This window comes from Neovison vison, chromosome 12 (genome assembly GCF_020171115.1).
Source record: "Neovison vison isolate M4711 chromosome 12, ASM_NN_V1, whole genome shotgun sequence".
Classification (NCBI taxonomy): Eukaryota; Metazoa; Chordata; class Mammalia; order Carnivora; family Mustelidae; genus Neogale; species Neogale vison.
Window position 1 is genome coordinate 16,311,241 of NC_058102.1, and position 72,089 is coordinate 16,383,329.

Here is a 72,089-nt window from a genome sequence, read left to right on the forward strand (position 1 = left end):
TTCCCATTCTTCACTCTTCAGTTGGATATAGACTTGATGTCTGGTGCAAGGGCAGTCGTCTTACATTGATGAGGAAAAGACCAAAAGACCAAAAGATACAGGCCCTGAATCAAGGTTACTGCTTGAGAAAATATGAGAACAATGATAAAGTAACCCTCTCTATGTTTAGTTCATCATTAGTTAAGCATATTGACTTTAAGAGCCAGAAGTGTTCCTAACCGAAACACTTGCCTTTGGTAAAAAATAAGGACATCATAGACTTTCAAAACTTACCTTATTCTAAGAAGTAGAAAGCATTTTCTTAACTAAGTAAAGTAATTCAGATACAACCAGGGCTAGAGTTCCACTTTTGATAGACCCTCTTTTTTAAAATCCTGCAGCATTTAACTTCATACTAAGCCTCGCCCAAGGCAGACCAGTGACTACTGTATTTGAGCAGTCAACAGTCATGCGGTTTCTGTTTACTAAGGCATTAACAGAAACATATACTGAAATATATACCACCACATAATAGATCCCAGATGTGTTATTACATTTTTAAAGAGAGAAAAAAAGATAGTTGGAGGAATAAGTAGCCAAAGAGCATTTTCTGTCCATGTGATCGGGCTTGGTGGTAACTAATCAGAGTGAAAACAAACCAAACTTAGAAGGCACGCAGAGGGATTAAGATTTGGTTCACCCTGTTTAAAATCAACAAATGATCACTGAGTCTTCCTCAGAGCCAAATTACCTGTGTTATCTCCTCTCAACAGCCTCATGCCTTTCTGGTTGTTATTCCAGTTCTAAAGACAATTAAAGGAAGGTTAATGGACTGCACGGCTCCAGCCACAGAGAAGCCAAACTGGGATTCAATCCCAGCCTGCCTTACTTTAAAGTCCACATGATTACTGTTTCAAATGACTCAAAAGCAATTATAATGTCTATAAATAGAAGAGGGAAAAGCATTATTTTAAAAAAGCAAATGCCATTCTGGAGAAGGGAGAAAGCTTCTCCTGGATGGCTCTAGGAAGGTGACCAGTAACCTTTGGTAAGTGGACATTACCAGAAGGCAGGCTTTGACTCCACTACCATCATCCTGAAAATCTCTACTTCCGGCCAGCTGTGTATCATACAACATGGCAGGTGTGTCTCTAAATGATGTAAATAAAAATAAGACTCTTATGAATCCTGGAAAAAAAAATAAAATCTCACCAGGGATATGGAATGCAGTACATACATACAAAGTGATTACACATCTATCTTTGTTGTTAGTCCCTGGTTTGGGGCTGTGTTCTGAATGACTGAGTTGCCTTGTAATCCATTTCTACATAAAGCAGTGAGCAGAAAGAGAGACAAATGTCCAACCAGAGCTATCCCACTGATCATCCCTCAAACTCTATAGATAGTGTGGATTCGTGAGCCATAAGAACATGCCAAAAGGGCAGCCACTACAAGAAGGTAACCTCACAGCCTGCTGTGATCTTACATGTACCAGAGGCAGATATGCACATGCCTCATCCCTTGGACATTTTTCTTTTAAAGATTCCTACAGGACTCTTTGGATTTGAGGGGTGAGTGTTATCCATCCAATGGACTTTGTTCCTGGGTCCTGTAAAAGGGCTTGTTGAATAGGTAGAATAATAGATGTTCTTTGATTGCTATACATTCTAAGGCAAAAGAGTAGCTGCTGGCAAACTCTTTAGGTGCTAGAGTGTGGATAGTGCTTACAGTTTAATGCAAGTTGATACACTCCTTGTACTCCACACCTGGAATAGCTAGATTCCCCAGAGAAGGAACCACAGGAGCTAGAAAGTTACTCATTTTGCTCTCCATTAAATATTTAAAACATCCCACATAGCTCTCAGGAGGCTTGGGGAGTCTTACAGGAGTAGACGGAAGGAGACTATAAATTACTTTCACCTGGATGGGTTTTGGGCCAAGGCATCCTAAATTTTAGGCACTCAGGAATGGAGGAAACTAAGGAAAATCCACTCCATAAATCCAGTGTAGAGTGGAGATACTAACCTACTAAAAAGGCTGTCCTCTGGAGGATACTCAGGACTTGCAAATTACTATATAATGATCTTATCCAAACTCTGGGTTGTTAACGTGAATATTGCCCAACAGAAGGACAATGAAGTTGAAGTAAATCCCTGTTCTTTACTCAGAAGTCACAGAGATGGGGCCCAAGATTCTCCACCAGAAATTATACTAAAAGACACTTAGGCTATCAAAGCTGAATCCAGTCCCCTGGGAGGGGAAGAGTTGGTCAGCAGAACAGGACCCTACTGAGGCTAGCCAGAGAAGCTGGAAACTAAGTAGCACAAAAACTCTTGATTAGCAAGGGAGTTGTGATAGAAGACAACCCTATGGCCTGGACCCACCTGGAGACTGGGACAGCTGACATTTGGGCATCTGGGCTTTCCCCCAGTGGAGAAGTCCCCAGTCTACTCAGCAACCTGGAGAATCACAGGATCTCTATGGGAGCTAAGTGGCCATGGTCACACCTCCAAATCATGGGACTGGGAACTAACTAACTTCCAAATCCCACAAGGTATGCAATGGAGTCTATTGATGCAGCCTCTTATTGAAGGACTTAGCTCATGAACCACCTGTTCTGCACACCTCCTTCAGCATTGGTCTCCATCCAGTATAATGGTCCTCAGACACATGTACACATTTCATGGCCCCTATTCTGATCAACTTGCTTCAAGCTGCCTTACATTGTGCTCTTCCTTCCTTCTGCTTTGCTGACTCATCTCTCTGTCATCCTGCAGACTCAATGCCCAGTGCCCAGTGCCACTCTCCAGTTTGAATTTTGGCTTCCCTCTTCATGACGGAGCGGACTCTCTTCCTGGCTGTCCTTACAGTTGGCACAGGTAAGCCTGGTGAAATTCCACCTCAGCACAAAGCTCCAAGGGCAGCTACTCTGCTGGGCATGCCTAGGCCCACTGACAAGACCCACGCAGTGACTGGGTATGTTGAAGCCTGCAGGTGGATGACTTTTTTGAGCCAGCAGCAATCTACTGGAAGAGAGAGAGAACAAGGTAACAAGGAAAAGGTTGGTCCTCTGATCTGTTCAGAGGCTCACAACATTTTTCAGCAAATTGTTGGTTTTCTTTCTTTTCTGAAGGTCCCCAAAGTTAGGGAATGGTGTTAGTATTAGAATCAGAAGGGATCAAATAATGGGATTTTTAAATAAAATCAGGTAGGGAAAGCCATAAAGGACAGTGAATTCCCCCAGGAACTAGGAACAGTAAGGCTCTGCCATAACACTTAGGCAAAGAGTGTGTATTTCCATGACCACAGAAACTGCAAAGTTTGGGAAGAGAAGGAGACCCTTAGAGGGATGTAGCCAGTCCCAGCTGACTTGATGGAAAGGATGCTGGGAAAAATGCTTTGTGCTCACTCTCCCTTCCCATTTTCTGCTGGTGCTGCCCATTGGCCTAAGTCAACAGGAAATCAGGGGGCAAAGGAAGGCTCTTGGTGTCAGCCACCCAGAGCAGGGTGGAGAAGGGAGACAATGGGTCTCCTGCAGGAAGAGGCTGGTGAGCCATGGGGCTACAGAGGGGATGGTGCCATCCGTAAGCCTATACCCATAGTCCCCTACCTGGGGAACTCTTTATCTGAGTAGACAAAGAGAGGGAAATGATTTTGGAAACGTACATTCACAAAAGATGTGTCAAAGAAGACTTTTTCCTGCTTCATAAAATGTGCTATCACCATCAGCATCTGATATAATTGTATATATCCCCCATCCTGGAGGATAAGCCAGACTCCGGACTAAATTCAAGTGTCCATTTTGAATTTGATATTGTGCTCTGATGGATATCCTTGGAATTACTGCCTTTTTAAAGGATCAAGAGGCACATACCCTGGAGACAACTGAGGTATCTGGGTAAGATAAGTGAATAAGGGAAGGACACTAATAATTAACGCATTTAACACCATCCCTGGTTACAAGCACTGTGGATGCATGTCCTCCAAGCTGTCCTCCCTCTCTATCCTAAGCAGTAATTCTGAGCAGCTGTGATTGGTAGACCAGATATTGTAGGGTCTCTGCAATTCCCCAGATACATGGTGATTTTCTACCCTCAGTAGAGATTCCGACAGATAAGATACACACATTACTGTTTCATTCTGTACCGTAGGTGTTGCAAAGATGTGAAGCTGGATGTAGCCAGAACCTCATGAGATGGGTGGATGAGACTCCTCACAGGGATTTTTTGAGTTGTTTCTTGACAGAAACCTTGGACTTCTGTGACAAGATCCTGAGAACCTTGGCTCTTCCCAAAGGCCAGATTTTCTGAAGGATTTTACTGTGTTCCCGTGAATCGACAGAGGAAGGAGCACTAGCAACAGAGCCCGTGTGACTACCTGAACTGACTCCGTGTTTTTCATAATGCTTTCCTTGCTAGAATCCAGTCCATAGAAAATCTATAAAAATATACAAAATATACTTTCTGCTGCATTTCTGGGCCTCAGGAACCAGATGACAGGTCTCACTTCCTACCAACCAGTGAGAATCTGTATGCTCAAATGTGATTTATTTATTTTCCAAACCACTGCCCCATAACTTTTTTTCTACCTCCCTCCTAGTCCTTTAGGGTTGATCTTTTGCTTGGACCAAGGTCCTGGACTTGTGATTCAGCCTTCCCTTTGTGCTGCTCCTTGTCTGGTCTTATGCAAGCTCTGAAACTCACTCTGCCTCCTGAACCCTGGCCTCACTCAGACTGTGGCTCAGGTCTCCACATGATCAGGAGACTCCATGTGAGGACTCAGTCCCTAGTAGTAAGAAGGCCACTTATGGAATCCAGGGTAAAGTGTTATGTAAACATGATTTTATATTATCCCACCACAGCTCTGTCAGGTAAGTAGGGATCCTCATTCTCATTTTCAGATAAGCAAAAAAGGTTAAAATAATCTACCCAAGGTCATGTGGTTATGAAGCGGCAGAACCAGAACTCAAGTTCATCTCTGTGTTGCAAGCACAATTGCATCCTAACTGGGAAAACTGGCGGGACTCACAAATAAGGGTATAGGAACTAGCTTCTCCAAATGAAGACAACTGCTTCCATCTGATAAAGACTGATTTTCTCTTTCTGCTAATTATTTCAGCATAGAGATAAGGGAGAAGGAATGATGTGTCTCTCTGCAGGCTGTCAGAAAATTTGTAATGGATGTTGGGTATTCATTCTCTATCCTTTGCTTCCTAAACCAAAGGAACCTCCACCAGCTGGTGTTTTAGGGGTCATAGACAATCCATTCTGGCACAGGAACAAAGTGAGGTCAAAGTTAGAGCAAAGTGTCCCCAGATAAAATGAGCGATCTCTCCCGTTACACACATGCACACTTCTTGATGTACCTGCTGGTTATAGCTACACATGGAACATTAAAATTAGTCAGGCCAAGGAACATGGGAACATCCACCTGACTTCCTTCCTCAGTTGCACATGTGTGCCTGCTTGCAGAGTGTGGCCGAGGGAGCAGTGGCTTCCCCCACTTTGCCTGTCCACGCGGCCACAGGCTTACCTGTGTGGAGGTGAGGTGTGGGATATTCTCACACCGAAGCACTAATTTCTGAATCGAGTCCCCCGTGTCCCCATGCCATTGATCACCATCCCAAGGGCCCTTCCCAAGATCCATCAACACCTCCCCCACCCCCACTTAAGCTGCTCAGGGAGATGAAACAAAGTGTTCCTGATGGATTTCAGTGTCCCTCAGGGCCTCCCAGTCATTTCTGAAAACTCTAGGTCAGCCCCAAAGTGGAAGCAGTTCTAACCACGAGAATTGCTTAGGCCTGCAGCATGTCTATTAGCCTGGGAGATGTACCAGGGGGTTATTTTTATAACCTTCAATTTTGCTTCAGGGACCAAGGCTTGAAAGTAGCTTAAGGACTTAGATGAAACAAATTTGCAAGCCTCAGCTGAAATCTTGAAGCAGGTGATCTAACATCTGGAGAAACTAACTGCCAGGACAAACTAAGTGCTTTCTCATCCTTTTTAAAGCCATGTTGTCAGTCTGAAAGAGGAAGAGGAAACCAGCAAAGTTTTGATGACGCTTACAAGTCAATTTCCTGCCTTCTTTCTCAAATCGTTCTGCTGACCCCTTAGGCAGCTAGTTTTAGAAACTGGGTATAAATATGAACAGTAATAATAATACCGCGTGGTATTTACATCAAAGTGCCCCCTCAGCAGTGATCACCACATGCTTTTCCCCGCCCCTGACTTGTCCTCTCAGTGTGAGGGTCGGCCAGAGGCCTCCTCTGCTTTTCTTCAGTGACTTGATTGCCCCTTCCCCACATCTAGAGGGGAGCCACCTGCTCTTCAAGTCTCTCTCTGCTTCCCCTCTGTTTATTCCCTTAATCTTCTGTTTCCCCTCACTGTCTGCTTCCCCAGCTACCCAAGTCTAAAGTCGTGCTCAGGCAGGTGGCGTGTAGGAGTCCTGAGGGTAGGAGGTGTTGGAAGGAGGGCTCTGTGATCTGGGTAGTGAGGAAGAGAGCGTTCCTTTATCCCCCCTATCTCAAATCCCAATTAAGAAAAAAACAAAAACAAAAACTAGTCTTCACAATAACCAGGTCTCGGATTTTTGGGCGTGAACGTGCGATTCTCTGGAGTTCCTACAGCTCTGATGGTGATCATCCCATGTCTGATTTTTAGATCATCACGATGGAAACCTATTACTTTTCCTTGTCCCAAACACTGCCCCACCACCAAACCTGTTATGAAATGAACGTGGACTTTGCCCCCAAAATATCATGTTGGTTTTTTTTTTCTATCATGAAAAGTTAACAAAAAAGACACTTCTTCCATAATTTTACCCTGCTTTTGACTGGAATTTTGTGGAGATGTTTTGTTTTCATTGTGATTGGAAGATTCTCCTGGCATTGAGGGGGTGGGAGGTCAGAGATTCCTCAAATTCTGCAAAGTTCAGAGTCATATCTATGCCTGGCCTATTAAGAGGTGCTTAACAAATATTTGTTTATTTAATGAGCAGAACCTTCACTATAGTTTCCCATAGAAAATTTTCTTAGGGAAGTAACTCTCTTCCCATCTGAGGACCTTCATGTGGGTCACGCACACACACACAAGTAGGGGAATTTTCTCATACAAGAATGACAATCTGGGAGCAATTCCTCATCCTTCTTTAAACTGTAACCTCCTTGGGGACAGGAACAACAATCCATATGGTAGTTCTTTTTTTTTTTTTTTTTAATTTCTTTTCAGCTTAACAGTATTCATTGTTTTTGCACCATTCCCAGTGTTCCATGCAATACATGCCCTCCCTAATAGGGCAGGGCTAATAGGTTGTCTCTAATAGGTTGTTCCCCCAACCTCCCACCCCCCGCCCCTTCAAGACCCTCAGGTTGTTTTTCAGAGTCCGTATTCTCTCATGGTTCACCTCCCCTTCCAATTTCCCTCAACTCCCTTCTCCTCTCCATCTCCCCATGTCCTCCATGTTATTTGTTATGCTCCACAAATAAGTGAAACCATATGATAATTGACTCTCTCTGCTTGACTGATTTCACTCAGCATAATCTCTTCCAGTCCCGTCCATGTTGCTACAAAAGTTGGGTATTCATCCTTTCTGATAGAGGCATAATACTCCATAGTGTATATGGACCACATCTTCCTTATCCATTCATCTGTTGAAGGGCATCTTGGTTCTTTCCACAGTTTGGCGACCGTGGCCATTGCTGCTATAAACATTGGGGTACAGATGGCCCTTCTTTTCACAACATCTGTATCTTTGGGGTAGATATCCAGGAGTGCAATTGCAGGGTCATAGGGAAGTTCTATTTTTTTTTTTGGTGGTATTTTTGGAAGTTCTATTTTTAATTTCTTGAGGAATCTCCACACTGTTCTCCAAAGAGGCTGCACCAACTTGCATTCCCACCAACAGTGTAAGAGGGTTCCCCTTTTTCCACATCCTCTCCAACACATTTTATTTTCTGTCTTGCTAATTTTGGCCATTCTAACTGGTGTAAGGTGGTATCTCAATGTGGTTTTAATTTGAATCTCCCATATGGTAGTTCTTAAGGCTGTTCACCAATATTTCCATATCTCCTCCTTTTGGAATGGGATAGAATTATACTTTTCATTGTTAGTCTTTTCATTGTTAGCCATGATCAAATGACTTGCTTTGGGCAATGAAATGTGATTGGCGTTGTGTCTTTTCTAGAGGGACACTTAAGAGCCAGTTGCAATCCACCATGTTTATTTCTTCCCAGTACAGAAACCGTGGATCCCAATAATACCCAGAACACTCAGATGGGGCTCTGGGTAGCTGAGTGACTAGGATGAGTTGTCTCCCGACTGAGCTATATTGGGTATGCAGAATCCAAGTTCCACCTTGGCAGGCTGAGAACAGATTGTGAGCAAGGAATAATTTATTGTTTTGTTGGGCCACTGAGATTTGGAGGTTATTTGTTACCACGGTAGAATTTGGTTTAACCTGAGTGCTGTCTTCTAAGCTGAAGCTATTGAGGAAAACCAGTAAAAAGCATGCCGACCTCTTCACCCAACATCTGAACAAAATGTGAAATACGACACATAGAAAGGTGGATGGAGGCCAAACTTTTAGCTTTATTATTAATTAAACCCAGAGAACACGGGATTGAAGCAAACTTCCCCATGAAGGGTGTACTCGTGGTAGAGGACACCTATACAGCTAAGCCTCATGGCTTTTTCTGGATGTATCAGTTTGTTAGAGCCACTGTAACAAATATTGCAGAGTGCATGGCTTCAAGAACGAAAAATTATGTTTCTGAACATCCTGGAGGCCAGAAGTCTGAGATAAGTGTCGGCAGGGTTGGTTTCTTCTGAAGCTTCTCTCCTTGGCTTGTAGATGGCTGTCTTCTCTTACCTGTGTTTTCACATGTTCTTCCCTTAGTGTGTGTATGTGTCCTGATCTCCTCTTCTTCTTTTTTTTTTTTAAGATTTTATTTATTTATTTGTCAGAGAGAGAGGGAGAGAGAGCGAGCACAGGCAGACAGAGAGGCAGGCAGAGGCAGAGGGAGAAGCAGGCTCCCTGCCGAGCAAGGAGCCCGATGTGGGACTCGATCCCAGGACGCCGGGATCCTGACCTGAGCCGAAGGCAGCTGCTCAACCAACTGAGCCACCCAGGCGTCCCCTGATCTCCTCTTCTTATAAGGACACCATTAATATTGGATTAGGGCCCACCACCAAAGGCTTCATTTAAACTTAATTCCCTCTTTAAAGAATCCATCTCTAAATACAGTCACATTCTGAGGTACTGGGAGCTAGGACTTTGACATATGATTTTGGGGGGTGGGCACAATTCAGCTCATGATAGCCTTTACAGTTGGCTGTGTAACACCAAAGAGCCAAAATGGTAGAAATGAGACAAGTATGCCCCATTATAGTCTTTGCAAGTGTACTGTTCACATGTACTCTTTGCAAATTGGTTGTTGGTCTGGCCGCCAGCCTCTCCAAGTGTGGAGGGGATGAAGGCATGAAGAAACATCAACTATTTCACACCAACTGTAGTCTTTCCACATGAAGTAGACATTGAGGCCAAGAGGAAGTATCCCCCTCCTCACAGTCCACATCTTGCTCAGCCCTGTATCCTCACCACCAAATACAAGACTCAGTTCACAGAACACACTCAGTAAGACAAAAAAGTCTCTTTTGTGAGATTTCTTAAGTTTTTTTTTTTTTTAATTGGGTTGCACTGTTGTGCCATGCTGTTCTTACTTCATGTGTCTCTTTTCCTTCTATTCCACTCCAACTGGTAGGAGAAACATTTCCTCTGTCGTTGACTACACACCATATTGGACCAGGCGCACAGCAACTCAGCTGTCTACTGAGCTGGTGGCAAATCAAGCTCTGGGTTTATTTTTGACTTCTGAGTTTCTCTCCCTGCACTCAGGCCCAAGAGAAAGGGCTATGGGAGAGAGGAGCCTGGCTAGGCAAATGGCAGGGGAATCCTTGAGGTGGAGGGATGACAACTGTCTCCCCAATAGAAACCAAGCTGCTGTGGTAACAGCTATGGGTCCCTGCAGTCCTAATATATGTGGAGAGAGTCTAGAAATTTCCATCACCTCAGGGAAGGAGAATGAAAGTGAGGGAGGCCAGCCAATGCACATAGTGCTGCCACTGAGTAGCCAAAGTGGCCTTTGAAAGATTAATGGGGCACTTGGTTCTCAGCTTCTTAACAAGGGAGGAGGGAGAAAGCTTTCTGAAAAATCACAGTGGCTTGGGCAGGGATTTCTGAGGAGGGCATTGAAGACTGCAGGATGGACTCCTAGTCCTTTGCCTCTTCTCAGCCCTTACTTTGTTTTTCCCCACAGTTACTCACCAGCCCACTTCTTGGTATTTTGGCCTCCCAAAATGATTTCTGCCTTTCCTTTCAGTTGCCCTCTCACCCAACCTTCTTCCTGTTCTCATTCATCAGGGACAGGGGCACTTTGGGTGGTGGAAAGACACAGATTTTGGTTGTGGCCTAGCTTTTAGTGTCCCCCTGTATCTTTCTAGCACATGCACAACGGATATGGATTGTATTTGTTCCCTTCCTTTATTTCACCCATATATTTCATCGTGGAAATGTCCTTTCCTGCTAAAGGTGATTCTGGTTGAGATGTCAATCAAGTGGCATCACCCACCACACTGCAGTTGAAGGCAAGTGATCAGAGCATGCAACCTCACTTAACTCAGTGATTGATCAAAGATGGTCAAGTAGGGCCAACTGGAATGCTTCTGTAGATCAATAAGGGCTACCAGCTGGAAGAACCGTTGGGAGCCTGTGGCTTTTGCGAGCCATCTTCCTTCCTCATGAAAGAGAACCTTTCTGGGAATGAAGCCACAGAGAACAAAGCAGAGTTGAGTATGGGGCACAGATAGGACCCTGGATCCAGGAAAAATGTCAGACCAACCCCTGAATCACATGAGTCATTAACGGTATATTTTTTTTTTTTTAACCCTTGGACTAGTTTGAATGTGGTTTCTGTCACTTGTAACCAACACAGCTTTAATAATCACACTGTGTGGCTTCAGGCAACTCATTTAACTTTCTTGAAATCTCAGTTTTTTCACCTAAAAATAGTGACACTCATGCCCCCAGTTTAAGTGGGGTTGCATCAAAGACAAATGTGTTCCCTTCTACCACAAAACTCAGCATATCTTCCTGTAGCATTTCCATGGTAGACTTGTCTCCCACTAGACTGACAGCTGAGAGATATATCTTACTCACCTTGGTGTTTTCATCACTTACACTGGGCCATAAGAGGAGCTCAATAATTATTGATTCACTCCTGTTTTTTCCTCTTTTTGTAGGAATCTAATTACAGCCTCCTATTCATAGCTCTTACTTCTATATTTTTTCTCTTTCTTGGGCCAAGTTTCCAGCCAATTTCCCCTGTCTCCCTCTAGGTAAGTTGTCTTACCTGGATACTTGGTGTATGTGATTATGATTATTAGTAATTTTGTGTCCAAGTGGTACTGTAAAGATTTGTTTCATCTGTCCTTGCCAGGGAAAGGGCACCTGGCCAGCTGTGCCCACAAGTGACTAGTTGCTACAAGTAATGAAATGTTTCATGGCCAGAAGTAATTGCTGATGCAAGAATAGGTCCAACCAAAGGTAATTTTAGCTTGGTGTTAAAACACAAATCACATGCAGACTCCATTCCTGACCCCCATCCCAACCTACCAAGTCTGGCTGATGCTATCTTTTCAACAAGGGACATTTTCAATATTACAGTTACCCTGGAACATTTCCACCCAAATGTGCAGTGATCCCCAGGTGAGCACATGGCCCAGCATACTCCTTTCTTCCCCTTCTCCCCATTCCAGGCCCTTCTGGCTTTCTGGTTTAAGTAAATGGCACCACCATTGTTCCAAGCACCAGAACCCCAACCTGGTAATCATAATAAACTGCTTTCACTTTGTTCCCAAGTCATGAACACTCCATCTCAAGTCCATCCTGTTTTACCACCATCGCCCCAATTCTGGACCACTTACTTTCTACATGTGTTATTTTAAGGGTCCTCTATTTGCTGCCTTCCCCACCAGTCTCTTTCCCATTCCGTCCACCCCTAATTCCCTCACTCTGATACTTTTTTTTCCCAATTTATTTATTTTCAGAAAAACAGTATTTTTTTAAAAGGCTTTATTTATTTACTAGAGAGAGAGAGCATGCACGCATGAGTGGGGGGAGAGGCAGAGGGAGCAGAAGAGAAAGAATCTCAAGCAGACTCCCTGCTAAGTGCTGAGCCCAATGCGGGGCTCGATCCCAGCACCCCGAGATCACAACCTGAGCCAAAATCAAGAGTTGAATGCTTAACTGAATGAGCCATCCAGGCACTCCACTCTGAAACTTTAAGTGGCTCCTCACTGCCAGATAAATCAAGTAAAAATATTTCACTGCCAAATTCAAAGTGTTCTCTAAAATAGCTGTAGGCCAAATCTCTGGCCGAAATCTTCCCTTTGTTCCCTCATCTTCCCTTTGTTCCTCCTGGACTATTTTACGTCTTGTGCCCTGTCTGTTATAGTCTCACATTTGCTCTGCTTCTCATTCTGCCTCAAATATCTTTGCTCCTGTCAGAAACTATTTTCCCATACATACATACATACATACCTGTGTTCAGATCATAAGACCTGCCCCAGGTTTGCTGTAATATGTTGCAATGTTTTAAAAAACTCCCCTTTGTATTACAGTCATGCAGTCTTATATATGCTCATTAAATAATTGTTTTAGGGATACCTGGGTGGCTCATTTGTTGAAGCATTTGCCTTCATCTCAGGTCATGATCCCGGAGTCCTGGGACCAAGCCCCACATCAGGCTCCCTGCAACTCCCTCAACCCCTCTGCCCCCATACCCCACTTGCACTCTCTCTCTCTCAAAAGAATAAATAAAAATATTTTAAAAAATAATAAATAAAAGAAACTATTTTCCCAGGGCTCATTCAGATACTGTTGAGATGGTCTCCCTTCCAGCCATTTTGACAAATGGAATTAACTGACGCATGAGGAAAACCTTGTTGGTTTTAGTTGCCTCAAGTTTCGTGAGTTTGATGGCTGGTCCTGTTTTGTTTTGTTTTGTTTTTGTTTTGTTTTAACCAGTTTTGACTCCAAATGGCAACTTGTCTCCAAACATTCAAGTCATACTCAGAAGATAAAGAATTTCCATTCCGGAGGATCTTCCGGAATAATAACTAGTGTTTAGTGAACACTTCCTCCGTGCCAGGCTGAGAGTTTTCTGCACACTATCTCATTAACTCCTTGCAATCACCTTGTGAAGCAGACACTGTTATTACCTCACTTGACAGCTCAGAATTGAGGTTTGCGAGGCTAGCTTACTCTGAGGGACCTTGTAAGCATCAGTTATTGCTTCAGGTTCTAAAGCCTGTGCTTCCCACTCAAAACGTGCTATGACTTTCCTACAGAAGAAGCAATGAGAGCAGGTATCATCGATGCTAACTGTCTGGAGAAATCTCTTTGGTCAAAGCTCTGAGCCTCTGAGAATGTCCACTTTCCTGAGGAAAACTCATGCCCTCTGTATTTTGCACAGAAGGCAGTCCCATTACTTAGACAATGGACACATCTCTGGTGATCTTGTTTTCAAAACAATTGTTTTGCATTGCCATTTCAATGTGAGATTTACAGTCATGCTGGGGATTCTCAGTTTTTCCTGTACCATCCCCAGCTAAAGAAAACAAGCGAGAACATTTTCCCTTTTAACATTTCCCTGAAAACAAGTTCCTGGGCTAGTAAGATAGATAATCCTCTGCTTATCATTTCAGTGCTTAATCACTTTTTCCCTAAATTTACCTATTTTAGAAAGACTAAAAATTATGGAAACCTCTGACTCATGGATCCTCTCAAGTCCTTCAACCTTTTGGGTCATGCCTGTTTTTAATGTAAAATCAAACAGCTTGAGGCCTGAAGCTTTGAAAATAGCAGAAGCCTGACAGTTGTCAGAAGATTCCAGTAAAACAAAAAGCAGTTTCAGGAGGAATTTGAAAGCCCTTATATATGTTAATTATGGACACTAAGGATCAAAAACAGGGGAAGGGGAACAAAGCCAGAACGAGAGGAATATTCTGTATCAGTCAGAGTGATGCTAGTTTATGCTACAGTAACAAATTCCCAGAGCCCAGTGACTTTCACCTGAAAATTTATTTTGCTGACAATAAAGTCCACTGCAAGAACAACGGCTCTCTAGGAAACCCCCTTCAAATGATGATTCAGAGAGCCAATATGCTTCTGTCTTGTGATCCTAGTATCTGAAACACCTGGCTTCAGGGGTCATTGAGCTGGGGAAAGAAAGAACGAAGGAGTCAAGAAGATTTCACTACCTCATCCTGGAAAGGATCCATGTGATTTGTAGTCCATTGGCCAGAAAGAGTCTTACGGCCTTGCCTAACTTAGGAGGGAGATCTAAGAGTGGAAGGGCTCATGCATATTAAGTAAGCAATCAGTGTTCTGCCTTAAGGGCTGGGGACAGGTCAACTGATTTAGTTTATTTACTAGGCAATCTCCTAAAATGTATGAAACTTCTCTATACTTCTGTGCTTTCTACTATGGAAACCGAAGTTGAAGAAGGAGAGAAAAGAAGTAGGAAAGGGAGAATATTGATTTATTGGTGACAATTTTGAAATTTACATTTGCATCTGATTTTAGAGACCCTACTACTTTGAAGAGTATCACAGAAGAGTCTGGAAACTAATATTCTAATCCCAGTCATTCCGTGCACTAGTCTATGACCTTGCACCTGCAACTGTACCACTCAGATTCTTAGCACGTTCTCCAACACATGGGGAATGATGATGTATATCATCACTGATCTATTGTGAAATTCACATTGGATGTCTGAAATGCGTAGCAAAGTGCTCGGCTCACAGTAGGTGCTTAAGAGTTTGCTAAATGACGGTCCATGAGCAAATTAACTGCTGCCTATCTAATCTCATAGACGCTGCTGACTTCCCCATGATATGAGACTTACATGGTATAGGAAGCGGAGTGATCATTGTAGTCGGTCAAAGCGTCATGGTTGGTAAATTCATTTCTGAGAGGAAATGTTTATTCTACTCCACTGAGCAATAGTGAAACTCAAATTAAGTCCCTGTGAAAAGGCTGTGTAAAAATGCAAAGTATTGGTATTAAAAATGCTGTGACTGAGGTCGGCTTCACAGGTGTGTGATCTGCACAGTAGTCATCAGGGCCACACTTAGGACAGTCTCACATTTGACTTATCAACCTCTGGCTGCCATCCTGAAGTTCTTAATTATTACTGAACAAGGCGGTTCCACATTTTCATTTTGTACTGGGCCCCACAAATTATGTAGCTGATGCCAGTCAGGACTCAAAATACTGCTACTTTTTGTCAAAGAAAGGGGAGTTTTAGATGTTCTTTCTGGTCCCTTGCAGCCATAGTATGTAATTCTAAAGGATAATCCAAATATTATACCCTTTTTATTTTATTTTTTTTAAACACTTCTGTCATTCTTTTGTTGCTAATCAAACATTTTTTTTTAAGTATCTGCTATTTCTCACAAGCTCTTAATCTTTCAGTTTCCACTCCTGTGAAGCTCTGGGAAAAGATTTTATTTTCCCCACAAGACGCAGTCTACTTAGCTAAGGTCCTCAGAGACAATTCCAACTTTGTGTTTTTATGAGGCCTCTTTCAAAGTCGGCTGGGCTATACACTTGATGGTCTGGACTCCAGACTGAAGACTGTGTTGGTATTGAGCAATGTGTTTTATACTTTTGCAAAAGAACATATTTTTTAAACATCTACACCGGAAAGAGAACTCGGGAGTTATGGTACTCTGCTTCTGAACCAGGGAAGCTGTTGTAAGGCAGAAAAATGTAGAAGATTTAGAATTACTGGATTTGTGTTCAAGGTCTTGATTCGTCATGTATTGGATATGTGAGTCTAACTGACTTGCTTCAATTTCTGTGGATCTTAGTTTCCTCACCTGTGAAGTAGAGTGGTGGGGGGAGGGGCTACTACTCTCTATTTCATAGGGTTCCGAGAAGACTACTTTTAAGGTGTGGTGTATCCATAGAAGGGATTATCATGCTATATTTTTGCTTTCATTCTAAATAATTTGGTCCCATTAATGAGTTAATCAACTGTGATAACTAGAAAGCTAGTATGATCCCACACTATTTTTCTTTAACATCATGGTGGTTAGCTCCACAAATTACACTGGATGAGGTAGAAAATAGATTATTTTGTTGGAGGATATTCATTTAACAAATCTTTTTTCAGCACCCTCTGTGAGTGGAGCACTTTGCTAAACACACACCAAGAACTGATATTAAATCACACTTAATATATCCTAAAAAATAAAACTGCATAGCATTATACCTTCCCTCATAAACAGTCCATTGGCAAGCATTTAGTGGGCACCCACTGTATGCCATAATATGAAAATGTTTAAAGGAGAGGTAAGAGGTCCTATGGGGACTATAATAGAATAACCAAGTCCCAAGTCCTTTCTTTTCTTTTCTTTTCTTTTCTTTTCTTTTCTTTTCTTTTCTTTTCTTTTTAATAATATGACAAGGTGGAACAAGAAAGTTAATGTAAAAAGCTGGAAACAGAAGTCCTCAGGCAATTAATAGCAAAATACCACCATGGGCCATTTCAGTTAAGAAGGACAATCCTTGGGCCAGAGGTGGGATGAGCAGGACAGAGACGCAGAAAAGCAAATAGACAACTAAAGTAAGAATGTACTGGAAGAACGTGAAGAAGCTAGAATAGAGAGGGCCTGGGGGAGATTAAAGGATGAAATGGGGTTGGGGAAAGAGAGAGGAGAACCAGGCAGAAGATGCTGGAGGACTGGGCCCTAGGAAAGAGCAGTGACCAGGGAGAGGCTCTCAGTGGCCGGAGCACCTGCCACTACCAGCTGTGTCAACTGTGTATCACACAACTCCAGGGGGAGAGCACGACCCCTTGGTTCATGTAGTTATTGCGACAGTTTCTCAGCAGATGGTAATAAACTTCTCCAGGAAGATGAGCTTTCTTCCTAGTCACCCGAAGTCATCATTCAGATCAGCAGGACTCCATTGGCCAGGGGCATTTTGAAAATCGCTGTTCACTTTTCGTGTGGCTGAGAGAAATGGGGCCCTTCCAGCTCCTGGCTCCTGGGCATCACTCTTGGATATTTACATGATTTGTCCTATGCAGGATCTCCTCCTATGGTTGGGATTCTTTTTTTGTTTTTTTAAGATTTTATTTATTTTTTCAACAGAGAGAGATCAGAAGTAGGCAGAGAAGCAGGCAGAGAAAGAGAAGAGGAAGCAGGCTCCCTGCCAAGGAGAGACCCCAACTCAGAGCTCGATCCCAGGACCCCGGGATCACGACCTGAGCTGAAGGCAGAGGCCTTAACCCTCTAAGCCACCCAGGGGCCCCTATGGGTGGAATTCTTAAACAACTCAAGGGAGAGGCCCAGAAAGGAAGCTTTGAAAAGGAGAGCTGTGCAGGGAGGCTTTGGTAAAATATTGGGAATGCAGTAAAAGCCTGGGAGTCAGCAGGAACATTGTGAATACCTAGAGAATCCTTGTGGGCGTGAGGGGTGGGGAGAGGCACAATGGGGTTTCCACTATTTGTGAGACGGATGTACAAGCAATTTTTATTAAACATCATAGGACAGAGTAACTCCAGCATGCTAGAGGATACGGGTCTCTAAAAAGCCAGCATCTATGTTAAGGGTGCTAACCATGTGAGATGTGTCTTTCAACTGAAACCCCCTCCTGCCACATAGAAACCCAAGCTATTCTGTTAGTCCTTCATCCTCAAACACACACACCCACAGGGATGGGGCTACTGCTTTTAAACTGTATCTGCTAGGTTTGTTCTGATGGGAGATTTTCAAACATTTCCAAGAAACTCAGAGCCTTCTCTCTCCTACCCAAGCTTGTTACGTGGCTTTAGGAAAGATCCTTTAACCTCCCTGAACCCAGGGTGAAGATACCTGTCCTGCCTCCCTCACCAGCTGTGATTAAAACAAAGCCAAGCAACATAACAAAATCATCCTTGGATGCAAACATCCTTGAAAAATGCAAAAAGAGCCAGGGACACCGAGGAAGCTCTTCATGCAAAGGTCCATTTTCTTGTGCCTGCGTTCTGTGGGACCATGTTCAGAAGGGCCCCTAGGACAGGCCATTGTTTTCAGCAGAGGGAAGACACAGGCCAAAATAAGTGGTTCCAGCTTCTCCAAAGTGGGGCTTGCCGGGGCCCAAGAGGTGTCCCAGCGTTCCACAGCAAAGATTCTCACTTTATTTGAAAGCACGGACTTCTCTGCCCCTCACCACCCCCTGAATTTGTAATCTAGATTTGAAACCACATGTAGTCACGCTGATCATTTTTTTCTGAGATTGTCAAACTTTTGCAGCTGACCGGTTGGACTCAGCATAACAAAACCTGCGTTTCTGTGCTGGGTTTTATTAAAATGCTTCTGATATCGGTGAGATCGGTGAGGGGCTGTGGTAAGGCAGCGGCTAGTGCAGGCAGTGGGGTTTGTCCTTTCCCTGTGAGGAAAGCCCCAGCAGGCTATATAAATCAGTCCTATTAACTGGAATGGCAGAGACTTACGGTAAGCGCCATCCCTTCCGCTTTTAAGAAACAATGAACTATTTCCTGGCTTCTCAAATAGGAAGGCTTTCTCAGGCTATGAAGGAAAAAAATGTAACATATAATAAATATACAGGAACAAGCATGATTGATGGCAATTCCAAAGGATCATCTGAGCTGATCAGGAATCTGCATTTACTGGCATCTGCTGTAAATCTGCCTTCCACAAATGCTATAGTGAATACTCAGAATTCCAGAGAACACAAAACAACTCATTTCAAGCTCTATGGATTTGGCTCAAGACTTGAATCTTCCATGAATGGTTGAGTAGGCTGAAAGACATGAATGCCCCTCCTTGTCTTTTTATCCCGTATATTGAAAACGGGGCTCTGAGGGCGTGGGGGCAGGCCTGCCAAGGGCTCCACTTCCTCCCACAGATGACCTTCTGGGGACAGGGGGTGGAGCGAGAGGGAAGGCAAACCATTTGTGTCCTAGCATCTTCTTAGGACTCCTGTGCCTATCAACATAGAAAATTCTCAAAGAGGTCATCAGACCTGACCATGTCTCCAGACCACTGTTATCGGTACCCACCCCTGTGTCCATCTATCCCTGGCCACAGAGAACTAGGTTTCCTTCCCATCTGAAACTGAGCCTTCCTAGGCTTTTCCAAAACAGGGCTTCACCATCTTACCGGCTGTATCGCATCTTAATCACTCCAGATCCTCGTCTCTACGGACATGCTCAAGTTTCCTTTATCCTAAGGAGGGAGGATTTCTTCTTTTTCCTTTTTGTCACAGCTGGATTTCAAAAATACGCTGGCTACACACTGTTTACCTGTCACCCACTGCAGTCAGGCTTCTGCCATTCTCCCCGGAACTGGTAAGAGTTACCATGTACCATCCACCGGCCACATCCTAAAATCCTCTCTTCAGGAATTATTGTAATTTACATGTCTGCTGCCTGGGATTATTTTCATGCTGACATTTCTGACCTTTTTTCTTTCAAACAGTTGTATGATGAAAACTTCTCCTTCTCCTTCTATTTTCAGTTACTCTAGTTCGGTTTTTACTCTCAGTTCTTCTTTAACAGCTCTTTACGGAATCCCATCATTTTTCAATAATAGGAGTATCTGTAAAAAGAGGGCGGTGATGCTCGTGGGAACGTGAAATGGGACAGCCAAGTTGGAAAAGAGTCTGGCAGTTCCTAGAAAGGTAAAAAACAGAATTACCATTTGAATCAGCCTCCCTACTCCTATGTATATTTCCATATACCCATATACCCATATACCAAAAACACACGTGTACATAAAAACTGAAATATTGGTGTTCATAGCAACATGATTCCTCGTGGTGGAAAGATAGAAACAACACAAATGCTCATCAGCTGACGAACTGATAAACAAAATGTAGTATATCCGTATAATGGAGTATCATTCAGTCCTAAAGAGACTTGAGGTACCCAGTATTTCTCCCAATTCTGCCTTGGGTTCTGCCTTGTGGTTCTTTTGCCTCAGGTGGTCATGGCTAGGGTACTGAGAAGGCTGGAAGTTCTAAACATCCCCATTCACACGGCTAGAAGTTGGTAGTGGCCACTGGCTGGGTGCTCAGCTGGGACAGTAATTCAGGGGCTTCAGTTCTTATCCACATGGGCCTTTCCACATGGCCCCTTGACCTTCCTCTTACTATGATACCTGGGTTCCAAGAAAGAGCATTCCAATTTGACAAACCCAATGTGCAAGCGCTTCTCAAGTGATTACTGCTGCACAATGCTTGCCAATCTCCTAATAGCCAAAGCTATTCATATGGCAAAGCCCAGAGTCAATATTAGAAAGGCTGACTTGAATACTGGAGTCATGCTTTGTTGAGGACCACCAGAGTAGCAGGCTTCATAATGAGAAAAAGGACAGGTACTGGGCAAGATTTTAGAAAACCGATGAGAATTCTTCTTCCTCTCTGACCAGCGAATTATTTTGGCAACTTCTCTGTAGAACACTTGCAAGCTATAGAAGGTAAATGTATTTATCAAATGTGTAATATTTGATAAATGTGTAAATGTAAATGTAAACGTGTAAATGCGTGGCCCTTTATTTTGTGCTAGAAATACTCCACAGAGAGGAGACTAAACCTGGCTTTAAGAAGATAGTGGTCATGTCAGGGAAACAGGTAGGCAAATATGCAACTATAAAACGGTGTGATAGTATAATAAAAGTGTGTATCTTCACAGCAAAATGGGAGCCCAAAGACAGGAGCTCCTCAGTGTGCTTCAGGGAAAAGAGGAGCATTTTTTAGCCAAACATGGGCAGGAGAAGAAACATCTAGGCAAGGTGAAATAGCACATATCGTCATTAGCAGTTTTTGCTAAAATTACAGTTCAGTGCTCAGGGCTGTAAAGGGTGTGTGTGTGTGTGTGTGTGTGTGTGTGTGTGTGTGTGTGTGAAAGAGAGAGAATTGGTGCTTAGAAGATACAGTTGGCCAGGTATGTGGAGACCAGATCTGGAAAAATCTTGTGCTCCACGCTAAACTGTTCTAAGACGCCATGACCACACCCTGGGGGAAGGAGATCCATAAAAGACGTCATCAGAGAGACCAGAGAGACAGGGAGATGGGATTTGTGCATTATGCAGATTGGCTAGTTCTGCATCCTGCCGTGGTTTTTGTTTGCTCCCTGCCATGCTTTTAGCATGACTCAGTGCTTCCACACATTCCCCAACAATCTCCTCCACAAAACATGACTAAGAAATATAGATTTTTCTCTTTATGTGTACAATGTGGAGATTTCTACATCTCCACAGAAACAGAAGTTTTTATGTGGAAGACTGTGGTGAGAATCACATTTCAGGGTTGGCAAAATCTCCCTCACCCAAATCTCTATCCTCCCCAGTCCCTCCTTTGGCCACAAGCAGGTTTCCTATATCTCTCTGAACTGTTCCCCTGCAAAACCTTTCATTTTTGTGACCCTAGGTCTTTATTCAGGAACCACGCTCCCCTCCCCCTCTATCTCACCATCTCTTTCTATCTCATGGAGCATGATTCCCCCTGTTTCCTTTCCTATGACAGCAAAGACCTGCCAATATCAGTATCTTCAAACACTTTGAAAGGCATCAGGGAGTATTAATTACATAAGTAAAAAAATCAGTGTGTATGATGCATCCTTAAAAGCTCACTTTGGAAGCAACATGTGAAATGGATTGGTTGCAGACAGGATAAGACTAAACACCGAGAGATCAATAAAGGATTATATCTGCATAGGAGAAATATGTGAAGAGCCCGAGATAGGGGCTGTTGAAATGGAGGTAGAAGGGACAGCCATGATAGCAATTAGGAGGTTCAATCAAGTGAGCTTTGCCATCAATTCAGCCCGTAACATTTACTAAAAATGGCAGTGTTACTCCCTCCAGTATAATAGGTTTTGTTAGGATTTGGGACTGTTTGCTGAGCCAGACCTAGGGAGAGAAGTAATGGCGTGATAGCAAATTAACTGAGATATTCTGGCAGTCCTCTCAACTTCCTGCATCAGCCATATTGGAAGTATCAAGTATGACAATACGTTATGAGACTGATTTTTGAAAATTCCAGATCTCACACATCCAAATAGGTGTTGGCTTCTAAGTCACCATAGCCAAGTGTCACTTATTCCAACAATGCTGCCATTGTTGAAATTCATTCTGAACTCTTCTTTGGCATCTGCATTTGGAGCCAGGATATGAGACACCCAATAGTCTGGCCTCATTACTTGATGGTGACTTTTTATTTTTCCTCTGGAGAGCTTTAGCTACCTTGAACATCCAAGTTGCTTTCCAGACACTAAGCTGAAGGCTTAAGCTTAGGAAAATAAATTGGGCCATGAGGATGGAAGCCTCAGCTGAGGCTCATAGTTGGGAAAACAACGGCAGCCAAGAGATTCATCAGGAAGAGATGCAGAGCCAGTCCTGTCTGCCTGTTCACTTCCAACTTCCCGAGCCCCACACATCATCAGAATGTAATCCAGCAACTTCCCCAGGTGTGACACTTCATTCCTGGGATGCGACAAACAAAGGAGACCCAAAGAAAATGGAGAAGGACATAGGAGCCTGGAAATGAGATTTCCTCAACAGGTGTCTCTCCGTTGTCAACAGAATGAGCCTGAAAACATGTTTTCCTTTAGTAAACTCATTGCTCATCTCCACAATCAGTGCACCAGGGAAACCTGGGCATTGTAGAGCAGGACAGGTTCAGGGGGAAGCCCAGTAATGTTCGCTATGAGCTGAACAGACATTTCTGATTGTTTAAAAAAAAAAAAAGAAAAACAAGAAAGTATCAGAAACTGTTAACTATTAATGAGGAAATGCATTTAATGCATGTGAAATGACTAGCACTGTGCCAAACAATAAAATTTCCTCCATTAGTATTAAACAAATGCTCAGATAAATCATAGCTATTTTTGGTTCTTTTGTTTATTTGTTAATAGAAAAACTGTACATAATCCTCCATAGATCCTACTGCTTCCACATAGTTGCTAATATCAGACGATCATTTGTATTTATTTAATATACATGTAGAGAGGACATAGATGTAGGTAGTACATAGAGGTAGATAGTTCCATAGATGTAGATGGTCCCAGATGCTATTGTACACAAGGTACAAATACTAATTAATTTAATCCTGATACAAATCTTAAGAGCTAGGTATTCTTATTTTTAATCTCTGCTTAACAGATGAGAAAACTGGGGGCCTAGAGAGATTAAATAGCTTTTCTAAGGTCATTCAGATAATAAATAGTAAGAGTTGTGCTCTTAACCACCACAATTTTCTGCCTTTGAAATTTAGTTTTGGAAGACTTTTGATCTCTGTTACCACTGCCCAACCTCTGTAATCCCTTTACACCCAGGGATTTTCTATGGTGGACCAAGATGAGTTGGGCCTCTGAGCTCCCTAGATAGGACAGGCAGAACAAAACAAAACAAAACAGCATAGATTAGAGGTCAAGGTACCTCAGAAATCATTAGCCCAGGCATTGCCATACATTTTTTTCTTTTAATAATCCATAATTTTAGAACAATTTTAAGTTTCCAGAAAAATTGTAAAGCTAGTACAGAGAGTTCCCATATACCCTACACCCAGTTCCCTTCATTTTTAATATCTTATATCACTATGGTACATATGATACAATGAATGAACCCATATTCATAAGTTAGTATTAACAAAGTTCATCCTACATTCAGATTTCCTTACTTTGAACCTAATGTCATTTTTCTGTTCCAAGACCCCATCCAGGACAGCACTTGACTGTGAGAGATTCCATGCTTCTCTTATTTTTGAGGACCAGGCTGGTTTAGAAGAGCACGGCTCAGACATTTTGTAGAATGGCTCTCAGTATGGTGAGATATGATATTTTCCTCATATTAGACTGGTTCGACATGCTTCAGGGAGGAATACCACAGAAGTAAAGTGCCATTGCCATCACATCATGTCAAGAGTACACACCCTCAATATAACCCACCACCAATAATGTTAGCCTTGATTCCCTGGCTGATAATTCCAAAACATGTATTATATCTGAGTATGGTTCTGGTGTTTACTTTGATTCTTCAGACTATAATTTGCCTTGCCTTTTCACATGACTTCTAATTTTTTGTAAGAGCTGGATATGTTGTATCAGGTAATGGGAATGGAGGTAAACAGGGTTTTAGTGAGAGAGGATTCTTGTGGCTCTGGCAGCAAGTTGGGCTGTATTTCATGTTTGCTGTAGCTGTAGGGGCTTCAGGTTTCCCTGTTGTCCTTGTTTTGTGTCCCCTTTTGAAGCCCTGTTTGGGTTTCTCTCGAAACTCTCCCGATTTCAAGGTGTTGGCTATCCTGGCAACCTCAGATTTCTGATGGGTCCCAGAAAAGTTATTGATTTTCAGATTATTCAGCTTGTTCAAATTTCTCTTGTTGTAAGTTTGGTAGTGATGACTTCTAGCCCTTGACATGTGGGAGCTGAAACATTTTTAAAAGGAAGAAGCTCTTTCCAGTGAAATCTTATGTAACTGCATGAGTCTCATCACTTTCTAGCTTAATCCAAGTCCTAGCGCTGGAATATTTCCCACCTACATTTCCACGGTTCTGTTGGGTATCTAGGGCACTTCCTTTTGACTCATGCTGTGTTTCAGGAGATTTATGAACGTCATAGGCCATTTAAAAGTAGAGTGCCCATATGGAGACGTAAAAATGGGACTCAGTAAAATCTTTGCGCATGGTCAAGAATCTTTTTAGCTAGACCAACAGAAATGGTCAGAATCAGTAGAAAAACCTCACCAGACAATAATGGGAGGAAGGGCTCATGTGGTTTCTTCCATGTGATGGTGGTTCACTTTGCCCATGAAAGGGAGGCAGATATTCTCAAGCTATGGCTTGGCCCCCATGAAGCTCCTTGATGCTGGCCATTCTCTCAGTATTGATTTCCAGTCCTCTCTATGTGCCTTTCACCCTAGCAGTCAAGGTTTAGTCCTCTTGTCCAAACTTTAAAAAGATCCTTCAAGGTCATGCCCCTTCCTCTTCCGTCAGCCCCACTCTAGCCCAACTGACCTGCAGGTAGTCCCCGAAAATGGTGGAATGAGTACTTTAGGACTTTTTTCTTCCTCTACAACATACATTCTCATACAAAGTCTCCTTTCTTCTCCCAATGTTCTGATTACCAAGAATCTTTTTCTTTTTTCTTTTGATAAAACTTGGTTTCACAAAGCAAAGCTTTGGCTTTCTAAACTAATATTTCTAGTGTGGGATTTGACATCCTAAAATTAAACTGAACATTGATGTTTCTTTTACTTTTAATTTCTGCTACATTGTCAATACTCCAGGAGTCAATTTAGGTGTTTTTGACTAGTTAGAAAAATGTCATGGATTCATAAAAAGAAGTGTTGAAACAAAAAACAAAGATAATTAATTTAAGATTTTTTTTTTCAATATATTGCCATGGATGGGATGTGTGTGTGTACATGTGTGTACAAGTTCCAGCTGGAGGGGATCATGAGGTCTAGAGCCCTGCATATCACTCAGTGTACTGAAACCACTCCATAAAGGTCACTCTCATGTGGCCAAAAACCAGGGGCCAGTTCTGAGTTTGGTGGTCATTCAGTAGTCAGTCCTCCTTTCCCCTGCCCTGCCAGCAGCACTGGCCACAATTAATCACTTCCTCTTCCTTGGGGAAAAAAAAAATCTCTCCTTAGTTTTCAGCATGCCATTTTCTGGTCATTCTATCTTGCTGCTTGCTCCTATAAGCATCCTTTACAAGGTTTTCCTCTTTTCTTCTCTTATTAAAGGCTGACATGCCCAGGGTCCTGTCCTTGTCCTCTGTGTCTACTTGTGCTCTGGTAGAGCCCATTCAGTATCACAACTTTAAACACCATCTCCATGCTGATAAATCACTGATTTATATTTCCAGCCCAGACTTCTCTCTTGACCCTAGACCCATAAACAAAATGCTTTATACCACATCTCTACCAGATATTGAACTTCATATGATCAGAACCAAACTCCTTACCTCCCCACCCAAACCTGTTCCTCTCCTTGGGATTTCACAACTACATAAATGGTGATGAATTTTTTCAGGTTCTCAGGCCACAATGCCTGGCTTCCTTTTCTCTCACCCCCTATCAAATCTGTCAGCAAACCCTGTCAGTGTTACTCCACATCTGGTCACTTCTTTATTGTTGTTCCCATGCTGTTTGAGATCACCACCATCTCAAACCTGGATTTTGCAGGAGTTTCCTCACTGTACTCTCTGCTTCCCCCTTGATGTCCTTTCATCTGTTCACCATACTTACAAACATAAGTCAGATCCGATAGACCCACCTAGGTTTGCAAGTCATCCATAATTGTGTGTCCAGCCAACTCTTTCTTTTTCCACCACTTCTACAACTGAGCCTCCATCCCAGGCTCCTGTATTATTATTTTATATGTCAAGCTTACTCCTATATGAGTCTATTTGGCTCTAGCTTCTGCCTAGAGAACCCTAACTGAAATATCCATAGGGCTCTGTCCCCCACTTCCTTCAGACCCTTTTTTATTTATCACCCCATTTTGAGTCCTTCCTTAGCCACCATATTAAGCATGGGTCCACTGTCTCCTTGTGTCCTTACCCTGTTTATTTTTTTTTTCTTAGAATTTACCATTATCTCACATATGGTACTTATTTACCATCCTTCTCTCTTATTAGAATGTCAGCTCAGCCAGAGCAGAAACTTTGTCTCCTTTTGTTTGCCACTCTATCCCCAGTGCTTAGAACAATGCTGGGCATACAATAGAAGCTTAATAAAGGATGAATGAATGAATGAATGAATGAATATAAGAAACAGCACAGATCACAGGAGAAGGGAGAGAAAAACAGAATGGGAAGAAATCAGAGAGGGAGACAAACCATGAGAGACTCTTACCTATGGAAAACAAGCATGGTTACTGGAGGGGAGATGGATAAGGGAATGAGGTAATTGGGTGACAAGCATTAAGGAGGGCACATGATGTGATGAGGACTGGGTGTTATATGCAACTGATGAACTCTACCTCTGAAACTATTGATGTGCTATATGTTGGTTAATTGAATTTAAATTAAAAGAAAAAGAATGAATGAATGAATGAATGAATGAATCCTATGAAGAGGCTCATGAGGCATGTCCAAAAACCCCTAAGCCCCAGTTCTTCCATTTTACAGATCAGGACCTGAGGCCCAAAATAAGAGAGGAGTAACTTTCCCAAGATCAGCCAGCAGTCAGTAGCAGACATGGGACTTTCATTTCCCTGGCCTAGCCTCTCTCCATACATGACTCATCAACAGTGGGAGGACTGGGTGCCAGCTTCTGGCTGTGTGACATTATGAAGGTCATGCTTCAAAATGTTACCCCCCAAAAGCTGAAGGCAAAAAGAGGTCCACCAAGAGGCTGAGGCTGTCATTCCACCAGGAGGGAAGTGATGAGGACCTGTCTCCCTAACAACTGAAGAAGTCAAGAGGAAGGGCAAAGTCTGGGGTACTTTATGAAAGAAGCTTGTTGAATAATTAAATGTGGTATTTAAAGGGTCAAAAGGAAAAATTCAAAGTGATTTCAGGGCGGGGGGGGGCCCATGTTTTATTTATCTTTATAGCTTCCATAACTATACTTAGCATATAATGGGTATACCACAAATATTTATCACCAGTCACAGTCATGTGGAAGACCAGAAAAATCACAATTCATAGCTATTCTGAGTCGAACTCTCTGAATACAGTGGGCAATAACACAAATTTGGGGTCAGTTAAACCTAGGTCAAGTCACATCTTCCTTACTTAGTAGGGAGTCTTGGGCAGAAAGTTATTCTCTCCAAACTTCATCTTCTCCATCAGTAAAGGAGGGATAATAAAAGAAGGAGAGAGACAGAGATACAGAGAGACAGAGACAAAGATACAGAGACTAAATACAATCATGTGTATAATGTGCCTACTTAGGTCAATTACTTGGCCCACATGAAGTCCTCAAAAAATGTTCACCTTTATTTACTGTCTCATTGGCCTCTGTCCCTTTTTAAAATCCCTGCCTTCTCATTTCCTGGATCTGCAATGCTGAGGTCTCAGCTCCTCTCCCTTCCCTTCTTCAAGGAGTTTACAGGGAGAGAAAGAGTTCCTGGTATTGAACTCAGTATTGGTGTTCCATCTTTGAACTTAAGATTGATTTGGTGTTCCCCATCTGCTTAGCAGGAAGCTTTCTCATGAGAGCCTCAGCACCCTTATAAATGCATGAATCACATCAGCTGTGCTGAACAGAGCTATAAGTGTAACTTAGGAACCCAAACATGAATTACAGATCAATGGTGGGCTTGCGGTGAGTGCTTCCAAAGGTGACAACTCACCCCCATTTCCATGCATACTTCCCATCTTCCCATGCTTTGTTATCATCTCATTTTTGATAATAATATTGATTTCAGAGGAATAACGGTTTGGGTCTCATATCTGGGATCAGAAGAGATGGGAGGGCCTTGGTGTTCCAGCTGAAGTACAATAAAAAGTTGTGTTTCTATCCTGTGCTTGTTCAGAAGAGCAGCCCACATTTGCCCTTCACAGAATTGTACGCAGTTCTCATCTGAGGCCTGCCAACTTTGGAGGTTAAGTCTCTAAAACTAAAGGGAAGCGGGGGCTGAAAGAATTTTGGAGGGAGTCCAGGGCTGCCTGGGCGAGCCAACCCAAATAATTCAGGCAAGCAAAAATTTGCTTGGACCTGAGCTGGCTGTCTAGACAGTCATGATTGCACATAGGTATGACCTTGCACTTCATTTGGCCTGTGCTGTACTGTTTAAGGGCACCTATCAATGGGTGTCTCAGTGTCTCTGTCCCCAAAACAGACTCAGGATGAAGGCTTTTAATGCAACGAATTTCTTAAGAAAGTGATCCTCAAGTATGCTGATAGGGAAGTAAAGGAGTGAGAAGAAGGGAAAGAAGCTAATAAAGGGGAGTGTTGTTCAGTTAGTTGCCGCCGTGGGCAAGTGGAACTCAACCCTTCCGGGTGACCATGGAGTTCATTCTGGAAATGTCCCAGGATCCCACCCCAACAGAAGGGCAAGGAAGCTGGTGTGTTTATCCACCATCAGCTCTCCTTTGTCTTGAATTGAGGGCACATCCAGTCTGCCAGAGAACAAGCTCCATCCTCTTGGGCTGAGAATTGTGGGTGTGGTCAGAACATAGCCAGCAGAGTGTAAAGAATGTCTAGGGCGTGTGGGCGGGGCCTTGCCAATGTCTGCACCCAGCGACACAACACACAACAGCTCCCTAAAACAAAAGCATTGGCCAGTCAGACCCTATCCCATTCCTTCTAGAGATTGCTCAATCATGGCCCTCGAGATACAGAAATTAGAACCCTGGCAGATTATTTCTCCTCTGCCAGGAATCTCTTCTAAATTATAACTACATCTATTGAGTGCTTACGACATGCTAGGCATTTAATCATCTCATTTCATTTTTATAACGACACTTGGAGGTGAGAACTATTATACTATTATTCGTGTCGTGTTGCATAGATGAAGTAACTAAAACTCACAGAGTACAGGGATGTGCCCAAGATCGCATACTCAGTGCAGAATGAGGCCAAGATTTGGACTTAGGCTGCGTGCCTCAAGACCTCACTCCTCACCTTCAGTGATCTCCTGCTGATGTACCCACATAGCTGTGTCAGGGCTCCCTCAGGCCCAGAGCAGCCTGTTCTACTTTAAGAACTGTCGGTCTTTATGGTCTTTATGCTGCTAGGTGGTTTGCCTATTTGCATCTTGCACTTTTCAGGCCGGAGGAGGGATGGAAGGAACTTGACATCTATAGATCGGCTGCTGAGCTGCTCCCCATACCAATAATTCTGCGAGGCTCAGAGCAGCCCTGTGAGCTCGGGGTCAGGCTCCTCTCCACAGCACAGCTGAAGAACCCAAGTGAAGTGCAGAGAAATGAAGTGACTTGTCCACACCCCAGCACCTGGGAGGCAAAGGAGTGAGGTGGAGGTAATGTGACCTAAGGGTCAGCTGCCTATCACAACCAAATTAGGCCTTCTCTTCCCAGCTGGGTGGAAGGCACCATTCCCTCATTTCTGATCCAGACACACGTTCTATCAAAGCACTTAAGATATTTTATTCATACACCATTGGTCCACAAATATGTGTCCTCCCACTAGGAGTCCTCTGACAGTCTCTGAATTATTGATTGTTGAACAAATGTATCAAAATGATAAGTGAAAAAGTGAGTGACCTGGGTTCAAATCTTGGCACTGCCATTTTTCTGCTGAGGACTTTGGAATCAGAGAAGCTGGGATTCACTTGCTCTGGAATGTGCTTCACCACTCAGGCCATCCAAAGAGAGTACCAGGCTGGTGCTTGCCATCCAGGAGGCCCCACTGGACTGTCCCATGCCTTTCCCATCCCGTTGTCCTGTCACCAGCTCACCCTTTTCCCACTGCCACCTTTCAAGTTTCCTTGGCCTTTTGTGGAGAAGTGACTAAAGCTTTTCTGAAAGATCTATTATTTCTAAAATGTTGATGGCAGCCAAGAGCCAAAGCACTGCATGTGCATGGGAATTTATTTTTTTTAATTCCTCACTTATTGTTTTAATTTAAGTTTTTATTTTAATTCCAGTTGGTTAATATATAGGGTTATATTAGCTTCAAGAGTACAATATAGTAGTTCAATGGTTCCGTGTATCGCCCTGTGCTCATCACAACAGGTGCACTCTGAATCCCCAGTGAGAATTTATATTTTAACAAGTCGCTGATAAACGCCCAATGCCTTAGGTCAGCAGAATGGTAAATATAACAACTGGCAATTACTTCCTTCCTACTATATGCCAGGCTGTATTTTGAGGGCTTTGTGAGATCAAACCCCACACAAACTAAACTAACATTCATTTTTAGGATATGTTCTCAAACGTCCATCAAATGTCTTTTTACCAACTTGTCACTGGTTGTCTGAAATCTTGTAATCTGGTGGTTCTCCAATCAATAAATCCCTGTGCCATGGCTGGTACACAGCAGGTGTGTGGGTTTCCCCAGAAGCAGATTCTAGACAAGGATTTGAGTGGAAGTGGTTCATTTGGGAGGGAAGTGCAGGAACCCCTGGTGGTGGGTTGGGTAGGTGTACAGGGAAGGGAAGGGAAGGGAAGGAGAGGGAAGGTAAGGGAAGGAAGCCTATAAAAGGGTGTCTTTTCAGATTAGCTAAAATCATGGGCCCCTGGAGCCCACTGCCTTGGGGGAACACTGCGGAATGGTATAGAAAATGTGCTTTAGTGTTATCCCACCTCAAGGGTGAGGATGCTGGGACATTTATAAGTAAACTCTCATCAGTCATTTGTGGAGGAATTCTCCCAGGGGAAATGAACTCTTTTATCACTTCTTCTGTCAGTGAGTGTGCACAGTGGCTTTGGAGAAATTCCTCAGGTAAAGAGATACAGGCACTGGCAGAGGAAGTTGGCTGCAACGCATCAAAGTGATAAGGTCCAAAGGATGTGGTCAGGTACCACCAGCATCTGCTAGTGTTTAATAAATACTTGTTGAGTAAATGAATGAATGAATGAATGAATGGATAAAAGAGATGATGGTGGTGATGGAAAGCAAAGATGCCTTAACTTTCCTTGCTTTGTTATGACTCTTAAGACTTCCTGCCATCTTAGTGATTTTCCATCATTCAGGACACTCTCCTATGGAATATCCAGGTGTCTGATCTTGTCAGTAATGAGAGGGAGATGCTTTACAAGAGTCCTAGGAGCATGGACAGGTTTCTGGTTTCACATTGTTCAATCCCCACATGACAGTTTCCATCATACATCTGAATTCTACATCGCAGAATGCCAAGGCTTCTGTAGTAGCGATCAGGAAAGCAAAAAGACCTCAGAGGGCAGATGTCATCATTTTTTCACTTTCTTACTAGTGAACCCAACCATAATTCTAACCTTGGTAACACAAGGCCAGTGGAAACTATGTGCAGCACATGTTTGGATTAAATTCTCTGTTGATTTCTCTTGATTTATAGGTTAAAACCCAGCCAATGCAAGTCTTTCCCCCGCCCTACCAATTTCTGTCTTGAACTAAGTGTTAAATATTTTGTCAAACTACAATTTTTGTTATTTTTAGCCTCATAAAAATAATTAAAATTTTAAAAACCCTGCCCAAGATTGGAAAGTAGTTTTTCTGTTTTTGTTTCCAGAATTATTTCACATTTCTGGATTTATACAGCTCTAGCTCTCAAGAATCAAATGATCTCACTGCTCTCAAGCATAGATTTCTCATGTTAATGCTTTTCATGATATATCAAACCAGAAAATAGAGGTGCAGATTCATAAGCAACAGATATGGCGGTGGCTTTAGGGCCAATGACATGAAACAACTGGGGCATAATCCTATCTGGAAAAGCTTACCTTCCCTGGGGGAGACAACATCTTCCTTCCCTCCTCTTCCTCCCCTGATTCTTTTCTTTTTTTTTTTCTTTCTTTAGTTTCCAAGTGGAACTATTTTGTGAAAGAACTAAGACACCTTGAATTCCAAATTCACATCTGAGTGAGAATTTAGAAGTTACTCCAAAGGAGAATCCAAGAAAATATCTGTAGCTTTGCTAAAACATGAGCAGGTTTGGGGTGCTTTTGACAGGGAGTGTCCACCAGACACTCAGAATAATTCTATTAACTATTCTATTATAAATATAATTTGTAGATATTAACTATAACTATTAAATATCCTATTAACTACCTATGAACTGAACCTGTTACCTGGCCACTCCAAGGTCCTCAGCTAGGAAGCCAAAAAGCAGTTAAGGGGGTTACTGTACTGGTCAAGGTGTTTGGCCCTATCAAGGGGAAATTGAGTCACTACTAAACACTGAGGGCAGGGAAGAGTATGTCCGGAATGCAGGCAATCTTTCAGATCTTAGTAAAACTACTCCCTGTGATAAAAATTAATGGGAAGCTACAACCCAGTTAGGACAAGAACTCTAGTAGAATCAAAGCTTGGACCATTCCATTAGACTATGATCTAGGGCCAGCTGTGATGCTTCCTGAGGGCAAAGCAAATGCGGAAATGATCGTGGAAGGAAGAAATTATAAATACCAACTATAATAATATAAGCAGTTGCAGAAACAGTGACTCTAATAGCTATAAGAATTTCTTCTTTCCTTTAGTATATTTGTATCTATATGGATGTGTATGAGTGTATATGTATACTTTAGCATATTTTTTATTTCTTTTCCCATTTAATCCTATTCATTTACTATGCAACATGAGATGTGATAAAAGTCATATGCCTTTGATCCTGATATTTAAATTATAAGTTATTAAGGAAGGAGTATGATTCAGCTAGCAATGGAAATGAATGCAAGCCAAAGACGCATCCAGCTATACTACCCTGGAGACAGCCTGTTCTAATTTTTACAAAGAATGGTTGCATTATGCTAAGAGCAACCATGATTTTCACATTGTCTTTATCTGGAAGCTAAATGCAGAAAAAAAGAGAGATACTAAGTTGGTAAGAGTTGCACTATTTTGAAGTGCTACCTTGTTAACTTGGTTAAGCTAGAAACCTTCTCAAAATTCCTTTTTCTCCTTCTCCCTCATCTGCATGGTTCAAGGTTAGAGTTGGCCAAAAGAGGAATTCTTTCAATATTTTGAAGGTGGAAGCAAATCATTGGCCACTCCCAGCAGACATACAATATGCATTCAGAGATGGTGCTGGAGAGATACCGAGATCCTCAGTGAGTTCTCCCTTACACTTGCTCTTCCTTGCTCCACATCTAGCTCATATTCTTGACTGCTGAAGTGCTATACTCAGCTATGGGCTCAGGGATCCAGTAGCACACAGACATTAACTTCCCATAGCTTCCTAGGGAACTTTCCCTTTGCTGTCCATCACAAGGGCTGGATGGACTTGGCCTCTTGTAGCTCCTTGCAAATGCTGCTTGTTCTCATGCACCTTTGCTGCTGTGTCCCTTTCTCTGATGCTTCTATTCTCTTTTACTTTCAGTCTTCTAGCTTTTCTCACACTTGTGAGGGTCTAAGTTGCATAATAAACCCCTTCCTCCTATCATATTAATTGCTACTATGCATCCCTGTTTGAACCCTGACTGATACAACCTACCATCTAGATGGAATGACAAAAGTTATCTCCATGCAAACAGCTATCTCACACCACAGGAGTAGTGAGGTTTCCAGGGGAGCGGTACAGGATGCTAGGAGTCAGCTATGGAAGTACAAGAAAAAGCGTCACTCCGATGGGGTGGATGAAGGTAGATAAAGGTAACCAGAAGTGAATTGTTATTTTCACTAAAGTTTTCCATTACTGTTTATTTCTCACACTTCCACTGGCATAATGTGGTATATTAAGACACACCAATCATGCCCAGCCTATGTCAGTCAGAGACGTGATTTGGTGGGTTATGCTGTGGACTTCAAAACCAGAATTGGTTTTGAATTGGAATTGGACGCAAAGGATTTGGAATTGGACAAAACAAAACATATAAGTGGAAGGTGAACTCAGGGCCACCTGAAATGGAGCCTTTCTCTGTCCACTCCCATTGCAGCCATTCCAGCACTCAAAGATGCCATTCAGATCCCACCATGTCTTGTCTGCGGTAGATTTCCACGTAATTCCAGAGCTGTGAAATTCTCCTTCCTTTCTGGCCACCTTTTAACTCTGTAGTAAACTGTTATCAACTTTCTGTGCTCTGCCAATTGCTGCCAAAGAATTTGGGCTCCGCATGATAGAAATAAAAAGCCAGCTCTCTTAGCAAAAGACTTCAGCGGTTTCCCGGCGTTCCATCTCTGTATTGATCGTTTAAGTTTCCAGGATGTAAATGTTATAATGGTGACACCCAGACTATCTTTTACTGCTCTGGCTTCTAACATAAGGAAATAGAAATAAGAGCTCTATGGATAATGGGAAATCGTTTGGAGCACATGGCCTATAAGTTTTACTGCTGAGACTTAAACCAGCCCTGTGACTGGTGGTGTGCTTGTCGGAAGACACAGAGGTCAAGGGGCAGTTATTAATCGGTGATTCTTCTGAAATAGAAGCCTGCCTCATACACTATTTCCCTGATTGTTTCAACTGTTTGGTGTTACACATTCCATTTCTGGCACCTTTGGCTCATGGGACGGGCTCTCAACTCCTAAGGGGGTTCTGAGGCAGGTGCATTGGAGGATGGGCAAAGGGAGATGCATCCTTAGCATCTGAAAATATGTTTATGATTTTACTTGTTTATCCTTTGAAGTTATTTGATTGCAGGCAACAGAAACAGATTTTGCCCAAAGCAAAAAAGGAACGGGAGGAAGAACAGAAAGCAGATCAGAGAACAGAAGGTAAAGCTGGATTTGTAGGACTTGGGAGGTTTCGGGAATAGCACAGATATGCAGTATCTTCAGAAAACCACCTTCTGCCTGATTGAACTCCAGTCTGGTTGTCACTCCGCTCAAGACTCAGATCCAGGGAGAAGGGATTGGCCCTGCTTCAGTTTCAAGCTCCCTGGGTCAGATGCAAGTGGGAATCTTGTCCCTTGAAACAGTCCATGTTGGACAGAGATGGTTTCCCAGGAGAAATCAGGATGTTTTTACCAGATTATGAGGTCACTCTGTCCTGAAAAGATGGGTCTGTGGTGTTTGCCCAGGGACACCTTCTGTGCAGGCAATCTGAGCATGTCCAGCCAAAGTTTAGTGTGGCCCAAGGACAAACCCTCAACTGAGTGTTGGGTTTTCTTCCAGTCTTTCCCCATGTGGCATCCCTGGGTTTGGGGATTATACAGACCCAGATGGTATTTGTATTTCTAAGAGCCCCAGCCATTCAAAGTCTGACATATGCCACACTAGAAAGTCATGAAAAGGAAGCCAGATGACAAATTGGGACCAACTATTCCCAGACATCTGTCTGTATCCAGATCCCAGTTACAAGGAGTCTGAAACATCCCATTATCTCAAGCACAGAAATCACCCCTGGAGAAGTTAGACTGTTTAATCTCTTTGCTGCTCAACAACTGCTCAACTCTCAACCCCAGATCCCTTCCCTCCAGTCAAATGCACCCTTTGGCCCCATCTGGGCCCCCACTTTCAGAGCTCTCCAATATCTGGGATAGCCTCAGAGCCAAGCAATGGGTCAGTTTTCCGAGTCTCTTCAGATTCCCAGAGATTTACTTCCAGAGTTTCCAACAACTCTGGGAGATATGAATATGTCCAAACATCTTTAGTGTATGCTTGTGGGAGCATCTATTCATGGATTCATTGATGTGCCTTGGTCCTGTCTCCATTTTAGAGCAGAAGCCTCCCTGGGAGAAGGGTCACCTCTGGGTTGCTCTCCTGGCTCTCCCAGAAGAATCTAGCAACGTGCACATGCAACCAGCACAGCTAACTAACTCACATAAATAAGGTGGTGGAGAGACAGCATGGCAGGAGATGGAGCACCATGTTCTAGTCCGAGTGTTACAATCCTCTAGCTAAGAGACCATGAGCAAGCCATTCCACCACTCCAAGTTTCATCCCTCTCCCCCCCACAGAGGTGGCCATGATTCATCCCACGTTTATGCCATATGGTGGTTGTGCTCAAATAGGAGTGCGGATAAGCAAATGGCTTACATCGCAGCTAGAGACATGGCATGTGGTCATGAGGTCACCCTGGCTGCCAGAGACAATCCAGGGAAAACCAGATACTTTCAGTCAGCCCAGTTCCCTCAAGTCACCGTCTAGTTCTTCTGCCTTTCACATTTAAGCTCTGAGACCACGGAGCAGAGGCCCTTTCCTTCTATTTCCAGCACAGCAATAATCCCAATAAAAAACAAGCCCTGCTGAACGCCAGAGGCAATGAAATACTTTATCAGAGAACATGAAGGAGTCAGATTTTGTCAGCAGTATGTCCCTAACATCTCTTGTTCCATCTGTCTCTACCACGAAGATACTTGTTCACACTCGGCCCGTTTCCTGCCTGGATCTCTGCCACCTTCTACTGCCTGACTTTCTATCTCTCGCCTTCTGACCCCATTTCAGTGCCAGACGGTTCAGACTGCCACTTCTCAGTTCAACTTGGAGTGGCCTCTGGCTTTCTGTACCACCTGCCTTTTTCTGTTTAGAGCAAGAAATCCTCCTACAAATGGCCTTTCCCATCATTGCTCCATTGTTTCCCATCAAACCTTTCTTCCCCAATTTTGGAATTTGGGTTGACTTTTCTTCCTAAAATTGCCCCCTACAAAAGCTTGAAGTGACTTGATTACCTCCTGTTTTTCTTTTTTTTCTTTTCACTGTGTTTAACATAAATCCATTTTTCTGTCTTCAGAAATGAAAAGCAACATATATCCCAAACCCCAGCACTGGGAGATGATTTTTGAAGTTTTGGCAGAAAGTCACAGGAGATTAACATGAAAAGGAACTCCAATCTTGCAAACATTTGCTGGTGGACCCCACCACTAAGTAATGCACCCCAGTGCTGAGTACTCTAATCTCTTAGTCAAAAACTATGCAGAAGTTTTTGGCTTCCACCTTTCCTCTTCTAAACCTGAACCAAAATTCCTTTCTTTCTGACCATCTGGTCTCCCCATTTAACTTGGCCAAGCTCAGCTTGACAACTCTCCCCCACTGTGATGGCACAAAGGGAAGACAAGAAGCTCTGAAATTCGCCTGATACAGTCTCAGACTTCAATTCCATGCTACTTTGGGTGAAATAAGCCATCAAAGTGATATATTAGGGAACTATGTGCGGCAAAGCCAGGTTCATTCAAAACTAAAGGCAGGGAAGAAATGGATTTAGAATAAGTAGTCTTGGTGCTTTGGGAAGAAAAGACTGGAAATTCTATCCCACTATGCATGACTTCAAAATAACAAAAGCTAACAGCATCTGCATTATTCTTCATAGGCAACTGGAGGACTTTTTCGAATGGGAGGACATCAAAGAAGAACAAAGTACACGTTTATATTTGACTCTTTCTATTTTCCACACCTCTTTAGATTGGCTATCACAAATCATCCTCTCCTGTATTTTGGAAGATAGATAAAATAGGATCTATTCAATCAATCATTCCTCTAGTCTACTCATGTTTATTGGTTGCCTGCAGCAGATGCCAGGTGCTATTCTAGGTGCTGGAGATATAAGACATTGAATACAATAGATGAAGCCCCCGAAATCTCTGGACTTCTGTTGTAATAGGAGAAAAAGACAATAAGCAAATGTGAAAAATATAGTGTGTCAAATGGGATAAGATGGGGATGAAAGTGGTAAACAAAATAAAGCAAGATAAGGGGGATAGACAGTCATGGGTGATGTGCTTTTCTGTAGGGTGACCTCTGATGAAGTGATATTTGAGCTGAGCCCTGAGGACTGAGATGAGCAGATTCCCCATGGAAGAGGCTTCCAGAGGCGCAGAGGGAACATTTAGGCAGGCAATATGTTTGGCTCGTTAGAAAACCAGCGAGGAGGCCAGCGTGGCTGAAACAGAGTAAGCAAGGCAGAGAGCGGTAGGAAATGATGTCAGAGGAAATGAAGCAAGGGAGACCAGACATGTAAGGCCCTGTCGCAGGCTGCAAAGGCTTGCACGTCTAGCCCCAGTGAGTGGGCAGGCTTTCTACAACGCGTTAAGCAGAGTGAGCAACATGATCCAACTCACATTTCAGTTAGGGTTACTCTGGCAGAGACTGCACTGCCCCAGTACCCATTTCCACTTACTTGCATAATAATGGAAAACCCAAGTTTTTAGCTGGACACATGTCATCCCAGAATAAAAATAGAGACCATATTTTCCAGCATCTCTTGCAGGTAGCTATACCCAGAGGACTCAAGTCTGGCGAGGGGCAGTAAGTATGTTTCAGAAAATCACTCCCAGAACATAATGTTTTTGCTGTTTTCTTCTTTGCTCTGTCCTTTACTCTCTGTCTGGAATGCAGATGTGATGGTTGGAGCTGTACGCTCCCTTGGACCATGAGGAAAAGAGCCACCCAGCTGGATGAGATAGTGGTGAGTTGGAAGAATCTGAAGTCCCCGCAGACTTTATGGAGCAGGTCCATTCCTACCCATCCAAGTCGCCTCCAGACCTTTATTTTGTGTCTCTGTTTCTGGAAGCTGAGCCTAGTCCTAACTGGTACGATCTCTCTGGCCACCATGTAGAGAATAAATAATAAGGAGGATAAGGGACAAAACAAGGATAATGTCTATTTCATGAATAAGAACATTGAGGCTCGACAAAGTTAAGTGAAGACTAATGAGATTGTGGTTAAAATCATTGGTTTGGAAAGTCAACAAACGTGTCTCTATTTAAGCCCGGCTTCCAACACTTTGTAGCCCGGTAACTTTGGGCAGGCAAGCTCCTTAGCGTCACTAAGCCTTGATTTCCTCAACTGTAACATGGGGGCAATAACAATACCTACCAGACTATTACTGTAAGCAGTAAACACATTATGTGAAAAGATTTAACCCACCCTGGCCCAGAATTGGGCTCCTTACCTGCTGGTTCCCTGCCCCTCCTCTTCTCTCTGCCTTTCACATCTCCTGCGCATGTCCAGAAAATAGCTATCTTTCCAAAACTAGTGGACATCGCACACAATTCAGAGGACATACTTGGGAAAGGAAGGAGAGAGGGAGAATAGAAAAAGAAGCATTGGCCCATGGATAGGACAGACTTTCAAGTTCTCAGAGGCTCTCCATTCACTGGAGGAAAATACCAGTAGTGGCCCTGGCTGCACTGGCACATCTAAGGGAAGAAGGCTAGCTGTTTGCCCTTCAGCCTAGGGTCTGGTGACATCATGCTCTAAGCTGTTCCTGCTCTGGCCCCTTTCTTAACTCTCTCCTTCTCCTTCACCACCTCATTCCCCTTCCAAAATAAAAATAGGAGTAGTGAAGCGCTTGGTAAATCATCTGGTTCTCAGGCAGTTTTTCCTTAATGTGACTGAATTTCTCATTGGTCTGGCAGGATGTTTTGAGACTGTGTGGAGGGCACTCTGGATGTTTTCTTTATCTGAGTACTAAGCTTTGGAATGCAAAGCAGCACATACATGTTTCCTTTTTGGTAGCAGATTCTCTTCCTCATTATGTTTTGCTCAGGCTAATATTAAAATGAATTGGCTTCCTCTGACAACAATAAGTGTAATAATAACAGGAAATGGCCCAGAATCATACCACAATAAAAATAGAGTTGGAGGGGAAGCAACAAGACTCTTGAGAACATTTTGCTGCCATACTCTTCCATCCCAATCCATCCCACCTCACTCCATTTCATCCATCTAACCATTCATTGATTCAGAAAACTGTGAATTGGTTCAGAAAAGTATGTTTATAATGGGTGAACCTAACAGGGAGGTCAAACAATCCAATCTTTCTTCTTAGAGCAAAAATTCATGAAACATCAAACACCAGAAATTAGAAAAAAGGTATGTTGTCTGTTTCTGTATTAACATTGACCTGGGGGTGCCTGGGTGGCTCAGTTGGTTAAGCATCTTCCTTGGGCTTAGATTGTGATCCCAGGGTCCTGGAATCAAGTCCCACATGGGGCTCCTTGCTCAATGGGGAGTCTGCTTCTCCCTCTCTCTCTACCTCTGCTCCTCTCCTCCTGCTTGCACTCTCTCTAATAAATAAAATCTTAAAAAAAATAAAAAGATTGACCTGTATTGTGCCTAATACAGCTGTTTTATTACAAAAAGTTGAGTCAAGGGGCACCTGGTTCAGTCAGTTAAGTATCCAAACCTTCAGCATGGAGTCTGCTTGAGATTCTCTCTCTCCCTCTGCCTCTGCCCCTCCCCCATTCACTCTGTTTCTCTCAATTAAAAAAAAAAAAAGTTGAGTCAAAGTAACACACTTCCATTAAAATCCTGTAGAAAAGCAACCTGGCTAAATTTGTCTAACTTAACAAGGCTCAAATTTATATGACCATGGAATTTTATTTTTCCTTTGTTCATTGACTACTTAATGAATTTTAGAATTAGGATTACAGGATATACACCTTTCAAGGTTTTAGTTCTAAAGGGAATGTTCTACTTATGTTCTGAATGCTGCTTCCTGGGAAACTGGTCTTCATGTAATGTTTCTTAATTGTGTTAGCTGGTTGTTTAGGCCTCCATAAGCAAAGACATTATTCTCTTACAGTACACTTTGTTCATCAATATACTTAATTCGACCAGAAATTTAGAAGGTGAAATACCTTTGCCTTTGCAAGCTGATAAACATTGTCCTAACCTTACCCAGTCTGGTATAAATTCAGAAAGGAAAGGGATATCTATGTTCCAAAGCACTTTCTTTTCTTCCTTCTCTACACAGGAAGCCCTTGGTCCCATTTCTACCACATTTCTACCTTGGGCCAATTCTGTTCACCGCACACACGGCCCCTCCTTGTTTGCACTAAAGAACCAGTAACAGTCTCTTACCTACATCTGGAGGATGGAGGATCCTTCAAAATACTACCAAGGACTCACAGGTCAAAAGAGTGGGCGAAGAGTCTAACTTGTGTATGTATTAAATGAGGTGACAGAAGACATGGCCTAGGTCAGAGTTCTGGGAAAGCCAGTGTGCGCACTCTCAGCTGGCCCAGGTCTATCCAGAACACTTGGTACACAGCAAGCCGCAATCAGTGAGCATGTGTGATTAATGACAATTGCCAGAAAGGATCACGCACAGAACCAAAGCTCAGCTAGGACCAAAAGGGGTCAGCCTGTGGACACAAAGGCTTTTTATTAGGTGAGACATCTGTTCCGATCTCTGTTGCCAATTAGGTTGTCATTAGACTCAGCCAACACTTATCAATAGCAGAGATGCCATGGAGAGGAGACATTAACACCTTGACCACTAACTGTAAATCAGGGCTGCTCTGGTTGTCTGTGAGTATCCGAAAAACACCTCTCTCTGACTTTTCCAACTAGGGGTTCCTCTTGGTTCCTGGAATGATGCTCAGTTTGAGCAGTTGTCTGCAGACCCTGAGATCTCAGTGAGAGCTTCCAGGTAATAAGCAAAGGTAATAAGCCCCATGGCAAATTTCATACTGAAATGTTGATGTTTTTCTTTTTTAAAGTAACACACATGTGGAGTAGAAGATCTGAAATACTATAATAATCAAAGGGAAGGGAATAAAGGTTACCCAGAATGTCCCAATCCTAATACATGTCCTTCCACGCTTTTCTCTTGGCATTTGTTTTTTTATTTCTGCGGAGTTAACATTATGCCACTCCCGGTGGAAAAACCTTTATTTCATTCCTCTCCAGCCCCACCGGCCCCCTAGAGATTCTCCAAGCACACCAGGCATGTTTGCATCTCCTGGCTCTTGGCACTGGCTGTTCCCTCTTCGTGGAAAGCTCTTCTCCTAGGTATATCAGTGACTATCTCCCTCAACTTCTCAAACTCACAGCTCAGATGTCACCTCCTCCAAGGAGACTTGAAGACCCGAAAAACTGAAATATTGCTTCTTTTTCATTCCTCTACTCTCTCGCTCTGCTTCATTTTCTTTTGGTGCATGACACCACCTGATGTATCACAGTTTTCTGTTTCTTATAGGCATTGTCCACTGCAATTTAAGCACCAAGAAGGCAAATGTTTTTGTTTAGTTCATCCCTGAATATCCACAATCTAAAGCAGTGACTGTGTAGGTCCATAGTAGGTGCTCAATAAATAGCATTAATTAGGAGAGTGAATTTTGTCTGTAACTTGATTTCTTTTTCTATAACAATATGATACAGAACTTTCAGGTCACTAAGTATTTCTCAGCAGCCCATCTTTTAAGACTACATGAGATCCCACATTATGGCTCCACTGTAACATACTTAATCAGTCCCCAGTAGATGAACATTTAGATTAAGCGCTCCCTCTTCTGTTCCCCCCATGATTTCTCTATGCTGGGAAAAAGAACTTGCCCTTAAAATTTAGTTGGTGGTTTGAACTGGACAAAGTGGTCATCAGTAAGCCTTTGACCAAAGAGGGAGCTTAAATTTCTCTGATGGAAAAGTTGAGGAAGAGGAGGACACATGCCTGCCTAATCAGAAGGATGGGTCACATTGGCTTTGGTGTTCTGTAATGTGACAGTCACCTCACATGTGGTATTATACAAGTACGTATAGCTTGTAGAAAAGAAGAAAGTACATAGAAATACGGGAGTGTGATGGGCTGAATTGTGTCCCTTTAAAACGCACCTGGTGAAGCCCTAATCCGAAGTACTTCAGAATGTGACCATGTTTGGAGACAGGGTCTTTAAAGAAGCAATCAAGGTAAAATGAGGTCATTAAGATGGGCTCTAATCCCATCTGACTGGTGTCATTACAACAAGAAGAAATTCACACGCAAAAAGAGACACAGAAAAAGGAAGACCATGTGGGGATTCAGTGAGAACATGGCCTTCTGCAAACCAAGGAGAGAGTTCTCAAAAGGAACCCAAACTGCTGATGCCTTAGTCTTGGACTTCCAGCCTCTAGAACTGTGAGGAAATAAAATAAATTTCTGTTGGTTAAGCCACCTAGCTGTGGCATTTTGCTATGTCAGCCCTAGAAAATTAACATACTAGACAAAGGCAGTGATGTTAAAATGTCCCTGAAAAGATATTTGGGGCTTCCTAAGTATACTTTTTATTGCATATCAAAGGTCAAAATTTTCTGTGCAAACATTTCTGAAATTAAAACAGGAGTCATTAGACACATATGAACTAAAAGTCAAACATTAACTTTACATGCAACTTTTTCTTGAGTGCTTCAACTTAAAAAATTGAACAACAAGAATTAGTGTGTAGATCTCCAAAAAACCAATGGGAATATCAAAGAACTTAAAATGTCTGTGCCCCTCAAAGGTCTGTTTCATTTCCCTTGTTCTGTATTCACCTATTTAGTCCTTAATTAATTAACTTGACTCATATTCAGAAAGCACTTAGTTCCCAGAGATGCGACAGTGAGTTAGACAGATGCTTCTCTGCTATCATGGAACTTAAATCTATGGAGGGAAAGAGTTAAAATAACAGGTAATTACAGTCTTCTCCTGGCAGAGGGAAGTTTCGTCTCCTAAGTCAGAGGTGGGCAAGCTCTAAAGGGTCAGAGAGTACATAGTTTCAGCTCTGCATGTCTCTCTCTCAACTACTCAACCTGCAGAATGAAAGCAGCCATAGATAACATGTAAACAGTGAGCCCAGCTGTGTTCCAATACAACTTTATTTATAAAAACGGGATGCAGGTCGGATTTGATATGGCACCGTCATTTGCTGGCGCCAGTCCTAAGTTTGACACTAGACAATGCTTGACTGTGTTTTTTGGCCCAACACAGGACATCTTTTCACACATGTCTCATAGAGAAAGAAGGGTCCAGTCAATTGCAAATAGAGATCCTTGGGCTTTGTACTGCATACAAGAGAACAAACGATCTTGTGTGATCTAAGACCCTGAAAACACAGAATATGAAATAACATATCCCAGATGGCTCTGCCAAAAGAACGTAAGGTCTGGTCACCCAAGCTTAAGACAGTCCTCCCTTCCCCAAGCTCTTCAGAACATGGGACACCACCCTCTATACAATTCAAGCCAACAGTGCCTGGTGGTTGTACCTAATGTTTGGGGTGGGGCTGGCAGACTCTGAGTATAACTGTCCTCGGTTAGGGCTTATTCTTGCTTCCTATCCAAGTTTCCAGAGCCTTGACTCTCAAAACAGTACTTCTCAGAAACCATGGTTTGTGGCCTAAAGTGCATGTAACCACACCCTGAGGTAAAACTTCCAGACCACATTAAAACATGGGTGTGCACAGTTTCCAGAAATTCCTATGGAGAGTTGATCCACCTGTGTATAGATGTGGCATAAGGCCCTCAATCTTATAATTACAGACTCTCTGAAATGCTCACATTCAATATAAAAGAGAACAAGATTCAGAATCACGGGGAACTTGATCATACTCAGGAGAAACTTAAGAGCATCCTCCTACACACACACACACACACACACACACACATACACATACACATACACACAAAATTGCCAAACTGGAAGCAAAGACAAGGTGTAAGACATAGAGGAAAAATAACTCCTCATGAGAGGAGGTCATTCATGGCCTGGGCAAATATTTATTCACTGCTTGCTATGAGCTAGCTAGGCACTATGCCAGGTGCTAGGTGAGACAATAATCCCTGCCCTCAGGAAGATCACAGCCTCTAATGAGAAACGCTTCCTTGTGGATGAGACGTTTGAGGGGGGAGGGGCCTTCATACAGCACACCTCCAAGGGCCACCATTCACATTAGCCTACGTCAGCGGTAACATTGGAGTGACCAAAGGGACACACCATGGCATCTTGCAGGGTATCCAGGGCTTGAGCTTTAAAGGGCTAGGATTCTAATAGGTACAGAAACAGAAGGAAGGCAGTCCAGGCTGAGAGAAATGGTATGTACAAAAGTATCAACCATCATTTATTTAGAGCCTACTGTTGACATACTCTAGGCTCTGGGATTGCTAAGAGGTAAATTCTTGGGACCTACATGATAAAACTGTATCATTCCTTTAGCCAAAGAATTTAAAAAATAGTTATTGAGCACTTAACCACGATCCAGGCTCTACTGTAACACATGGGAATGTAGTAGAGAACAAGCCAGAAATGGTGCCCAAACTCATGGAATTCACAATACAAGAAAGTACTGAATAATTACAAGAATAACGAGCACTTCAAAAATTAGGTGCCCGGTCTCAGGAGTGCTTGTAACTGGGATTTAACTGATTTCAGCAGTTAAGAGGCTTTTGTGATAGAAGAAGAGGGAAGGAAGGGGATAAAATTGTGAGAGAGGAAACTGGGTTTGGATTATTTAGGAAACCAAATGTCCGTAGCAAAAGCAAATCAAGAATGTCTTCAAAGAAAGTGGGTGGCTCAAAAAATAAATAAGTAAAGTAAGTAAGAGAGAGAGAGAGAGACAAACATTCTTGCTAATCCCAGATATTAGGTCTCCACGGGAATGTGTGGGGAGAGAACTGACCTCAGTGTGCAATCTGTGCACATATGACCTTGTTTCTCTAAATGACAGCGTGTACATCAGTGTAAGAACTACTGAACTAGAAGAACAGATTCAGGAAGAGCGTTTTTCCATCCATGACTCCACTCCCAGACAAATACAAACCATTCCTGAGAGTCTGATCTCTTCTCTTGGAGACATCCAGGCAGAGGAATCCCACAAACAATCTCTGTAAGGAAGCAAAGCATGGCCCATTGATAAACTTGGGAGGTGGAGAGAGGATGTGATGTGCTAATGCAGAAATTATGGACTGGGGCTGATGTTTGAGGTCAGACTTTGCTGAGGATGTCTGACATGTGAACCAGAAGCCAACACACTGCACCACACTTTATTTATCTGGGTGAATTAACCTCAAAGTATAGCGTCCCTCTGGAGGTTTGGGGAAGATGTGCTACAGTGAACACACACACAGTGACAATGACTTGCATTTTGAGGAAAAGGGCAAATATCTTAGAGCTGTTCTCAAACTCTAGCACAAACCAGAATTGCCAGGAGGGCTTGTGAAAACACAGGTTTCTGGACCCCACCTCCTGAACCCCTGAACCAGGGAGTTCCCTGGGGTGGAGGCCAAGAACGCGCATTTCTTACAAGTTCCCAGGGGGTGCTGTAGCACGTGTTCATAACCACTCTTCTTGCATATATTGTGAAGCTTTTCAGAATCTGGCCCCAAGTCTCTAATTCACACTCTTGCCACAATTGGGTTTTCTATCATGTACCTGACTATCCTAGAAAACAGTTGTTTTTTTCCCACATGCCCAGAACACAAACAGATTCTTCTCTGTATTTGTTTACTCTGTTCCCTCCACCCTTAACTCCTCATCTCTGTTTCATGAAATCCTTCAAAGACCAGCGTAAATATGGCTTTTCCCATCAAGCTTTTTCAGATCACTAGAGAGTTAAATGTTTAAGTTCATCTAGTGTTCTTTGCACTAGTCTCTGTGGTAGATTATGATCGTCCCCGAAAATAGGTACCTTGTCATTCAGGCGTTCACTCAATAATCATGTTTAAGGTACCAGCTGGGTCCTTGTGCCTGGGCCCAGCTGGGAGTTGAAGTTGCAATGGGGAAAGACAGAAGCTCTAGACCTTCCAGAAACTAATTTCATGAAGACAAAGACAAAGACAAACAAACTGGCAACAGTGTAGAGTGACCAGTACTAACCCGTACTAACAGAGGGTTATAGGAGCACTTGGAAAAGATAACCATCACAGTGCTGGCTGGTTCAAAAGACAGTGTCCAGAAGAAAAGGTTCCTTTCTGACATGTGAAACACGAGTAGGATTTAAAGACAAGAAGTGGGGCGCCTGGGTGGTTCAATGGGTTAAAGTGTCTGCCTTCAGCTCAGGTCATGATCCCAGGGTCCTGGGATCGAACCCCACACCGGGTTCTCTCCTCATCAGGGAGCCTGCCCTACACCCCCCGCCTGTCTCTCTGCCTACTTGTGGTCTCTGTCTGTCAAACAAATAAATAAAATCTTAAAAAAAAGTAAGACAAGAAATGGAGGAAGAGAGAAGCAGGGAAAGAGGAATGGTGACCTAGGCCAGAGAAAAGAGATGAGGTTTGACTCAAGAGTCAAATTTGAGCAGAGAAGGGACAGGAGATGAAGCTGGGGAAATTACGTACCATGGGGAGCAGTTTTGATCCAATCAGGAGATGGAAACCGCATGGTAGGTCAAACAGGGAAATTAGAGGCCATAAATTGATAACGAACATATCATATTAGAAAAAATTTTTTAAGATTATTTATTTATTTATTTGACAGACAGAGATCACAAGTAGGCAAAGAGGCAGGCAGAGACAGAGAGAGAGGGAAGCAGGCTCCTTGCTGAGCAGAGAGCCTAATGCGGGGCTGAATCCCAGGTCCCTGAGATCATGACCTGAGCCGAAGGCAGAGACTTTAACCCACTGAGCCACCCAGGCGCCCCATCATATTAGAAAATTTTAAACGAACTGTCACTTTCTCTTCTCAATCCATGTCCAAGAAGGAAAAGTAGCTCTTTCCATGAACAATTACATTTTTAATTTTCTATAGAGTTTGCAACACGCACAACAACAAAAACACCACCACACCTAGCACTGGGCTTAGAACATATTTTCCACCTAAAGCTATATTCCAGATTCAGGACTGGGCAAAGAGCGACTGGAAGTTCCTCAAGCCAAGCCTCAAGGAAATGCCTCCAACATTCTCAATTGCACTGAAACCCCAAATCTAAAAAAGGTAATTTGTGCAGTGCCCATTATGGTTTTATTATGGAAGTTTCTGTACAGCTGCGGTCAGGGTCCTCCCAATGCTCATGAAGTGATGAGTCACAGAAAATGAGCTAGTGTGCATTATTCCAGAAGACTGGCCCTACAATATATTTATATGTGATATTTAAGATCCTTCATAGTAAACATATATTAAAATTAGACATATATGTATATATTTGTACATAGAAGGTTTGTGGAACAGCGAATAACCTCTCATTGTGTATGCTCTAAAGGCTTAAAAGAAGGCTGAGATGAACTGTACTCTGCCCTTTTATAATACTTGTTTTGGTGATAATAGTAATCTAGTAATTTTTTTAAAAAAGTGGTATTAAAGACTCCAACAAATCGTTCAACTCCCTGATCTGGCTAAGAAGGCAAATAAAAAGTTCAAGAGCAAAGGGAATACATCATAAAATACCTATGGTTAGAGCCTTCAAAGCTTTTGTAGGATCTCTGAATGCTTGAAAGATGACTCCTGACAACACTTCCCGTTGCACTTCTGAGACTCCTCCAACCTCCAGATGGCTCTTCTGCTTCTCTTTATCCTGCACTTACTCCCTAACTGTGGTATAGCCTGCAGTCCCAGCATTAGCCTTATTGTTCAATCCCCTCCCTTCTGCATGCTCTCAAATACACACGATGGCTTCCATGACCAAATCTGAATTCCCAGCTTTTGAACATCAAGTCTGTACTTTCAGCTGCCTGTTTCTTGTAACTGGGCTCTTCTTCCCAGTGCTTTGCTTCCTCTCAGTGAAAGACAAATCCACTGAGATCTTTTCACAGGTAATGATGTAGGACATCCCACTGGAGCATTTTCCTACCACTTGGATGTAAGGATTTTCCATGTGACTCGTTTTGGTCACTGGAATGTCAGTGATCACAAAACAAGAAGTTTTATATATTCTTCTACCATCACCAGTATAGGAGTATACCTCATATGACTGCAGGTCCAAGATAAGACGTCGGGGGCAGACTTGAACCTTGCCTTCAGCATGGAGCCAGGTGGGGCTGGAGGATGACATGACACTGGTGCATGAAAAACTTTCAGGACGACAGATATATTATTTTGATTGTGGTGATGGTTTCACAGATATACTCATATGTCCCAACATCAAGCTCTATACTTTAAATATTTGTGATTTATTGTATGTCAGCTATACCTCAGTAACTATTTTTTTTCCAATTTATTTATTTTCAGAAAAACAGTATTCATTATTTTTTCACCACACCCAGTGCTCCATGCAAGCCGTGCCCTCTATAATACCCACCACCTGGTACCCCAACCTCCCACCCCCCCGCTACTTCAAACCCCTCAGACTGTTTTTCAGAGTCCATAGTCTCTCATGGTTCACCTCCCCTTCCAATTTACCCAAATTCCCTACTCCTCTCTAACGCCCCTTGTCCTCCATGCTATTGGTTATGCTCCACAAATAAGTGAAACCATATGATAATTGACTCTCTCTGCTTGACTTATTTCACTCAGCATAATCTCTTCCAGTCCTGTCCATGTTGCTACAAAAGTTGGGTATTCATCCTTTCTGATGGAGGCATAAAACTCCATAGTGTATATGGACCACATCTTCCTTATCCATTCATCCGTTGAAGGGCATCTTGGTTCTTTCCATAGTTTGGCGACTGTGGCCATTGCTGCTATAAACATTGGGGTAGAGATGGCCCTTCTTTTCACGACATCTGTATCTTTGGGGTAAATACCCAGGAGTGCAATTGCAGGGTCGTAGCGAAGCTCTATTTTTAATTTCTTGAGGAATCTCCACACTGTTCTTCAAAGAGGCTGCACCAACTTGCATTCCCACCAACAGTGTAAGAGGGTTCCCCTTTCTCCACATCCTCTCCAACACATGTTGTTTCCTGTTTTGTTAATTTTGGCCATTCTAACTGGTGTAAGGTGATACCTCAGTAACTATTAAAATGTTTTAAAATGATCAGTTGTTACATGAAAAATTAATAATAGAGTTCCCTCATCTTTATGAGGGATTCATTTGCAATATTCATCTAAATTGCGCATTCAGTTGGGTTTTTTTTTATTACTTTACTTACAAAATTAGAACATTATGAGTAAGTTTTCTGTACCTATTGACTTGGAAAGTTACCTATGATATATTTTTTTAGCAATAAAAAGCAAGTTGCAGAGTAAAATGTAGGGTAAAATATCACCCTTTTGTTTATAAAAAGAAGGAGAAGGGAAGGAACACACGTCTGCTAATTCATGTGTCAGTTTACTTGTTAGTTTAGCATAGAGGTAGGGAGCTGAGGCTGGCCGCAAGCATTTTAAATATCTAGCTGGTAAGGGTATCTTATCCAAATGCTGGAAATTATCTTTTTCAGCTTGGGGAGTATTTGTTGGTCAGTGAATTCCTAATGCACCCATTTTGTTGCCTTCTGCTCTCAAAAGTATTTTTTCTTAGTATATTAGAGGCTTTGGATGTGGCTTTAAAATATGCCTGGTAATATGTCATTAGTAATTATCTTCTACCAGTACAGAAAATCATCAAGCCCTGGGAATGAACTAAATTCCCAGCAATGAAAGGATTTGTACCAGTTTGATTTCCTTAAGTGGTCCCTAATATATTATCTAGTGCTTGACATTGAAAGTCACAGCATTTTGGAACAAATACAGAGTACATATTGTTGAGATAGTCCACTTGAGCAAGCAACTTGAAATGAGATTTAAAAAGAGTATTTTAGTGTCATGGAAAAAAAATTTCTCATCTTTCATTTGAAAAAAAAAAAAAATGTAAGAGCAGGTTCCCTCTCAAGAGCCAGCACACTCTAGTGCCAAAAAGCAGAATGTTCGACTTGCTGCTCAGTAAATAACAAATACGAGAAAAGACATATACACTTTGGTGTGGTTAGCTAGGACTTGGAATCCTCACCATTTCTTTCAACTCAAGAGTAAGTGGCAGAGCATCAAGGCCACCTCATTGCATATTGGGGAGTTATACCACTATCTTCCTCTACCATGTCCGCACCATTTCTTAGAGTTGTTTCAGCCAGGTCTCTTTGAATCAAGCAGTGCTTGAACAGATATTGGGTTTGAGGTCTTTTATTTACATGAGAAGACAATCCCTCCCAAATCCAGCAACCTTCTGCAGCCTGCACACAAACCACAAAAGAACACCAAACTGCGTGAGATATGTCTTCTCCTGTTGCAGGGGCTTAGAGCAATTAAATGGAACAAGACATTGTCTTGCACTTTCCCCTGATATACACCCTCCATAAAAGCTAAAAGTTGATCCATATTCAGAATATAAATAGTTCTTCCTATAATAAAGTAATAGCAATGTCTTTCCATTGTGCATTATCATGAACAAGAGGTCCAAAAGTGTCATTGGATGAAAGAATCTCGCCAAAGCTCGTCCTGAGTCCTTCCAGGGCATAATATTTTTTATTAACTTGAGACCAGTCTTGTCACGGTCTTGGCCACAGTATGACTAAGTTGTTTTGCTTCAAGGATACGAATTTGGATGATACTTCAAGATCTTTGGTCTCTCCACTGCCTTAACCAATTCCCCCAATTTTGTATTGGAAAGCATTATTTTGTCCTTGTTCAGAGAAGCTCAAGTGCTTAACAGGGATACCACTAACTTTTGTTTAAAAATTAAGCTAATACATTGTTGACTTTATGTTCCTATTCTACACATTTTCAAAATAAATACTACCCTGGGTGCTAGGGAATAATGCAATCTAACATTCCAATAAGTGTTCATTCATTCATTCGTGTATTCATTCTTTCATCTTGAAAGTCAAGATTCTTTAGGTATAATTTGCTTATGGTAAGATATACTTTCAGATATTCATTTTGATTCTTCCTGTGCATACCTTTGGGGGACAGATTGTCAAAATATGCTAATATCACATTAGCATACATAGCCATTTGTCTCAACATAAACATATTCACATTTATACTCAAGTCTTATTCCTTGTTTGTAACATTCTTTTGAGCTGTAGTAATGGTACACCTATTTTTTTAAAGTGTTCTCTTTATATTTTTATTTTTTTAATATTAGTTCCAGGGGTGGAATTTTGAGATTCATGTACACCTATTTTTATCACTAACTTCACATTCAGCAAATCATTTTTGAGCCATTTTTCTATTGATAAGAATTGTAGATATAAAACCATATAGTGCTGATGAAAAATGAGATTTCAGCAAATGTAAACACTAATGAGGTGAAAACAAACTAGTCAGGTTAAGTGAACAGTAGAAGAAACAATCTTTAAAAATGTAATGGAATTCCTGTGCAAACCACAATTATTTTTACAGTTCAAGTTGGTGAAGAAATCTGAATAAATTTTGGTCTATTTTTCCTTGGTAACTCTCAAGTCCCTTCTAACTGCCAATGAGGGAGCACTTACAGAAACACAGCCTTGAAGTGTCTACCATGATGCTGAACAAATGAATGAATGAACTGAATTGAAAGATTTGGGGAAATAAGTCTCTAGGTTAATTCATGTGTAGTCCCAATGAATACACATAATCTCTCTCTACCAAAGACTATGAATTTTCTATCCAAATAGAAGAAGTTACCTGAAACTGAACAAAGGCCAACACTTAGCAGTAGAGAGCTACCAGCAGGGATTCAAGTGTGGAAAAGGAGAAACACCTATTCTGAGCTTTTTATTTAGGTAGTTGTTAAGAAACTCTCCAGATCATTCTTAAAGATAGAGTAAAACTGCAAAAGGAATGGTTACTTGGGCAAGAACATATATATCCTTTTTGCCTGAAGTGACTGATAATGGTCCCTATGAATTCTTGATGTCAGGTCACAAAATCTACTGGACTTTTTGAACAATGATGCTGGGTCTTTTAACATGTGTCATCCGTTTGTGGGACTATCAGGTTTCCTTCATGACCTCGAGTTTCTTCTTTTCATCTGATTACAGTTTGCAAAACACCGATTTATGCTTTTTTTTTTATTAGCAAAACTCATGGTCTGTGATTATTTGGGAAGACAAAGGCATATAAAAATATTTATACCTAATTTCACAATTTTGTGCTTTCTATTTGATTTGGGATTTCAGTATCCCCACTCTGTTAATTTAACCTCAACACAAGTGAGGAGGTTAGTTTTGTTCCATGACCAAAAGTCAGCCTCCCCAGTTTGCCCCTAAAGCAACTTTCTAAGTCCTTAACCTTCACTTTAGAAGACTTAGACTGGCATCATTATGGAATGATTTCTCCAGCAAATAGTGGAAAACTGAATTCACTGTGGCTAAAGGAAACCAACGCTACCTGTGTAGGTGGTAATGGAGGTCACTTCAGTGGATCCATATTCCTGGGGCTCCCTGCCCTGTGATTCTCTTGGCCTCAAGGTTACAACTTGAAACTGCTGCACCTCCAGAAAAATATCACAGTTTGTCCAGTTGCACGTGCCTCTTTGTAAGGAAATCAAGAGCTTTCCCAAACCCCCACTTGCAGCCTCTCTCTGCTGACTTCCACCCCTAACTCTTTGCCCCAGATGGTGTTACATGGCCAGCCTTGATGCAAAGGATGCTGGGAAAAAAGTGCTTAGCTTTCCAGTCTCTTCGAAGAGGAAGGTCAGGGAGAAGGTGCCTGGGAGTGGATGTTTGGAGAGTCAAAGTACAATGACTACCATGATGTCTACCATGATTATCTGTTCTAGGAAGAGAAGAGGAAAGGAGGAGAGAGGGGAGGAGAGGAGAGAAAGGGGAGGAGAAGGAAGTGGAGGGGAAGGGAGGGGGGAAGATGGGGAGAGGGAGGGGAGGGGAAGAGGAGAGTGAGGAGGGGGAGGGGAAGGGGAGAGAAAGGGGAGGAGGAGAATGAGAAGAGGGGAGAGGGAAGGGGAGTCAGAGGGTGCTCTGATAATACTGGGACTTTGCAAAAGCTATTTTGTGTATTTATGGGTCCTTTAACATGTATCATTCATTTATAGGAATGTCAGGTTTGTTATGTCCCAGTTTTTTATGTATTTATGTCTCAGTTTTCTCATCTGTGAAATAGAGATAGTCGTATTCACTATCCTTCAGACACGCTGTGAAAATGAAAGATGATTTATGCAAAGAGCACATCACAGCCACTCAGGGCCGCTCCTGCTGCCCCACTGCTACTCCTCCTCCTCCCACTAACAATACTGGTAGCCATCCTATTACTCCACATGAAAATATTTCCACTGAGATAAGACACTCCCGGAACAATAAAATGTATGGAGTTTTACAAATCCCCTTCCCTCTATCTCCTCCCTTTAAATCTATTTACAAGATAGATTGGTGGCAGGCTATTATTGCAAACATTTAGAGAATTGTTTGTGGCCTTGGGATTTCATTCATTTACTCGATCTACGATGATTTATTGAACACCTGCCACGTGGCAGGCACTCTGCTGAATACTGAGGGTACGGTGGTGACCAAAAATAGACAGAGTCCTTGTCCACATAGCATGTACAATCTAGTGGGTGAGAGATAGGTTAAATAAATCCTCATAAACAGGAAAGCATAATAAAGAATGTGGATAATTCTAAACACGGGAGGTTTTTCTCTTTTAAGAACATTAACGCTTTTAAAAAGTCCAGAAGTTGCACAATTTTCAGACAACTCCAAAAGTCACTCTGAAACTCCGCAGCAACTTGAAACTCTGCCTGCATTTACATGAAGGGCATTTTGAAAATTAATTCTGTACCTTGTTAGGAATGTATCTCTTTGTATGAGAACTATATTTCCTGCAACTGAAAATTACTGTAAGATGTTGGCTGCCCTGGAATGGAACAACCGACCGTATGAAATCATTTTGTGGTTTGATACTTCATTATTAGCCAAAGGAGTCTCCACCATCCCCCCACCCCCAACTTTATGCCACTGCAAACAGCAATTAGTTCAAGTAGAAAAGATTACAGCCAGGTGCACTGTTTGAAGTTTGGGGGGGGGTCTCTTTTAGTTGTGGTGAGGGTGGGAGTGTGGGGGATGTCAGAAGGAGAAACCTCTTTTGTTAAGTATTTGCAGTCTGTGGGCATCCTGGTAATTCAACAGGCATCTGTGGAATTTTAGGGCATTGGGACCTTTTGTGTTTAACCATCAAGCTCTAACCTCAAGGGCGTTTGCTGTGGGTTGAAATGGGAGCTGTGAGGCTTATTCACTGATGTGCAAAATGACATGATCCTCTTAAGGGTTAGAATGAGTTTCATTAAGATGAAAGGCAAGGACATGGTAGAGCTTAATATTTATAAAGGAATCCAAGAGATATTTATTAGAATTGAATTATCTTTTTATGAATACATAACATGTGGCAGATAAAGTATGTTTGCAAGATGGCTCTTTTTTAACTCAGAAAAGCAGAGGCACAAATACCTGTGATCTCTTTCTGTTTGTTGTTGTTGTTGTTGTTTTTTATCGTTCTTTAGAATTCTTGGTATACAATTTACATACAGTTGAAAATTAGAACTGAATTAGAAGAAATACATTGAGTGATACGATGGAGTTCCCCCTTCAAGGATTCTAAAATTCTCCCAGGGTGTATTATTTATTTCATTGGTCCTGCAAACTTCCCAGGCAGGACAGAGTGACCCGGGAGTATTGAATTCGGAGTACAGAATGAAGAGTGTTCAGTAGCCTCCAAATGGCCCCATGCTGAGCTAATCCTGAGAATCTCGGTTTTCATATTCATTAACTAATGGAAACATCAGCAGTCCTGCCTTGGCCTCAGAGCATCAGGAGGACAAAAGGAGACAAAAGAAGGGTTGGCATTTCTCTAAAGCAAAACTCCCACAATACAGATACCAAGAGAACAATAACATTAGACCTTTTTCTCTGGGCTGAAATCTTTGGGGACAAGGTCTTACTGGTTTCTTGTCCAACCACAAATCTTGATCACATTTTAAAAATGCATAAAAGAAGGTAGAAGGGGGAAAATGATCTCAAGATGTCTTTAGAAAAGTATAAAATCTATAACTCCCACGTTTGTGGAAAAGCATGAATTCATTCAAAACAGAGGGTCAGCTTTGTAAGAATAGCAGGATTTGCAGCCAGACAGTCCCCGGGTTCAAAGCCAACTCTGCTACCTCAGTTTCTTCATTCGTAAAGTGGGACTCATACCTACTCATGGGGATATTGTGAAGGTTAATTAAAATATTCTCTGTTAAACACCTATACTCATCAGAACCAGGTTAACCTGCCTATAGCAGAAAATCCAAAATAGGAACACCTAAACTGCCAGGGATTTATTTCCACATGTCCAAGATGTTGGGAGAGAGCTGACTACAGCTGATAACACTGGTACTGTAACATCACAGGGATCAAAAATCCTATCTTTAGCTCTGTTATCTTAGAGGTAGATTGTGTCTTCAAGGTAATCTCTATGTTAAGTGTGGGGAAAAGGACTTTTCTCAAATGTCTGTTCACTTTTTAAGAAGCCCTTCTGGGGGGCACCTGAGTAGTTCAGCTGGCTAAGTGTTTTGATTTTGGCTCAGGTCACGATCTCAGGGTTGTGAGGTCAAGCCCACATTGCACTCCGTACTCTGTACAATCTGCTTGAGACTCTCCCTCTGCCCCTCCCTCCTGTTCACTCTCTCTCTCTCACATAAATAAATCTTTTTTTTTTTTTTTTTTAAGCTCTACTGGAAATCTTTCCCGTCTTTGTTTTGGATCATTGGCAAGACCTAGATCCCGTGGTCACATCCAAACCAAGGAAGACTGGGAATTATAGACATCACTATCTCAATAAACTAAAGGTTCTGTCAGAAAGAAAGGAGAATTGGAATGTCAGTAGGTGAACGGCAGTCTCTCCCAGACTTCAGAATATCCAGAAAAGAGGAACCATTCTAAATATGCTCCTCCTTTTATAACTAGTAAGTTGACTATTTTTTTTTTATTAACTCCCCCACCTCTAAAAATTTCCCATAATGTGCGCCTTCCCTCTGTATCCCCATGGTCATTGTTATGATCCAAGGCTTCACAGTCCCTAACCTAACTCAGCAATTAATCTTCCCACAGCTTTCCCTGTTCCTTTTCTCCCCTGTCCCTAATCCACTCCAAACACTGCTATAAGAGCATCTTTCCAAAAGGAAAGTGGAGTGATTTTTTTTTTCCTTGGCTTAAAAATCCCCAAAGGATCCCCTAGGAGATCCTTTGGGACCTAAAGTTCCAGTAAACATCTCAAATCCTTCTGTTTGAAGAGAAATGAAGTCCTGCTCACTTTCCCAACCTCATCTATTCCTGCTTCCAACCTTACATTCCTGGTTTCATTAATAGTTGCCTCTTTCGCCCCCAAGGTCAGCGCCTAATCCATCAGCAAACCGTGCCACATGGCCTTCAGAGCATACCCTCACTCTGCTTGTCACCTCAGCTGTTGCTGCCCTGTCTAAACCACCCTCATCTGCAGCCTGAAAGACTACGGTAGTCCCTCTTTTCGTCTTGCTACTGCTTCTTTTACCCCCTTCCCCCAGCTGTAAAGGAGATCACATCATTTCTCTGAATGCCCATCTTCTGTGGAATCCAAAGAGTTCACCTGGGGTTTACAGGGCTCCTCTCCAAGCTCCTCTAACTCACTTTTTTACAGCCAGATTGCTGTCCTTGATGTTCCTTTAACAAAGTTTGGAAAGCTTCTCTTTACTACCTTTGCATGTGCTGTTCTCCCTGCTACGAATTCTCTACCTCCCTTTTCCGCAAGAACATAAGCCTCGTAGGGGCATTGCCCTGGGTTCGTTCATCTCTATGCCCCCAGCACATAGAACATTGTCCAGCACAAAGTAGGCACTCAATAAATATTTGATGAACTAACAAATGAGATGCATGCTCTGCTCTTTCTGTTTGATGCCTTTATCTTAGCAATATGGGAAAAACAGGACCTGGTTGAGTTTGACTCTCAACTTTTTTTTTTTTTTAAAGATTTTATTTATTTATTTGACAGATAGAGATCACAAGTAGGCAGAGAGGCAGGCAGAGAGAGAGAAGGCAGCAGGCTCTCTGCTGAGCAGAGAGCCTGATGCGGGGCTGGATCCCAGGTCCTGGGATCATGACCCGAGCGGAAGGCAGAGGCTTAACCCACTGAGCCACCCAGGTGCCCCTCCCAATCTGTCTTTTGTGATAACCTTGGGCAAGTCATCTCTGAGGGCTGTTTCTACATTTATAAAATAGGAAATCTGGGGGTGTCTGGGTGGTTCACTTGGTTAAGTGGCTACCTTTGACTTGGGTCAAGATTCCAGGTTCCTAGGATCAAGCCCCACATCTGGCTCCCTGCTCGGTGGGGATCTTGCTTCTTCCCCTGCCCCTCCCCCACTTAGGGCTTTTCTCGCTCTCTCTTAAACAATAAAATCTTTTAAAAAATAGAAAAACTGACAAATACTCCAAATTTTTGTGAGACTAAGTAATATGTTAGTCTCTTCAGCTAGGAAATCTAAGCTGATGCAGAGAGTCAAGTGATTCTTGTGACACCACACTGGCAGTGTCTGAAATGTATCACAGAAATGTGACTTCTCTGTGGGCTGCATGGAAACTTCTGGTTGTTAAAGCTACATGGCTGGCACCAAGACTATACAATTAAGGTTTCTTATTCTCTAAGAATGGCATTCTCTTCTAGGAATGTGTCTTCCCAGGAAGGAATCTTCCAATTCACTCTTACTTTGAAATAAAAATACATTATGAACAACATATTGGTAGGAAAACCACATATTTTTAATATTCTTCCCCGTGTCTTCATCTGAACTTTGTCCTTAATATGCCTTATGCCTTTGAATGGGAAGGAAGACAGCACTCATAGACTCTGTTCCTCCGTCAAAATTTTTCCCTCGGGAGGCGCCTGGGTGGCTCAGTGGGTTAAAGCCTCTGCCTTCAACTCAGGTCATGATCCCAGGGTCCTGGGATCGAGCCCTGCTTCGGGCTCTCTGCTCAGCCGGGAGCCTGCTTCCTCCCTCTCTCTCTGCCTACTTGTAATCTCTGTCTGTCAAATAAATAAATAAAATCTTTAAAAAAAATTTTCACTCGGCTACTTCCTTCTGACTGACATACATTCAGAGATTTCTGCCATGGATAGGATGATGATTGCAGTGATCATATGTCCTAGCTTACCCCTGTCGTCCCACTGCAATTATTAATAGAGCTCCTTTCACTCTCAAACACGTCCTAGTTTGGACAATAAATTATGTTGTCACCCAACTTACAGTCCATATTTAAAAGCACATTTGACACGAATAGAATTTGAGATCCATTACATTTCTTTTTTTTTTCCTCTTGCTATCTTGCCTAGATTTGATAATAGTCTTGAAAGACTCTTTATAATTGCTACTTTGCTTACATTGCAAACTGAACTTAAACGTTGTTTTATTCTAGTGCTAGGTAATGCCTCCATCCTGCTTTCCTTCAAATCCTTTTTTCAATATAATTTTTCTGGTTAGCTCATTATGTATCTGTAGCGATATCAAATAGAAATAAGTCTCATTCAAACAAATGTATGTTTACTTACCTGATTTCTCTCACTCTGGGTAACTGAATCTTGACTCGGATAGTTTGCTATGGCCTGCCTGGCCTAGGAAGTAATCATGCACAGAGCTGTTCTGAGACTTTGAAGAACTGACAAAGAGGGTGACATATGTAGAAGGCATAGCTTCATGTGTCAACTTTAGTATTAATATCTTTATTTCAGTAAGACTACCTTAGGTCAGCTTTAGCATGACAGGTACAGAGACTGACTTAACTCAAACAAGCATGGCATGTCAGTGCCTCCCACTCACTATCTTAAAGATAAAGGGAAAAAAATGGCTTCTAAAACACAAACAATGATACTTTCATGGGAAGGAGGGGTAGAATAGTTACAGAATAGGGATGGTGTTCTATTTAAGTGCAGTTGCATTCCACTGGTTGTTTACATGATTTTTAGTGTGTGAGTGAGCAAAAATGAGTTCTCTGAATATTAAGACTCAGTTTTCTTAAATAATTGAAGATCTGATTAAACATAGGAAATGCTTTTGGTAAGACAGAGTCCTTGTTTCCTAGACAGATAACTTTAAAGGCGATGAAAAACTTTTGTTTATAATTCCTTCTTTTGAGAAGAAAAATGGTTAAAAACTTTGGGGGGGAGGCACCTGAATGGCTCAGTCATTAAGTGTCTGCCTTTGGCTCCAGTCACAATCCCAGGGTCCTAGAATAGAGCCTCGTATCGGGCTCACTGCTTGGCAGGAAGCCTGCTTCTCCCTCTCCTACTCCCCCTGTTTATGTTCCTTCTCTCGTTGTGTCTCTGTCAAATAAATAAAAACCTTCAAAAAAATTTTTTTGTCCATTGAACAAGGAGAAAACATTTTAATCTTGTGCCAGTGTACTTTTGATATTAAAACTCATTTTCTTAAATTTAGCCTCATCTTAGCCAGTACTGACCATACATGAAATTCCTTTCCAGAGACTCCTTTTCCATAAGCCTTCTACAATTTTTTTTCTTTACATTCAGATCTTGTTCTAAGCTTTTCCTCTTTAAATAACCAGTTTCACTTTAGGACAAAATTATTTTTCCCCCACAACAAAAATGCTTTCCTTATGCTCTTTCTTACCATAAACACATATCTTATTTTCCTTACATGGAGTTGTTTCCCTCATTACTTCCAGTAGTTCTAATTACATTTATTAAAATTCTTAACTCTCGGAAATCTTTTTTTTTAACTAATTTTTGTATGCAGTGACATATAATATTCCATTGGTTTCAGGTGTATTGCATAGTGATTCAAGATCTCTATATATTCCGCTAAGCTCACCACAAGTGTAGCTGCCATCTGTCAGCATAAAATGCTATTACAATCCACTGACTATATTCCTTATACTGTACCTTTCATCCTCATGACTTATTCACTTTCCAACTTGGAAACCTGTATCTCCCTCTCTTCTTCTGCTTACATGATATTTAGAAAGGAGGCAGGCAGTTAAATCTGGGCTCAATCAGAAGGAGGACTATGATTGATTAGTGATGTCTGCCTTGAGCATAGGAAGGGAAAGTGGACATATCAAGGTCCATGTATTAGGAAAAATTGTTCTGGGGCAAAGCGTAAAGCAGAGATTAATGGCATGTCAATTGGTGCTAGATTAATAGGTGCAATCTCCATTATCAATGGTACAGCTACGAGCCCATGAGGACAAGTAACTTGCTAGAGTTCTCCAACTTAGTCAATTAGTGGCTCAACCATTACTACTCACGAATCTGGTCTGTTAGATGTTGGTCCATTAAAAGAAGAGGAAAAAAGAGAAAGGATGGTAAAGGCATATTTCCTCGTCCCAATTTTGCCCCAGGTTATCTCTTTATATAAGGAAATGAAAAGCAAAACAAGGCAAAGCAACAAATAAAACAAAAGATGAATGAGATTGGTTTTTAATGGGCCCTATAAATTTGTCCAAGTTCAAAAGCCATGGGCAACAGATAGTTTCTTAACAAGGGAAGTTTCTCTTAAAACAGCTTGTTGACAGCTTTGTCATTGAATGCAATCAAGTTTTTTTCTCCAGAGATGAACACCAGGACCATAGGAGTCACGCAGGATCCCGGGAAAATATGTCCTCTGTTTGAAATTTTCTGGGAGACACTGGAATGAACTGTTCTCTCTTGCTGCTGAAGTCAGTAGTGTGACTTGAGTGATTAAACTTATGCTTAAAAACAGCTTGGTGTTAGCTTTGCCATTGAATACAATTAGCCTCGTTCATGAATTTATTTTTTCTGTGTCTCTTATTTCCTGGAAATTAACCATTTCAGCTATGTGTGAATGACGGAGATAAGGGGAAATGCAGGAATGAGCACTTTCCTTGCCATTTCTGTCTACCCTCAAGTCTGATGTTTAGCAAAGCCAACAGTAACAAACACAAGGTCGCTGAAGAAGAAAAGGGCTCCTGAGATAAAGCACCACATACATTGCCTGATTCACAGTAAAGAGCCCCAGCCCCCCAAGAGCCCATGTAAGGACCACACTTAATTTGAATCAAGACTCATTTTCAGCCAGGCTCAAATTATCAATGCAATATTTTAATCTGGGGGAGAAATCCACATGGACTTTGTCTCCAGGTTTCAAAGTGCCACTCATACCTGAAACTAACCTTACCAGCCCCTGTGTATCAGAGTTGTCCCCAACTCTATGCTACTTCATCTGTAGGAAATATTTGTCAATGGTGGGATTTCAGAATCAATGAGATTTTCTTAGGCTTTTCTAATCATACCAGGGAACAAATGTTTTTTTGCCCTTCTATAAAACAAATTGTTCTTATTTGTAAAGTTAAGGAAAATTTTGCTCCCTCACATCATTAGGACACAATTCAAAGTACTTTCTTCCTTTGGGCTATATTGGGGTGTCTAGATGCCAAAACATACAGGGGCCAGGAGGTAAACAAAAACGTGAATGGATGAGTGGCTGTGGGGATTAGTGGGGTCCAAGGAACTGGATAGTATCTGTTCATTCAATGGCATTTGCATTTATTTTTTTAAGCCACTGATTATCAAACAAAACACCTCACTTTGCATCCTAGAACTTCCAGAGCCAGTATTGAAGCTGACATTTATTGGGCACCTCCTGCATGCCAGGCACTCCTTTGAGAAGTTCACCTATACTGAGTCACTTAATCATCACAAAATTGCTAAAATAACTACTGTTATTATTTCCCTTTCACAGAAAGTAAAACTGAGACACAGAACACAAAATTAATCATGCAATCAATAAGTGGAAGAGGCAAGATTTGAGCCCAAAGCTCTCAGTCTCTGGATCCCACATGTTTAACCCAAGAGCAAGTACTAAAATTGCTATCTTCACCTTTTGCTGAGAGATTTTGAACCCAGGAACCTTGAGCTTGACACAGATGAAGAAGTAAATAAGCATTTTGGAGTAAAAGGGAGCCCAGGAGAGATGGCTCCCCTCCCTCAAGCCAAACCAGAGGGCACTGTGGGGCCTCCATATATGAAAATGATACAATTGAAAATAATGGTCCTTTGTTGGTGTCTTTTGTGCCCTACCATGATAATATTAAATCTTAAAAGAGTTCCATTCCACTCACTCAGCTAGCTGGCATCCATCTGTTGATGGTTAATTCCAAACTAAAGCTCCATTTGGATATTAGAGGTGCCTCTTCAATTATTCAGACAGCATATAATGACTATCCCTCAACTATGCTATTGGTTGAGTAATTCATTGCCCTGGTGATGACCTACCTGGCTCCAGGCACCCAGCAGATGCTGCCTATTATCTTTTTAAAGGTGTACAGTACTAATAGGCCATCACCAATGTCGGAAACAAAACCAAGTAACAGGTGGTCATAGAAATCTCATTGGTTGTCCAACCCTCTCCTGAACATTTCTACCTAGATGCCCACTGCCACGTAAAACTTACCCTGGTTCAAAATGAGCCATTTCTCTCTTTCCTCATTTCCAAACCCATTCTTCCTAGAGTATTTTTCATGCAAACTAACAATTCTGCCATTTTGCTAGTCTACCTAATTGAACTACCTTATTCTTTCCCCTCTTCCTCAAATCTCACATTCAGTTGATCACTGAATCTTGTAGTCTGGTTAATTTTTCTTCTGAAACAGCTCTCACAGTTGCCTCCCACCCTCTCTTCTAACACTGCCTTGTGTCAGCCTAGTTTTTTTCCTACATGAGCTACTGAAGCTACCTCTCCTTTTTTCTCCCTAACTCATCTGGCTTTCCCTCCCAGGACTTCTGACTCCAGTCTGAGTGACCTTCCCAACATGTAAGCACTCTTAACTTTATTATATCTGTACTCCCATTGACTCTGTCTCTTATAGTTCAGTGTCCTCAACAAGACCTTTCACTTCTACCTGCACCCATTCCTCATCCAAGCCCATCACCCCAACGCAACACCACTCCTGAACTCTATCGACCTGCCACCCAGCTATGGCATACCTTCAGGAATCTGCACACGCTTTCCTTATGTTTGGGATGTTTCTCCATTTGATAAACTGAATTTATCTTTCCAGACACAGATCAGTTTTCATCCTCTGTGAAGCCTCTACAAATTCCTTCGGTTGAATTTATTTACTCTTTCTTTTGGATCCCAAGCTCTGCGGTCATCTCTCTCTATTACCCTCTTGAAATTAAAAGCTTTCAGGTCTGTTTTCTTAAACAGAGGGTGGGATTATAAATATAAAGGGCAATATCTAATGTACATTCACATCCCCAGTAAACAGCACATTTAGCATTGTTGAATAAATTTATCAAACATTCATTATCTAACAAATACTTATAAAATGCCTGCCATTTGATAAGCATTGGACTCAATACTTGTGACATAATGTTGAACAGAACCAGATATGATCCCTGTCCTCATGAAGATTGCAGTCAATGGCAGAAACAGATATCAAGCAAACACAGTATCTGTAAAATTAAAGTTGCACTAAGCATTCTGAAGGAAGATCCATGGTATTATGAGAATGAGGTTTGACCTAGCCAAGGAAATCAGGGAAAGATCTGAGCTGAGTTACACACTATAAATAGCAATTACTTAGATAAAGAAGTGAGAAAAGATTAAATGAGGGAACAGTGTGTGCAAAGGCCCTGTGTCAGAAGGCAGTCTAGAAAATACAGAAAACTCAAAGACAGTTAGTGTGGCTGGGGTGAGCTTATGGGAAGAAGAGGCTGGGTAAGTGAGCAGGGTCAATACCAAGCAGGGCTTTGTAATTCCTGTTGAAAAGCTTTATCTCTCTTAAAAGCAATGGGAAACTATGTAGCATTTAAGTCAGGGAGAGATAAGATCATTTTGCATTCTGAGATCACTCTGGCTGCAGTGAGGAGGACAGATGGGCTGTGGGAACACCGAGCAGAAAATGAGGACAAAAGCCTAAATGAGAGGAGATGGTAACTTGGGCTAGTTAGAGAAGCAGTGGCGGAGAAGAAGGTGGTCAGTTTGTGAATTTTTTTAGGAGTTGAAAGTGACAGGATTTGTAGTGGATTCGATCTATATGAAAAGACAAGAATCTAAGCAGGGAATGTTCCAGTTGTAATCAGCGGTACAAACTCAAGATTTTCAACACTACACTGTGGAGTTGGAAGCCATTTACTTCTTCTGAACTCAAGAATGTGGGAAGAGAAGCTGGGAGGGGAAATTAGGATTCCAGCTCCCATCAGCGTCTGTAAGGTGAGCGGTGAGAGAGCAGAGCAGCCAGCAAAGGTAATAAAGATTTGCTTGGCTGACATGAGGACTGGTTCAGAAGGGCTGCTTGACACCAGAAGGCCACAGAAGATCAGAAGAGACAGTGAGAATAATGAGAGTCGGTGTCCCAGTGAGGCTTGAGCTAAGCCTTGTGGGATGCACAGATTCCCGACAGGCACAGAGTTGGAGAAAGCATCGCACAGGAGAACATGGGACCTGCGGGAGGCAAAGTGAAGGAGCTGGTTGTTGAGGTGCCTCTCCTAATTCTCCTTTATTTTCTTTAGGCTAGGAAACAAGATAAGCAAGCTTGTTACAGATCCCACTTAAATGATAATAAAACATTGACAGTGGAGGGCTTGTGTTAGTGTAAAGATACAAAGATTGGCCTCTTTGGAGGTCAGATAATGGTTCTGCTTTGTCTTCCAAAGCTTGAGGCTGTGGGCGGAAGGTCCGAGATTGCATGTTAAATCACAGGGAAGCCTTTGGTTCTATGAAATGTATCAACACGTTTGGATTGTCTCCTCTCTTGCAAGCAGTGTACTAAGTTCTGGAACAAGATGAGTAAGACATGGCAGCTACCTGGCAATCTATAAAATGTTCTGCAATCTATAAAATGCTATCAAGTAAGTTCAACTACAGTATTAGTGATACTGCTAAGCCTTTAAGCATGTAGCTAAAATAAAAATGAAAAATTCTAATTGGACAAAATCCAATATATATAAGACCAGTGTGTCTGGAAGCACAGTCTCCCTGGATTAGAAGCATATGAATCACCAAGGACCCCTGCTAAAATCCAGATTTTTGCATCCAACTCAGTTTATAGAATCAAACTCGCTGAGGAGTAGAGTCTGAGAACCAACATTGTAAACAAGTTCTCCAGTGATTCTAATGCCCACTAAAAGCACCATCGAATTAAACCAGGAGCGAATCTGGTATTAGAAAATGAAGACTTTGTCTTCTACTTTTTGTACATTTTTTGGAAAAATGCACAAATATTAAATGTCACCAAAACTAAAACTTCTGTGAATCCAGCTTCAAGGTAAGATCCTTAAATAGTCAGTAACAAGGAATTCCAAGGTGAAAATTCTTTCCATCCACTCTTGCCTACACATCAATAGTCTGTGTTCGTGTTTGCCAATGCTAATCGCAAGACTTCAGATGTGATTATTTATGCTGCCAAGTCTATCATATGAAATATAAGGCATAAATTACTTTTACGCGTAGCTTCTTACCAGTTTGGAGTACGTACATTTCAACCTCAGTGTGAAATCAGCATGGAGTTTGCTTCCATATGGCATTGGTACATACATAATTTGGAAAGGCACCTGTCACTTTGGGTTAGAAGAAGATACCAATGAAATTATACTTTGTTTCTCAGATTATGTCCTTACCATTTCTCAGCTTAGCTGCATTAAATTTTTTTAAAAGATGAATCCATTTTGCAAGGAAGAGCATACTCAAATTTTAGGTGAGGAAAAACCAAGTTGGAGCTTACCTAGAGATCTCTGTCCTATGTAGCTTGTAAATAGGAATATGAAGGGAAAGAGGCAGAACTGGGCTTTAATATAAACAGGCAAAGAGATCCAGAGAAAGAGAAGACAAAACCTCCCAGGCTTACCTGTCCCATCTACTTCTTGCTAGAATATACGTTGTGGGTTAATTCTTGGGCGGAAGAAAAAAGTCTCCCCTAGCATTCAAGTTAAACCTTACAGAGAATAAGTAAAATTCCAAACAAATCTCGAAGCAACCTACATGGAAAGAGCAGAAGTCATCTACAAATGTGGAACACAGATGTTTGGGCTTCAGAGAGAGGCCTGGGCTCCCGAAACCTTGGAGCTCAGAAGATGCAGAGAGAGAGAGAAGTCACCAAGTACAAAGAAAGAACAAGAACCCAGAAAAGTCTCCCTCCCAAACTCAAGTCACAGAAAGGAAGTACAGGACTGATGAAGAAACTGCATCCCAGACTTTCAGCCTCTCCCTGTCTCTGTGAGGCCAATCCAAGATTTAGATGATTTTGCCTTCCACGTCCTTTACATACAATAAATGTTGCAGAAAGGATGGTCTCCTCATTGTTCCTCAAATAACCTGGTGGCCTTATCCTCACGAAGCCACAACTTCATTCAACTCTGTTACTTCATAAGGATAAAATTTAGCCAACCTCTAAGATGACAATTCATTCCCTGATCTTTTTTTTTTTTTTTTTTTTTTTTTTTAAGATAGACTTTTAAAGTTCAAGGCCTTCGCTTTGGGGCAGGAGGGCCAGGGATGTGTGTATATGTGCATGTTTGCGTTCCAGGGAGCAAGAGCAAAGGAGAAGCCCATCATGTGTACCTGAAACAAAGCTTTGATCCACATCTCCCACTGCCCAGTAAAACAACTTGTAACCACAAAAGCATTTGGAGCACTGTCATCTGATCCAGCAGCCATGGGCCCCTTTTTTCCCAGATAACCAAATACCTTCACAATGAGACCACTGCACTTGCTCAGAGGGGGAGGTCCCCTCATCACTCACCTGCTGTCATTCCTTTCGGGGGCCCAGGATAGTCCAAGGGCCTTCACTGCAGGCTCTAATTGGCTTCAGCCTCTTGAGTAGGATATCCCAGGTGAAAGGGGAGCAAATGTGGTTTTTCATTTATGTTCCTTAGCATGGGTCTATGGGGGAGGGACTGAAAAGGGCCCAAGAGGCCCTTAAGAGCTTGCATTGAAGGTGGGGAGGGAAGGTGAGGGGAGGGAAAGCTGGGAAACTAGGAAATAAAAATCATATCCAGTACGTTATTCAACTGTTTTATAACAAGTTGAAATCCGGCTCTTTCCAGATCTAAATGGATCCTCCCATCCTGTAATTAAATTGAGAAAATGAAGCCCTTTCAGGCCTTTTGTTGCCTTTGATCATTGTTTTGTTTTGTTTTGTTTTTGTTTTTGTTTGTTTCTTTGCTTTGGGTTTTTTGTGACTGAAGTGTAACCAGCGCTCCTTTTTCTGGGGCACAAGCCCCGCATGGGCAGCTGCCCGAGAGAGCGCCAGCTGTCCCCCTTGTCAGCCTGTGAGGGCTGAGGGCCAGGCTGGGCTGACATGGACCCAGCAAAAGCAGACCCCAAGACATGTGCCTGTAGTGACAAGCCTCCCTCTGTGTGCATTTTCTTCTGGCACATGTTTCCATGTGCTCCCTCCTTCTCAAGGACTCTCGGTGGGATCTGGTATTTCTCCCTGAAGGAAAAAGGTTGGGGCATTTCATGAGAGTGCAGAAAAAACGGTCTCTCAAATCACAAAGAAGGCGGCATATGAAAGCTCATGCTTTTAAATTTCCCTCCCTTTGGTCCTTCATCGGTTTCTACTCCTCCTACTGCCCCTCTTGAAGGTGTGCAACATACACACACACCCACACCCACACGCGCGCGCGAGCGCGTGCACTGAACACCATTGGGCATGAATACACAGTTGAAAGCTCAGTGGATTCTCCCACGCTAAGGAGGCTCCATCACCCCGGAAAGGTGAAATCTCATCATTAACACAAGCCCCCCTCCCCTTTTCCATTGGGATTTGCTCCTGTTGATTCGCTAGAGCGCCCTCATGTGACACTCTATTGTAATACCACCAAAGACTTCGGAAACACACGAAAATATGTTTCAGCACTGTGTCGCCACAATGCAAAATACTACTCTTCTCTTTCCACCTCTACTTCTTAGCTGGACCCATGACTCAGAGAACTACGGTGTGAGGTCCTGGAACAGCACCAGGACTTCACTATCCCCAAACGTGTGTCTGGGCAAAGCCTGGCAAGCCTCAGACTGGGGTTCTGAGTTAGGGCCCCAAATGCTCGCTCTCAGCCTTGAGCTGAGAACACAGCTCTAACCAGCGCAGAGTGTAAGTCAGAGGAGGAGCAGGTGCGGGCAGATCTTCCTGCCTCTTCAGAGAAGTAGCCAGGAGAGACTGAACTGACCTCTGGGCCAAGAATCTCATTAACCAATTAAAGCGAAAGAGGGCCTATTAACACGGTGCTTCTCAAAGTGAGTGTCAGGGAACGCCATCACCAGAATGATGGCAAGGATTACTAAAATCAGATTTCCAGGTCCCTCTCTGTAGCTGTTGAATTAGAATCTTTGCTCCAGCGACCCAAGAATCTGCATTTTTAATTTTCAAGTTGAGGTTTTTTTTTTTTTTTTTAAGATTTTATTTATTTATTTGACCAACAAAGGTTGCAAGTAGGTGGAGAGGCAGGCAGAGAGAGAGAGAGAGAGAGAGAGAGAGAGAAGCAAGCAGGCTCCCCTGTGAGCAGAGAGCCTGAGTGGGGCTGGATCCCAGGACTCTGGGATCATGACCTGAGCTGAAGGCAGAGGCTTTAGCCCACTGAGCCACCCAGGCACCCCTTGAGTTGAGTTTTTAAGCACAGTAAAGTTTGAGCACCTTTCCTTATTTTTTGCACACCCTTCAGATTATATTTTAACCAAAAAGCCTCTTAATTCCATAAACCAATGGGATGACTTTTGATACTGTGGCTGTACTAAAAATAAGTGGGAGAAGAGGAGTTTCCAGTGCCCCTTGATTTTTCCCACAGAAGTAGCTGCTCATGTCATCAAAACAAAGAGTCTGCCTTCTCTGCTCCAGCCCTAGGAGTGCACCCCAAGGGTAAAGCACAGATGGGTGGGGGGCTGGCTTCTGGGATAAAGAGTTCTACCTCTAGGACTTGGACCTCCAGTTGGGAGGGGAGAAGGGCAATCAGACAATCAATTGACCTTGAGAGGGCACCAACCCAGAAACTAGAGTACACTTCTGTCATCACTTTCTAGCTGGGAAATCTTATTCAGGTTGCCCCTCTCACAAATAGGAGAGAGGCAGGCAGAGAGAGAGGGAGAAGCAGGTTTCCTGCTGAGCAGAGACCCCCCCCCCCCAATGCGGGGCTCAATCCCAGGACCTGAGATAATGACCTGAGCCAAAGGCAGAGGTTTAACCTACTGAGCCACTCAGGCACCCCTAAAATTGTTTCTTTTTTTAAAAGTCGCTTTGTAATGATATTGGACTGCGGTTTTAATTTGCCTTCCCCTGATGACGTTGAGCACATTTTCATGTGCTTTATTCACTATTTAGTTAAGACATGTTTAAATACTTTGCCCATTTTAAAGTTGGCTTATCTGTCTTTAAAAATTGATCTGTAGGATTGAATATGAATTCTTTGTTGATAATATATTTAAAACATCTCCCACTCTGTGGTTTGCATTTTCACCCCCTGAATTGTGCCCTTTGAGGAACATAAGTTCTCAATTTCAATATATTGCAGCTAGTCAATCAAAACTTTCATTACATTTAGTAATGAATTTATATCATTTCAAAAATCTTTGTTTACCCCTCAAATCATGAAGATACTCTCTGTATTATCTCCCAGAAACTATTTTTTCAACTTGAGATCCACAGTCCATCTGAAATTACTATTTTTTTTTAGTATGGTGTGAGACGGGGTCAATATCATTTTTCCAAAATCATTCTGACTCATTGCTTTACTATGTTGCCTTTGTCATAAATCAATTATTTATATAAATATGTTTGCGTTTCTAGACTTATTTTGCTCCATTGTTTTGTTTATTCTTATGCCAATAATACTGTGCTGTTTCTGTTACTATAGCTATATAACTTTTATTATCAGTAATATATGAGGTCCAAACTTGTCCTTCCTCCTCAAAATTGCCTCTGGTATTAGTAGATTTTTGCATTTTTTAATAAATTCTAGATATCAACTTGATAATTTCAAAGAAATACTACCAGAGATTGGTCAAGATTGCCTTAAATCTATAGATCTATTTGGAGAGAAACCATATAATATATTTCTCTATTTAGATCTTCCCTAATTCTTCTTTTTTTTTTAGAATTAGTGGAATTTTTTTATTATTAATTTTTTTTTAATTTTTTCAATTTATTTATTTTCAGAAAAACAGTATTCATTGTTTTTTCACCACACCCAGTGCTCTATGCAATCCGTGCCCTCTATAATACCCACCACCTGGTACCCCAACCTCCCACCCCCCCCGCCACTTCAAACCCCTCAGATTGTTTTTCAGAGTCCATAGTCTCTCATGATTCACCTCCCCTTTCAATTTACCCCAACTCCCTTCTCCTCTCTAACACCCCTTGTCCTCCATGCTATTTGTTATGCTCCACAAATAAGTGAAACCATATGATAATTGACTCTCTCTGCTTGACTTATTTCACTCAGCATGATCTCTTCCAGTCCCGTCCATGTTGCTACAAAAGTTGGGTATTCATCCTTTCTGATGGAGGCATAATACTCCCTAATTCTTCTTATTTATTTATTTATTTTTTTATCTGGAAGAGAGAGAGAGAGAGAATGAGAAAGAGAGAGAGCGCATGAGAAGGAGGGTCAGAGGGAAAAGCAGACTCCCTGCCGAGTAGAGAGCCTGATGCGGGACTCAATCCCGGGACTCCAGGATCATGACCTGAGCTGAAGGCAGTTGCTTAACCAACTAAGCCACCCAGGAGCCCCCCTAATTCTTCTTGATAATGTTTTATAGTTTTGCTTAAGTTAATTATAATTATTATTTTAGATTTTCTAGGTACACAATTATATCATGCATAAAAAATGATGGTTTCTTCATTTTCATGTCTTATGCATTTTATTTCTTTTTCTCACTTTATTGTAAATGGTAGGCCCTCCATTACAACGTTGAGTAGTGATGATATAATGGTGCTGTACAATGGTGATCTCCACCATTTCTTCCTCAACTCCAGTCTCAGGGAGAAACATTTTAATTGTTCATCATCAAATACAAAGTCTGCTGTAAGTTTCTACTGACATTTATCAAATTAAGAAAATTCCCT